The sequence below is a fragment of the Rhinatrema bivittatum genome, chromosome 12 (genome assembly GCF_901001135.1).
Source record: "Rhinatrema bivittatum chromosome 12, aRhiBiv1.1, whole genome shotgun sequence".
Classification (NCBI taxonomy): domain Eukaryota; kingdom Metazoa; phylum Chordata; class Amphibia; order Gymnophiona; family Rhinatrematidae; genus Rhinatrema; species Rhinatrema bivittatum.
Genome location: NC_042626.1, coordinates 7,520,688 through 7,590,596, shown reverse-complemented (window position 1 = coordinate 7,590,596; position 69,909 = coordinate 7,520,688). Strand labels below are relative to the sequence as shown.

Below are 69,909 nucleotides of genomic sequence, written 5' to 3'. Positions count from 1 at the left end.
ACTTCCTTGCTAGGTAAAGATAACCAAAGCTGCTTTTAATAGTTATTTAAGGGAGAACAAGCACCTCACACTCCACAAAGTCATGCATGGCAGGAAAGGTTTACGCGCTATTTGTACAAGATATGCATTTTCCAGAAACAGTAAACTTCTTATCTGCTGCCTCCATGCTGGTTCAGAGTTACAATACATAAGTTTATCTCAACCAGAAAGAGGCCACAGGGCCAATCCATGACTTTCTTACTCTTCTCAATTTGACCTTCCTCCAGAGGAAAAAAACCCCCAAACATCTGGAAGGTCTGGAAGGCAGCAACAGTGTCACGATTCGATTCGTTCTTGACACATCAGGGTAGTAAAATGGAAGCCCGCTATTACCAGAACTGGGATAGCAGGGAGGCCATTTATTTATTTATTTAAAATAATTCAGACGCTGCTAATCCAGTGGTGTACAAAAAGAAAAAAAAATAAAACACAAATAATAAACCAAGGCAAAGCACATGACCTGCATGCCTTGATTGGGAAAGCTGCAGTTTTGACTGGAAAGGACTCCCACTCGGGGGAGTGCTCCTTTGGTTAGTTCCTACTGCACCGGTGGCTTCAGAGACAGCAGTTCAAGTCCCTTATAAGAGAGAGATTTCAATAAAGCCAATAAATGCACATCTGGACTAAACTGTTTGCTGTTAGTTCTAAAGCAGGAGGCATTCCAAGTTCAAGCAATCACCCCCCTCAGGAAGAATGCCATCGCCGTGTCCCTTGGCATTTTATTCTGTGCTTTACAATAGATGACAATAATTGTGAAAAGCAAGAAACCTCACACCTTTATGTGTTAGGGGTGGCCAACTCTGGATCTTGAGAGCCACAAACAGGCCCAGTTTTCAGGCTATCCAGAGTGAAAATGCATGAGAGAGATCTGCGTGCCGTGAAGGCAGTGCCTGCAGCTCTGTCTCCCGCCTGTGCATCGTGGATATCCCTAAAATCTGGGCCTGACTGTGGCTCTTGAGGACCAGAGTAGTCCGCCCCTGCCCTAAGGCGACTGGATAGCTCCTTGTTATGACAGGAAACCAGAATTACAAATCTTTGCATGCAATGAAATAAACCCAGGAGTGTCCCAGCCTGGCGTCCTATTTATTATTCTAATTTTGATATTGGTTTTATACTTGTGATATTGGTTTATGTCTGTTGTTTTGTACACTGCTTTGAACCTCGGCAGAAGCAATTAATAAACTTTAATAATTAAACATAAACACTTGGGTATTTAAAACCAAGACTGGCTTAGCCTATCCCTGTTCACTTGGCCATATCTACCAAGCTTCCTACATAACCTCCCCAGAGCAGCCCTAGGCTGAAACATTAGAGATTCCCCTCCATCCAGAGCTCATAAATCACCCCTTGTTTCTGCAGGAAACCCTACCCACCTCTCTGGCTTTTGAACTTGCATTCCTAGTGCATTGTGGTAGTTGGAGTCCTGTTTCTTCTATTTGAAATTTGCACATAGGTACCAAATTGCACTGGGGAGAAGTGTGTTAAAAGGCCTGAACTAAAGTGTGTCCGTTCCCCCCCCCCCCTCCCCCGAACTAGGTCCCTGTAACTTCCTGGGGCTTCCCCTGCCCTGGAGAAGTAGAAGAAACCACCTACCAGCCCTTCTCACCCCTCCTCCCATCAGGTTTTCTCGCCCACGTTCAGCTGAGGCAGGCCTGGTGTTTGATCCTTCTTTTCTTCATCTTAGCTCCCCTGCAGGAATCAGCACAGAGGGCCCCTGCTCTGCTATCAGATTCCGGCTCATCGGATGCCCTGACGGCTTTTCAAGCAATGCATCAGGAAACAAAGCAAAACCGCGGCAGCACCGCCAGATATCCTTAACTTGTGACTACAGGGAGGGCAAGAGACTTGTGCTTTCTTCCATTATTATTATTATCTGAAAATGATAGCAAACTGTCAAGAAAAACAATGATCAAGTGTTTGGTTTAAAAAAAAAACGTAATAAACTTTTTTGACTAAGAAAGCGTCATCCACTCGTCTGCAGCAGTTCAAAGGGCTGCCAGCTTGCCAGCACAATCCAAAAGTGGTTGACTGAGGACTACATTTCCAGACATGCAATGGGGCAAAACTAAAGGCTGGATCTGTCCCTTTGGGTTTATTTATTTATCATTTAATTTATATTCCACCTTTCGGCACATCACATTCAGGTATTGCAGGGATTTCCATGTCACCACAGGGTGTACAGTCTAAGGGCTGTTTGCTAAGGTTTTCCTCCCATTCTGTGTCTAAGGGAAAAATGCTTAGTAAACAAGGCCCTGAGTTTGTACCTGAGACAATGGAGGGGTAGTGAAGCAGTAGTGGGATTTGAACCCCGGCTTGCAGTCTGCTGCTCTAACTACTAGGCCATTCCTCACTGACCTGGGTGAGATGGCATCGGCTCACCTGAGGGATCCAGCAGGATTGTGAGGATGCATTGCCTGCTGGGACTGGAGTAGATTTGCCACCTCATCCTGGTCAACCCAAAGAACCTGTCCAAGTCTTGCTTATGCCCCAAAGCTTGCATGGATTTCCTAAGAAATGTAAAACGTGTTTTTCTCCAGTGATGCCATGGGACAAAATCAGAACTGAATCAGTTTCTTCAGGATGATCAGGGTGAGGCAGCAATCCTAGATGGGAGCTAGTCATCTTCTGGGCTCCGGGCAATGACTCTGCCAATCAGGCAATGCAATATGCTCTTTTTATGTTTGCCTTGGAATTGAATCAGGAAAAGTGAAATATGAATCCCTTGGGGAGGGCTGCTTATTGATCTGGTCCTGGTCTTATCACATTGTCTGTAAAACCAGGATTATATCAGCCATCTGAGGAACAATGGAGCCCTGTGGTAAAAGTCTGCAACAAGTAAATGCTGGAGAATGTCGATCTGATGTTAGGAACATGGACTCTTGAGTCGGCTGAGACGGATGGTGATGCTCTGTGGGAACCCACAGTGGACGTCGCAGCCGGGAGGTGGCACTGAGAAGAAGGCCCTGGAAGGCTTCACCCTTGGAAGCCTGCAGTCCTCCCGGGAAGAGCCCATGAGGACCGAGCCACTGGGACTTAGGCGAGATCCTCTGCAACTGAGGACCAGAGGAGATAGGCCCGGGAAGCAGCCGGCACCAGGAGGTCAATGAAGACTTCACCCTTAGAAGCCCGCGGTCCCCACGGGAGGAGCCCGTGAGGACCCGAGTCGCTGGAACATAGGCGAGGCCCCTTGGTGAGCAAAGAACCGGATACCTGAGGATGAAGAGCAGCCAGAAGCCGGAGTCCAGCTGGGGGCGGTAGCTGAAGCCAGAAGTCAGTGGACGAGCCAAGGTCGTAAGCCAGGAGTCAGAAGCCAAAGACAAAGCCAAGGATGGAAGCTGAAGCCAGAAGTCAGTGGATGAGCCAAGGTCGGAAGCCAAGAGTCAGAAGCCGAAGTCAAAGCCAAGGACGGAAGCAGAATCAGAAGTCCAGGAACGGAGTCAAAACCAGAAATCAGAAGCCAAAGACAAGATCAGAGATCCAAAGCAGCAACTAGTAACTCTAACCAGAGTGAACCTCATTGCAAGGCAAGGTAAGAGCCTAGCTGCAGGGTTTAAATATCCCTGCAGCGTCTGATGTCATCTGGAGGCAGTCCTCTGGTTTCCCGTGCTGGCCCCTTTAAATTCTGAGCCCCTGCGCGTGCACGCGCACCTAGGGGGTGGGGCCAGACGTGGCAGATCGCCAGCGTCTCCCTCGAGGAGGGAGTGCCGCGGCCGAGGCCAGGACAGGCCTTGTCGTCATTTCAGCGGCCCGGGCCGGCCTAAAAGTAAGTGGAGGTCCCGTAACATCTGACTGGCCCAGTTCAGCCTTACCTAGTGTGGGACTGAGCAGTGATCCCCTGACACAAACCTGGACTGACTCCAGCCTTTCTTAAAACACTTTATCTTTATTTGCCATTTTAACACGTACACATTAGTAAACTGCCTTCTCCTTCAGGACAGCGTAATCCAATTACTCACAGTTTAATACCGCTTTCCTCGGTACTCACACAGCTCCGTTACAGCTCAGTGTTTGGACAGCAATATTCTACAGGAGCTGCCTTCCTCCTGGAGACCTGGGCCTGGTCTGACTATCCCATCTAGATCCCAGTTTTTATTCCTCCCCTGTTGGACTCCACCCACAGAGCTCTCTCCTACAAGGGGAATTAAAGGGGACCAGGCACCTTGCCTGGTCCTGCACTAGTTTAAGGGGGAACATAGGAGCACTGCCTCACACCTAGCTCCAAAAACCCTGTCATGTGCTTGGAACTTTCTCAGTTGAAAAGTTCTGAGTTCACACGTTATGGTTCTACGAACTTTCCTGAAATGTGATTTTCAGCAGGAGGACTTTAGGTCTATGGAAGGAAATGAGCTTCTGCATCTTTGGAGAGAAAATGCTCCACAAAAGATGGTCTGCCAGAATAACATGAAAAGCAGTGTGATTGGAGTAATGGGAATGTTAAGGGCTAGATAAATTAGCCACATGGGCAGACTAGATGGACCATATGGTCGATTTCTACTGTCATGTTTATCGGTTTCTAGTTTCCAAAGTGCTAATCCAGAGAAATAAATCACTCTTGCTTCTTTCCAGCAGTGCAGAGTTCTGGCAGACCATGCATTGGTCCTGAAGAAAAGTGGTTTCTCCATGGGCTGGGTGAAACCTTGTATAAGCCCAATATAACAACCAGTAGGAAGCTTGGTGTTGATCTAGACCATCTCATTTCTAGTCTTATGAATATTAGCAACAGATGTACCCACTAATTACCAAGGACTGACCAAAATGTAATTCTGCTCAACTCAAGTTGCTTATGCTTTATGTCCAGAGAGCAAGTTTCATTAGAATTGCCCAGTAGTTCTTATGATGTTGAGCTGAATTTCTCTTCATGCTTTTTGATGGGAAAATGGTGGACTTTGTTGCCCTCCTGCACCACCTGCCACCCCAAATCACCTGTAGTAAAAATTCAGATGTCCACCCACTCAGACATACTCGAGCACCTGGTAAGGACCCTGGGTCAACAATCCAGAGATGATGATGTCCATGAGTTTTCCAGTCCCTTCTTCGAACGTGGGCATGAGGACACCATCTTTAGATAAATTGCACATATCACACCCTGAAAGGTATCCGAGTGTTCCTTTTCCTGCTATTGCAGTCGGATGTGTGAAATGATTTCTCACCTTTCGTTTGTTCCTGTGGGGAAAGATTCTTAGCATATCTGGCCTGAAAAATCTTTCTAGATTAGACAGTAGAACATAGATCGTGAAAAAGTAGCAAGGAAGTCTCTTAAAGTGGATTCGCAACAGCCCAGGGACCCACGGTTCAGGCCAAGAGCTTGGAGCACTCATCATTGTTTCAGCCTCTCTTCTTCAGCTCTGCCTTCCTGAGGCATCACTGCTGCAAACTGAGTGCTGTGTACTGAGTGCTGCGTACTGAGTGCTGCGTACTGAGTGCTGCATACTGAGTGCATTCTGTGCATCTGGTGTGGAAACGAGAGAGTTAAAAGCAAGAGCCTTAAAGCAGTTTTGGTTAGGTAGAAAGCCTTCCCTCTTGCCCCATTATCTTATCTTCCTTCCTCTGACTGTCAGCTTTCCTGGAAATCTGCAGGAAAGCTGGAAGGCTGGACACACTGAATCTTAAACTTAAACAAACTGAGGTTCCGGGGATTATGATCCTTTCTGTTGATGGGGTTTATAATATGCAAGAAAGTTCATCGGCTTCTCTGAGGTTGCCTCTTTAAACCACTGGTATTCACTTCCGGTTCTCAGGATATACTTAATGACTACTTAGGAGATAGATTTGCATGCAACTGAGGTAAGGTGCATGCAAATCTATCCCATGCATATTAATAAGGGAGATCCAGAAAGCTTGACCTGTTTGTGGCCCTCGAGGGCCGGCAGTGAATACCACAGCCATAGCTAGGAGACAAACACCTCACTGACACAATAGCAGTACAGGACGGGGTAGGTGACTGTGGTCCTGGTTTTCAGGATATCCACAGTGAATATGCACAGGTCTGGATATAGGTATAGGCAGCTGCCAGAGAACCACATTCTACAGGCACCAAATACTCACCCTGAAGAGAAACTTTCTCTCACTTACTTTACTTTAGGGCATTGCACCAGTGCCACAGCAAAAGGGGCACCACAGTGGCATTCTGCCCCAACACCTCTTCCCCTGCTTTCCAGTCTCTAGGGGTGAACCCTCCACCCTCCAAGCTCAAAAGGGGGATGCCTGCCCTCACCCTCCAGTCTTGTCTATGGGTTCCAAAATCTTAAATCCATGCATGAGATAAATTTGCATATACTTGGGCTCCAATGTATGCATCTTTAGGTCATTCTTACTCCTTGTGGAGATCCTGAAAACCTGATTGGCATGAAGTTAGCAGGACAGGTCTGGGAAGCCTGCATAAGTCCTTTGCTTTGCCTAAAACTTTAAAATGCTTTTTCTTCATTCTGCAAATGCAGCAGAGTACACCCCGCCAGGGTTTGCGGTCTGTGTTGTAATAGCACACACCCTGAGCAACTGTGGGATCTCATCTATATTTTTCCTGACTCACCACTCAGGCAGCTCTATCTACTGGCAACGTAGACGCACACAGCCTCAGCTCAGAACGCCAGAGAACATCCTCTTCTGCCCACTCTGCATTCGCTTGCCTGCCAGCCCTAGGACTGTGTCTTTTACTCAGTATTAAAAAAGAGAAGAAGTTAATGTATTTTCATTTCAAAACTGTACATTTTTTGAAAGGACGTTTTGACTCAGAATGTCTTATAACAAATCTTGCATATATGTGTGAGTGTATGTATGTGTGTGAGTGTGTGTGTGTATGTGTTATGTTTGGGGGATGTGTATGTGTGAGTGTGTGTGAGTGTGTGTGTGTGTTATGTTTGGGGGATGTCTATGTGTATGTGTGTGTATGTGTGAGTGGGTGTGTGTGTGTGTGAGTGTGTGTGTAGGTATGTGAGCGTGTCTGTGGGTGGCCTTAAAATTCCATCCAGCTGTTCTCTTGTCTTCTGACAGAAGTCACACACTCTCCAGTCTATTGTTTCCATAGCCTGATGCACCAGAAAAGGAGTCGCCCTGTGGGACAGGAAGTGTGACCTGCGAGATGGAAGATGGAACATCTGTGTATTGTACAGCAGATGGGTTTCAGGATGACAGACAGTCCTGCACTGGTTCCGCAGTGCTGGAATGGCTTCCCAGTGCAAATAGCCAAACTGGAGCAAAAAACAAACCAAACCGAAAAGCTTGTCCAGCGGCCTTGCTTATTGAAATATAGCACAGGAAACAGATGCTGACCAAATGTGGAAACATCTAAGAACAAAATATTTATTAAAAAATGACACCAGCTTGATGTTCAGAGGGATAGCTGTGTTAGTCTGGTGTCTTGTCATTACCAACTAGATGTGAGCTTACTATTTTGTGGGGAAGAGGGGGGTGGCTGAGAGGGTAAGGGAAGCTGTAATTTAAAACCTCAAAATCATCTCTTCCCATTCACACATCCCCCCTTACACTACACCACCAGCCTTGGAAAGGCAGAGGGGTGCAGCATCCAAAAACCTTCACGGCAAATCTTCAGATCGGTCAGTCATGGAAGGTGAAAGCGGAGGATCTTTGCTATGATTTGCTGAAGATCTCGTATCCTTGAGACATCCACCAGGGTCAGAGAAGTCCAATGCTCAATGGCTACCTGGAAAACAAATTTGGTTGCCAGTTTTCACTGGTCACTCATCATATGAGAGCCATGACAGGAGAGAGCACTGAACAATAGCCATCGATGGATTTACTGCCCATGTTCCCACCGGGTCTCCACCACTTGTAAACCTTCAGTGACCCGTGCAGGTTGTCAAAGAAACGTGTGACTCATCAGCTCCAGATCGTCAGCTTTGCCACCTACCTTTTGTGTGACCTTGACTTAGTCACTGTTTCTCTTGGGGCAGGTCATGCTATCTCCTCCTCCCTCAATTTACAAATCCGTAATTTCGTAAGAATAACTTTGCTAGCACTGAAGTTGTGAAATTCTATGAAATTCAGATGTGTGTTCAGTGCATGGCAATAGTCAAAAGAGCAAACAGAACGTTAGGAATTATTAGGAAGGGAATGGTTAATAAAACGGAAAATGTCATAATGCCTCTGTATCGCTCCATGGTGAGACGGCACCTTGAATACTGAGTACATTTCTGGTCGCCGCATCTCAAAAAAGATAGTTGCACTGGAGAAGGTGCAGAGAAGGGCAACCAAAATGATAAAGGGGATGGAACAGCTCCCCTATGAGGAAAGGCTGAAGAGGTTAGGGCTGTTCAGCCAAGAGGTTTATAAAACTATGAGTGGGGTGGAATGGGTAAATAGGAGATGATTAGATATCCTTTCAAATAATACTAACCATGAAACTAACAGCCAGCAGATTTAAAACAAATCATAGAAAGTATCACTCAGTGCACTATCAAGCTGTGGAGTCTGTTGCCAGAGGACATGATCCAAGCGACGAGAATAGCGGAGTTTATAAGAGGTTTGCACAGGCTCCTGGAGGAAATGTGCATCACACATTATAAGTCAGGTAGGCTGAAGAAAGCTATTTCTATCTCCGGGAATGAGTAATAGGAATTAGAGTTACTTTATGGGATCTGCCAGATACTTGTGACCTGGACTGGCCAGGGTCAGAGGCAGGATGCGGGGCTCCGTAGACACAGCATGGCGCGTCTTATGTTCTTAATTATTCCCAGTTAAAAAGCTATGGCCATTGTGGGTGTTCCTATATTTTTGATTGCTAAATAACTAGTAACATTGATACAATTATTACAAGTTAAAAATGGATTCTGCAGTGTCTAATAGCTTTAATAACAGTACCATAACATTCAAAGCACAAAGGCACTGTGAGATCGTAAAAACCATCCCCCTCCCTCTCTTCATAGCTTTCTGGAGAGATTCCCGAGCATGTTTTCCGATGGAGTGGACGCTGACAGCTTGGAAGGTCTGTGCCAGTTTTCCAAATATAGGAATAGGAGAACTGGACGATGAGGCTCATTCCTGCCTAATGATGCAATCCGCTATCCAGTCTGGGCTGCTCTGGGCAGTCACCACTCATCTTCCTGTCCTTGGCATGGTTTGCTTGCCTTGGGAAGAAGATGAATTTCTTTCTTTTTTTTTGTTTGACTAATTTCCTGATGATGGAAGTTAAGATGTATGGTGTGAAAATGAATGAGGCTAGACAGCCACTGTCTGAGCTCCAGAAACGGAGATCTGCACTATTTAATAAGGTCAGGGGCTCAGCTCTGGCTGTATGATGAGGAGAAGGACCGAGCTCCAACTGTACGACAAAAGCAGGGACCAAAATCCAGCTGTGTGCCAAGGGCAAGGGCTGAGCGCCAGCTGTTTGATGCCTCTGAGGTTATTAGTCCTCGTAGATGCCAATGCCTGGGCTGTGTAGAATGGAGGAGCCAGCAGCCATCTCATGGACTTGATCCTCCTTCACATTTTATCTACTCTGAGGGGAGGCTCATTTATTTATCAGTGGGAGGGGGTACATTCACAGCTGATTACGAGCCACCTCAGTTCCTGGCAGAGGCTGACGAACCTCCTTCCAACTCCACTGCCAGATCCCCTCAGATCCCCAGATCCGCTCTGCCCCCCTGCTGAGTCCTGCTTTCCTTGCATAAACCCCCCCCCCCCCCCCCCCAGCCTTTCCCCCACACTGCGCAAAACCCCCTCCCGGCCATTAGGCGAGGGTGGAGAAAGCCTTCCTGAATAATTCAGCATTCCTGGGGCTGGGCTCTCACTTTCCCAGGTGGACTTTGCTGCACTCGCCCTCTCTTTCATCTGTAAATGGCTCTTTTGTTCTGGGTTGTGACTCAGTAGGGCCGCAGGGTTATAGAGGAGGAAAATCCTGCCGGCAAAATGCTAACTCTCATAGCAGGAACCCTTGGGCCTTGACTCATTAAAAAAAAGCATTCTTGTTGCTTATTTCTATTATGGGTAAATGTTACAGAAATGTTTTTCCCTATATAAGTTGAGCAGTTCTAGATACTCCTCCTTGCTAAGGGCGCTGGATGCCTTACTTTAGATCTTGGAAGCCCCTCCTTGAGAATTCTGTGATATTAAAGGTAAAACTGTCTGTCCCCATCCCCCGCCTCACTGTCTGTCCCCCATGCCCCGCCTCACTGTCTGTCTCCATCCCCCACCTCACTGTCTGTCTCCATCCCCCGCCTCACTGTCTGTCCCCATCCCCCGCCTCACTCTGTCCCCATCCCCCACCTCACTGTCTTTCTCCATCCCCCACCTCACTGTCTGTCCCCATCCCCCGCCTCACTCTGTCCCCATCCCCCACCTCACTGTCTGTCCCCATCCCCTGCCTCACTCTGTCCCCATCCCCCACCTCACTGTCTGTCCCCCATGCCCCGCCTCACTGTCTGTCCCCATCCCCCGCCTCACTGTCTGACCCCATCCCACGCCTGTCCCCATCCCCTGCCTCACTGTCTGTCCCCATCCCCACCTCACTGTCTGACCCCATCCCCCGCCTCACTGTCTCCATCCCCCACCTCACTGTCTGTCCCCATCCCCTGCCTCACTCTGTCCCCATCCCCCACCTCACTGTCTGTCCCCCATGCCCCCGCCTCACTGTCTGTCCCCATCCCCCACCTCACTGTCTATCTCCATCCCCCGCCTCACTGTCTGTCCCCATCCCCTGCCTCACTCTGTCCCCATCCCCCACCTCACTGTCTGTCTCCATCCCCCGCCTCACTGTCTGTCCCCATCCTCCGCCTCACTGTCTGACCCCATCCCCCGCCTCACTGTCTGTCCCCCATGCCCCGCCTCACTGTCTGTCCCCATCCCCCGCCTCACTGTCTGACCCCATCCCACGCCTGTCCCCATCCCCTGCCTCACTGTCTGTCCCCATCCCCACCTCACTGTCTGACCCCATCCCCCGCCTCACTGTCTCCATCCCCCGCCTCACTGTCTGTCCCCATCCCCCACATCACTGTCTGTCCCCATCCCCCGCCTCACTGTCTGTCCCCATCCCATGCCTCACTCTGTCCCCATCCCCCGCCTCACTGTCTGTCCCCATCCCCCACCTCACTGTCTCCATCCCCTGCCTCACTGTCTGTCCCCATGCCCCGCCTCACTGTCTGACCCCATCCCCCACCTCACTGTCTCCATCCTCCGCCTCACTGTCTGTCCCCATCCCCCGCCTCACTGTCTCCATCCCCTGCCTCACTGTCTGTCCCCATCCCCCGCCTCACTGTCTCCATCCCCTGCCTCACTGTCTGTCCCCATCCCCCGCCTCACTGTCTGTCCCCATCCCCTGCCTCACTGTCTGTCCCCATCCTCTGCCTCACTTCACCCCCATTGCTTCACTCCATTTTCAGGTTCCACTCCATGGACCCAGATTGAGTATGGAAAGTGCATCCTGAAATGATTTTGGGAACTTTAAAAGCCAACACAGGACATGAACTGAAGAGCACAGTGACGGCAGGGTTATGGAACATTAATGATCTGGTTATTGTAATTACAGGGGATTATGCTGGAGATTTCAGAGGCAGAGCCAAACTGGAGATGAGCCATGAGGGAAAGCTTGGGTGGTAAGAGCCGGAGCAAACATTCACTGATTACAGCTCCCATCTGCTTAAAATAACCCCCCATTTTCCAGCTCTTCCTGAAGGTCGTGGTGCTGTGCATGGGGCATGGGTCAGCATTGCCCTTCTGCTCCATTGAAACCGGGTCTGGGATTCAGGACCACGAGCCTTCATTCACAGCTCTTCTGGGATTTTCCCCTGTTTTATATCCAGGACCAGTGCAAGGGTATTAGGCGCCCTTGGCGAACCTTCTGCCTTGCGCCCATCACCCCGGTCTCGGCCCCTGACTCCTACCTCATTTGCAGAATGGGCACTGCCTGCGGCCCGCTGAATCTCTACTCCTCTTTGCCGGGAGCGGGATAGGCTCCGCTGGCAGCCCAACATGGCTGCTCTTCGGTGCCCCTTAATGCTTGGCACCTGAGGCAACCACCTACTTCGCCTAACAAGACGCGCCGGCCCTGTTTTTATCCCTTCCCAACTTACTTTCATCCGACCATCGTAGCGAAGCCCTTGGTTGGGAAGCATGCACCAGGGCTCCTTCTGGAATCCTGCAAGCATGGGCCCTAAATCTGGCCACTAGGTGTCGCCACTGGGCGGCGGCTGGACCTGCTTCTCAGCCAGGAAGCGGAAGCTCCGACCGGGGCAATCACAGCCAGGACCTCAGCTAGGCTGTGATTGTATGTGTTGGAAAACCTTGTTTTATTTCACTGAAATAACTGAATCATTGCTTGTCTCCATTACCAGAGAGCTGAATTTGAGCCAGGGTCTGAGCCCAGCTGTAAGGTGACATTTCCTTCCTATTGGTAAAGCACATTGCCAGTATAACATGACCCAAAATGTGACCAGATAATCAGAATATTTATGTCCTTATAGCGTGCTTCAATCAGACAGATTGATAATTAGGGTTATTTTATTTTAAGAATACTTAATGCTGATTTGTGCCTACCTGTATACTAACATGGCTGGGCCCCTGTTTGTGGACGCTCTTTGATGGCACTTCCCGATGTGTTGCATGCATGCATGACTGAGGAGTCTCTGGAAACAGCAAAGGACACGTGTGTATTTATGCAGTTACCGACTGTAATTTGTAGGCCAGATTTCTGCTCCGGGCGGCTCACCGCATCACCTGCATAATATAAAACAAACCAGAACGCAGGTGCTCTGAAAGAGGCCCCTCAGACGCCTGTGTCGCCGGGAGACCCCCTCAGGGAAGGGCTCAATAACAACGAATCCCAAGTCCTGTGCAAATCCACTTGTTTCGTCCCTCTCCGGAGAGGCGGTCAGGGTGGGACTTGAACCCGAGGCCTTGGACAGCAGCCGATGGCGGACGGGGAGCAGCTTTCTTCATGACCTGTTGCAAACCGGTTTCACTTCAGCTTTACGCGTTTTTCCAAGCGTGGCTCATCGTACCGCGTGCAGTAAAAGTGGGTTGAACCCGAGAGGCCAAATCGGAGCACGGCTGATGCGGCTTAAGTGAACGACGTGCGGCAGAGGCTTCCCGAAGCGAAAAGCTGCAGCAGGGGAGAAAAGAAGAGGAAGTGGGGGGAAGAGTCAGGGAACGTGGGTGCCTCTGGTGCCAGGAGCCCACCCGAAGTCCCCCAGGGCCATCGCACAACTCTGATACAAGGACTGACCCAGCCCGACTGTGGCTTCCCTTCTTCAAATCCACTGCAAGCTTCCAAGATTTCACTGAAACGTCCTGCAATGTCGAGCCTGCAAAGAGAAGCCAATCGTATGTAAAGTCACCCCCTCTATTGGAATAATTGAATGCAAGGCATTTCTTGTTAGGTTTCTAGACAATGTCTTGCATTGTATCTGGCAGCCAACCAAGACAATCCCTGAAACTGAGCTTGACTTATTTCCCTAAATAGAATAAAAATCTAAAGGAACTGATTCTTAAAAAGGGGAACCGATTCTCAAAAGGGCCAGCACAAAATAGAAGCCAAGAAACGGGGCCTTCCCCTCCATGGAGACTAGAAATAATGTCTCTCCTTTTTAAAAAGAGAAGTAAGTGGCCCCCAGCGACTGAGCGAGCTTGCAGCCGCCGCCGCAGCTGTCACCTCGGTTCATGAACACGACCTGCCCCTAGGAGGAGAGGGAGCTCTGGAGGGGGGGATGCTGCCACCTGCTGCTTGAAGTAGGGATGGCTGCCATTGCCAGAGCAGGCAGGCGAGGAAGCCCAGCGGCCTGAAGTGGGCTCCGGGGAGGGGGAAGCTTTCACTTCCTGACAGATTGAAAGCCTCTTAGCAGGGAGGAGGGGGGAGCATGGGCTTCCTGCGTCATTCGCAGGCAGCCAGGCTCCTTCTCCCCCTCCTAAGCCAGGACCTGGTGGGATTTGCCGCTGTTCAGGGGGCAGGAGCCGCCCCTGCTCACCCCGGCCCCGCTGCACGGGTGCTCACTGCTGCCCTCCTGCTTCTCCCCAGGGGCCGGGGGCCGCTCCTAGCCCAGGGGGGCCACCCGTCCGGCGGAGAGCAGCAGCAGCAGCAGCAGATGCTCTTTGTTTTATTTTGGTTTTCAGTGCCTTTTTTCTTTTTGTGGTTTTTTTTTTTGTTTGTTTGTTTCAAATAAACAGAACGAGAAAAAATGAAGGGAAGGAAAGCAAAAAAAGCACAAACCAAAACACTGTCTGTGGGCACCCCCAGGGGGCAGCAATGCAGCGAAGGTTCAACCTGCCTGAGGTTGGGTCAGGGGAGGGCGCATTCACATCCTCATCTGCCCCAAATGGTAGAGAAACCGGATGGGCCAAGCAATCGGCCTTTACTGCCAATCGGGCCGATACAGTACAGTGCCCTCCGGCAGAGGGCACCTTTAGCCCCCGTTTGGCCACGCGTTTCAACGCGGTAGCTTTACCCCTTATTCAGTAAGGGGTAATAGCACGTCGAAAACGCGCGTCCAACCCCCCCAAAACTAATAGCGCCCGCAACATGCAAATGCATATTGATGGGCGTGTTAGTTATTCCCGCGCGATATAGAAAGTAAAATGTGCAGCCAAGCTGCACATTTTACTTTCAGAAATTAGCCCCTTCCCTAGGTAGGCGCTAATTTCTGCCGGCACCGGGAAAGGGCACAGAAAAGCAGTAAAAACTGCTTTTCTGTGCACCCTCCGACTTAATATCATGGCGATATTAAGTTGGAGGTCCCAAAAGTAAAAAATAATTTTAAATTAAAAAAAAAAATTTTAAATCGCCCCGCGGCTTGAAAACCGGACGCTCAATTTTGCTGGCGTCCGGTTTCCGAACCCGTGGCTGTCAGCCGGTTTGAGAACTGACGCCGGCAAAATTGAGCGTCGGCTGTCAAACTCGCTGACAGCCGCCGCTCCTGTCCAAAAAGAGGCGCTAGGGACGCGCTAGTGTCCCTAGCGCCTCTTATTACCGCGGGCCCTCATTTGAATATTAAATCGCGCGCACAGGAGAGTGGCCTGTGCGCTCGCCCGCTCTCCCGCGACTTTCACTGTATCGGCCTGAATATTTGCTAAACGTTCAGTTTTCAAAGAGGAAAAGAAAGGGAGTTCAACTGGTAAAGTGGGAATCAAAGGCCAACGGCACTCAGGTGGCCACCTTGGTGGCCCCTTTTCCCAGATGTCGGCAGGCTCCTTCCAAACGAGCTGAGAACGGCTCAGATAGCTCTTCCAGGGGCTGTGGTGCAGCCACTCCGCTGCAGGCTGTTATCAGCTGTGTTATCGATGGCGTGTTAGATCTGTTTCTTGAGAAAGATGAATGCGATTCGTGCAATCTCCGAGCAGAGGAAGCCACACGACTCCATTCTGTTGCTAATGCAGAGCATCCACATAGAAGGCGATCTGGCATCCATTCATAAGCAGTACTGAAACTGCCTCTCAGCTCTTCTGGGCCAAGGTGCTTTCCATTTCAGTGGGGGCAGTTCCAGATTTTGCCCTAAAGAAGGAAGGATGGCCGGATGCATAATTTCACTTTGAAACTTCAGAACAGGACAGTAAAAGGCTTCAACACTTCTTGAATTTGGAAATTGGTGACTTTATTGGCTTCCAGAGGATGCATCAAGACTTCCAGACTTCCAGTCAAACAGAAGAGTAAAACCCATCCCCGAGCAGCATCTTGACATTTCTAACAGAGGCCAGGTCTCTGATGACTACAAGAAACTAAGCAGCAGCATGGCCAGTGAAAGCAGTGCCATAAACGCTCTTAAAGCAGTTTATATCACCACTGAATCGATCATAGCAGTCTGCGCAATAATAGGCAATGCCCTGGTAATCTGGACCGTCAAACTGAACCCAAGGCTTCAAAACACCACCTACTACTTCATGGTCTCCTTGGCGCTAGCTGATATAGCCGTGGGAGTCCTAGTCACGCCTCTGTCCATTGTGCTGTGCTTGGAAATAAAGATCGAGTTCTACACCTGCCTCTTCATGTGTTGCCTGCAGGTCATCTTCACCAATGCCTCTATCCTCTCTCTGCTGGCTATAGCAATCGATCGCTATTTAAGGATAAAAATATCCACTAGGTGAGTTAACAAGAAGTGTTTTATTTTATTTTTGCTGTGTGCGTGCTGTGTTTGGCTGTTGGTTTCTGTAAGCCTTAATATTTCAGTCTGTCTCTAGTTTACCTGCTGACAGATGCTGGAAAACCAAACCGCTTAAAAAAACAACCCCAAAAAACAGGAAGCCACGACCAGCTTTGTCACTGAGCTATGGCCATTTCTCTTGCAGTTTCCACGTTTGATCCGATTCCTTTCCATTTTGCCCTGGTGGTTTATTTCACAGCAGCCCCGATTTACTGAAATTCACAGCAGGAGCTTTCAAAAATCATTAACTAATAAAGCAAACATCATAACGCGAAGGGAATCCAGATGATTTTATTTGCTTTTCAGTCCTAGAGAACCACAAATTGGCCCAGTTTTCAGGCTCTCCACAATGAAAATGCACAAGATAGTTTCACATACAATGGAGGCAGTGGTGCCATGTTTGCCTCTAAGGTTTTGGGGGGGGTTTCAAACAAAAGTCAATGAAAAAAAAAGAATTTCAGGTGCTTTTTAAATTTTGTTTTTAAACAAAGCAAAAGGAAATGCAAGTATTTTATAGCATTTTCATTTCATGTAAACACAAATGCATTCCCCTGGAGGCCACTTGTTGGATCATCCACCTCTGCAAAAGCTGAATATATGCACCGCAGTGCAATGCATATCTTAGGAGCGGAGGTGGGGCTTGCAATGAGTTACGCCCAAATTGGTTTTCACTTCTGATTCAATTGAAATACTTCTTTGTTAGAACGCTATCTGTATGTAGAACTGTGATTAAGGAAATACATTTACTTTCCAACAGGTACAAGACAATCATTACACCAAGAAGAATTTGCTTGTCACTTGTGGCTTGTTGGATTGTATCGTTTCTCGTTGGTATGGTGCCAATGTTTGGCTGGAACATGAAATCAAATCTACAAGATAAGGGACACTTTGATAAACTGAACTGTACATTCGATTCAGTTATTAGCATGGACTATATGGTGTATTTCACCTTCTTTGGTTGGGTTCTCCTGCCTCTCTTAATAATGATCACTTTGTACATTGAAATCTTCTACAAGATCCGGAAACTGTGGAGGCAAAATGCTATAAAGCTAAGAAAGAACAAAGGGGAGGGGTTGTTTTATGGCAAAGAGTACAAGACTGCAAAATCATTGGCGTTGGTTCTCTTTCTCTTTGCTGTTTGCTGGCTCCCCTTGTCCCTCATGAATTGTCTGGGATATTTCTACCCATCTGTAGCTGAAGCTAAACAGTTCCACTTCATTCTGTACGTTTCCATTCTCCTGTCTCATTCCAACTCAGTCATGAACCCTGTGGTCTACGCTTTCAAGATAAGGAAGTTTAAGGAGACGTACATCCACATTTTAAGGAAATATATTTTACACAGGACAAACAGCACCGTTAATTCTAGCATTGAGGATACTCTGGATCAGCTGTCACACGTCTGAAGTGCTTAGCCTGGGAAGAATATAATAACTAAGAAATGGGGCACTTACCCAGAATTCGCAAACCTCCTTGAGCTTAGGAGGAATCCAGATAATGCAAAGCTTGAGCCTCCATAATCGACAGTTACCTACAGAGAGCACACTTATTCAAGTTCTTGTCTAATGCAAAAGTAGCTTCAGAGTTATCCATCAAACTATCCTGGTATTTTTACTTTAGAAGAAAATAACTGGGCAAATGAGGAGATATTTGCACTGAAAGACATATGTGATAGATCTGCCCATAAGACACATCAATGTGCAATTTTTTCCAAAAGATTGCAACCTAGACAAATTATGATATTAGTTTGGATTTTGTTCATTAATAGCATTTAATATTTCCTAAATAGACAATCAAGAAACAAAGGATCCCTGGTGGTGAAGAAGAGAGGGGGGAACCAGAGAACAGCTGGGGTCCGTGGTATTGCACAAGGAATGAAGTTGGACAGATTGAATGGACCTAATGCTACTTCTCTTCTATAATAAGAACAGGGTTGGGAGGCTGTAATATTAAAGACAAATCAAATCACCCTTCATTCTCCCAGGAACAGAAGCAAGGGAAAAGGAGAGAAGGATAAAACAAAGGGTGGAGAAAGGCATGAGATAACTTGAGTTGGTGCAGCCCCCTAGGAAACAACTGTGTAGGTGCCATCGGGTTGCTGGAAACCAGGTACTGTCCAGCCGGATCACATAGATCTAGAAGGCCAATTGTTTAGATTTGTAACTCTCTAGAATATTATGGAGCTTGGTGGTAAGGCATGGTGGAGGCTGGGGGTCTGAGTGCTGGTTTGGGGATAGGACATTAGAGAATCTATAAGGAAGTGATCAAAAGCTGATCAGTAAAGCAGTGATGCCCTGCAAGTGGTCAAACCTCTACAGCTTCCAACCTTGGATAGGGATAACTGGGCAGACCAGATGAGCCAACTGGGGTTTTTTTTTTCCTGCAGTCAATTATTATGTTACTCCTTCCTTGCTGTCCTTCAGATCTATACTTATAACCCATCTCTTCCATCTTACTTGTCCCTAAACCATCATTTTGTCTTTTTGTACCATCTCTGACTCTGCCTTTTTACCATTTTGTTGTTAAAATAAATAGAGGCAAAGAGCATTTTGGCTATGGCCATGAGAATAAGGCTCCTGTATGCTGTACACTGTCTCCATGCAGTTTCCAGATGTTCATGGTCCTGTTTAGATGGGAAAATATGTTCTTTCAGTTAAATGATTACCATATTCCCTTCTGCTGACTCTCTAAAATACTAATACAATCCAATGCACTTTCTTGGGGATTTAGGACATTTCTTCCTCCCCATGAATGTCTCTCCAAATGTCTGGTAGAATCCAGCTACTTTAGGAGGATTTTCATTAAATTCCCTCTTCAAAAGGGGAAATGAAATGGGAACATCTATTTAATTCAAGGTGCCAGACTACCAGCTCTTCAAATAAATACATGGACAATTATTTTCCATCTGGATAGTAATTGTGATATCAAAATTGTGATCCACTTTGCAATCCAGATAATGAACCAGTTTCTACCAAGAATCTCCTTAGGTTGCGATACTTTGTATTGAACCAACAATAAAGGCAATATAGTGCACAAACTTTCCATCCTATGCAGTTCTCTCTTTTAACAATAAAAGGTATCACAACCTAGTATATTCTCCAGGACCTACTGCAAACTTCCACACCATGCCAATGCAAATCCAACACGAACAGACATGCAGCAAATAAACAGAAACGAAAATACAGAACTTGATTGGCAGGACAATGACAAAAAAAAGAAAGCTCTATTATCATGAAATAAGTCATAGCAGACTCAGAGTGAATTTTAAAAAAATGACCCACATTTTGGGAGGAATTGAAAATCTGTTGGTCATTTGTACCTGTAGGCTCTGAACCAATTTTCAAAGTGTAAGTACGCGAGTACGGCTCCCTTTTCAATTCAGAGCTCTCCGCAGGGGGTGGGTAGCATCTCCTCCACCGTCCAAATCTGAGCCCACTGCAGGGGTTCCTCTCTGCACCACATTTTCGGGATTGGAGGGAGAGGCGCTCATCTGCCCACTGCTTTGGCTGTATGTTGATAGATGTTATTGCATTTTTTTTAAATCCATTTTGATTGTTATTTTTGCCAGATTATAAGTTGATCTGAGTCCTGTTTGGAGGAGGGTGGCACGTAAATCAGAAATGCAATGCAGAGTGCCTTCTCAGTGCAGAAATGAAGCAGCGATAGGCTTCAGACTTCAAATGATCAATCTGCTTCTCCCTGTGGCCTCTAACTTTGTTCTTTTTCCAAAGTCTCCTTTCTTTTGTTGAGCAAAGATGTTTTATTTGTAGGATTCTAGGGCCTAATTTTTGAAACCATTTATATGCAGAAAACCTGGTTTTACATGTGAAAATGGCTGTTATAAAAGAGCCAGGAACTCTGTGTGCACAAGAGTTCCCAGGCAGCCTGGTTGCATGAAGTGGGTGTGACATTTCAGGTGGAGACGTTCGGACCTTGCACTACTTTCTGATTTTAAAACATATGCAGGTAAGATTCCAGAAAAGATATGCGCAAAGTTTCAAAGAAACGTGCTTAAGTTCACTTTCAAAATTCAGGATAAGGTCTGTGCATAAAAGGTTAGGTTCAGGCTTTACCCCACAGCACAAAGTTATAAAATGACTTCCCTGTTCCTTTTGGAATAAAAGGTGTGCATATTATATTTGGGTTAACTTCCCACACAGAAGCAAAACCTTAAATGCATTACAGGATGTAAGAGTTGTTCTCTCCATAAGGGGAATGAGATCCCATCAGAGGCTTTAAAAAGAAAAAAATAAATATAGGATGACTGGTGGCAAGTGACAACAATGCAAACAGAACCTTGTAGAGAACGTGGAACTGAATTTATTATGGGCCGAAAGAATCTCCCTCAATTAAAATTGAAATGCACTGATTGCAGAGTGTTCCCAGATTAATACACTGGCATGAAAAATAAACGAGCTGCCAGGGACAGCATAGCATGTTCCGCGTTATCGCTATCCATGTCTTACAAAGATTCCAGTCCAGCAGCACAACCTCCACCTTCTGCAAGACTATGCGATGACTTGATTCATCAGCCACTGTCGTGCCCCATCCGTCATTTAAAAATGGCATGAAAAGACCAACCAATTTTGGTTATATCATTCGTGTCATTTCCCATCCAAAACAATACAAAAAAAGGAAATTTCATTTTGTGCCTGTGAGAGAGGTCCCTGAAAACCCTCCTTAACCAGCACTGGACCAGTCAAATGGCCTGGTCCATCTTAAAAAGTATGAGGCAACCAGCTAGCTGTAAGGGGGAAGAGACCCTGAGAGCAGGGTTAAGAGTCCAGCCCTAGGGGAAGGAAGACAGGCCCCAAGGACTCCTGGAGAAGGTAGTGCCTGAAACATTTCTGTCCTCAAAATGGAAGGCAGCCCCTTTAACATGCACGGCCTCTGGTAAATATTTGTGAATGCAGAAATGCTGATTTTAATTGCTGCACTGTCAATAAAGCACTGGGAGAAAAGCCTTGACCACTTGTTTCTGTACCACAGCACCCATAAAAGTATTTTAGAGTGCGTTGTAATGCTTTGTTCACTATTGGAAACGTACATGCATTGTAAAAATATAAGAGAATGAATAAAACAATATGTACAGGAAAAAGAAACATTAACATTCTGAAATAAAACAATATAAGGACACAAACTGATGGGGGGTTTTTTCCATTCATAATAAGTGGATTCCAGTGTCTGGGGTCTGTTCTCATAAGTCCCTACGAAAACAGAGATGCAGTTTGTTTAGGGTGCAGCCCATGCACGGACGGTGCCAGCACTGGTTCGGATGGAGCAGTGCAATGCACCAGGGCTTCAGAGACCCTGATATCCAGGCATTGTGAACCTGTAAGGTCTGGAAAGCTGAGTGCGACTTCCTGAGCCAGTGAGGGCTTCAAATTTGCAAGAACTATTTTAAGAGGCAATTGCATTATCACAAATAACCAACAAGCTCCAGCGTTATCTTGTGCTTTGCTAAAGTCCTGCAGCTGATGTTATCCGTCCATCTTGCAAGCACCAGAATGTTTTTTTTTTATTTTATTTTCAGCCAAATATAAACATTAACAGCACAAGTCTGATAAACAGCACATAACAGCTTGAGGCAATCAAATATCAGCTTCCTTTTATACAGCAAAGAGCTTAAACATACAAAACAGTATCCCAGTGCCAAGAAACATGAGGATATCGCTCTACATCTTGCACAACAAATGATAAGCTAATGTCCCCACAACATCTAAGACTTCAGGAAAATATTTTAAGCCAGCTTACTCTGTATACAGTCAAACATTGTCCTTTCACCTTTGAGAGTATTTCAGTTGTTGTTTGCCCTTTGAATATAGAGACATCAAGGATGAATGAACAAGTTGTAGGTGACACTTTTGTAGTGGACTAACCCAGCACAAACCGTGTCTGTCTTTGGAGGGCTCTGCTTCCGTCATCAGGTGTGACTCTGAATTCTCTTCTCTGATCTGATGAAGAGAGCCACTCCTGCCACTCTCCTTTCTAGAAGCTTGGCCTCATGTGCCACTGACCTGATGAAGGGGAAGCCTGGCAGCGATGTACTGAGTTAGTCCAATAAGTGTCTCACTCTCCTTTCTAGAAGCTTGGCCTCATGTGCCACTGACCTGATGAAGGGGAAGCCTGGCAGCGATGTACTGAGATAGTCCAATAAGTGTCTCACTCTCCTTTCTAGAAGCTTGGCCTCATGTGCCACTGACCTGATGAAGGGGAAGCCTGGCAGCGATGTACTGAGATAGTCCAATAAGTGTCTCACCTATGCCTGACTAAGCCAGTGGGAAGCCCCAGAATTTCACAGCCCACTATCAACAGGGCAAACAGCTTGCCAGCTAAGCAAAGATGGTAATCTGAAGCCACCGGCTACCGTCAGGAGTGCTGAGATTTTAACCCCTTCTGTCACTGGCTGTTGCAGCACATGCACACAGACAGAGACTCAGAAGACACTTAGCTGCCTCCTGGGGACTAAAATTTAACATGTGCCTGTCAGGCTGAAGGCAGAACTCCTGACAGTCACCTTCTTCTGCTTTTAAAATAAAAGCAGAATGTCAGGAGGGTCTGGGAGGACCTACCCCACTCTCTCGGTATACAAACAAAAGTGACTTGGTTGTGGGGTGTGGCAGAGTATGATAGCAGGGGACTTTCTGGGTCCTAAACCCACGTATGCACTTCACGCATGGGGCTCTGTTTAAAGACTTTCCCTGTGCTGAGGCGAAGGAAAAAGAAAATAAGCCCAACAGATTTGTCTATTTGCTGCCCACATTGCAGACAAAGCATTACCAGAAAAGGGGAAATCACAGAAGAAACCCGCTGAGACTGCCGAGCACCAATCACTTAGTTCCGTGCAAATGTGAGAAGGGAAGTGCTGAGCGGATGCCCTCATTCACGCTTCCAGCTCGCTTCTGGACATGAAGCCTTACTTGGCTGTTTGGATCCCTTTCGTAGCAGGTAGGAGGCAAAGAGCTCAGGTGGCTGAGCCCCATCAGGCGATCTGCAGCTATAAAGCCGTTTCTTGTTTAGAAAGCTCCTGAGGATTCCTATAATTATAGGGCACTTTCTAAGGGCTCCCCAGGATTCCTATAACTGCATAAAGCCTTTTATCCCAAGGTTTCTTAGAGCTGGACTTCTGTTTTCAATATCTTGCCTATCTAATCCTGAAGGATACCTGAAGCATAGGACGTTTGTAATTTGTTTACAAGGTCATGAGGCTTCCATTCATTTACAGAGCTGATTAACCTGTTTATAGGATTTCGAGATTGTCTTTAACTTTGTAGACTTTTACAATGAGTTCAGAAGGCTATCAAGCTTCCCATTAGAAAGCTTGATTGAACTAAGGTCATTGCTTATTAAGATCCTAAGCCCGATTTATCAAGTTTTTCCTAAACCAGGCCCATATTGTTTTTTTTAAGCTCTGCTTCACCATGATCCTTGCTTCCCTGTCTTGGCCTTGCTTTCCTACCCGCAGAGTGCCTTTACACTGGCGAAAAGTCCCAGGATGTGAAAGAACATTCAGATGTGTCTATTACCTGCACCTATGATCCAGGATACCGCGACTACATCAAGTACTGGTGCAAAGGGTATTACCGGAGCTCCTGCACCATTGTGTGTAGCACGGCCGAAAGAGGATGTTCTGACCACTTAACCATTGAAGATAACTGGGATGCAGAGAAACTGATTGTCACCATGAAGGCTGTAACAAAAGATAATGCTGGGTGGTACTGGTGTGGCATTGAGAGAAACCATCTCCTAGACATCATGGATTATATTCATCTTACTGTGTCTGATGGTAAGAAGGACATTGGTTAAGGTAGGATACATCAGCTTTGGGCAGTAATGACCATGCCAGGTCAATGACCTGGCACCTTTTTAAACTGCACCAAATGTCTTCCCCTTCCACACCGTACCAGAGTTGCCTTGTGCCAGAACTGGCTTTAGATATCCTACTCTGAGATCCATGCATGGCCAGCATGTGAGATGAATGAAACCGTCCATATGAGTACAATAGGCCCTTAGAGAGAGATTGAAAACAAAAGGGTGCAAAGCCCTCATTTTCCATTCAAACATACTGACGTGAGGGAGCCAATGGAAAGAAGGTGACTAGCCTCTCTTGCTAAGGCTGACTCCCTGTGTGGCTCTTGGCTCTGATTGTAACCGTGCAGGTGATAAGCAAAGACTTCCAGGATTTTGCTAATTAAAAAGAATTCTAGATGGATTTTTAGACTCTCTCTCTCTCTCTTTCATTTGCTCTTTAGCAATATTGTTACAAGATGTATGGCTTCTTAATTAAGTTAATATTCAACAATTACTGTATATATTTGAGCAGTGTCTCATAATCGATAACTACCCTTAGCACCTGCTCAATACTTTAACAAACCATGCAAAGGTTTTCAGTATAATCAAAGGTCTAAAGGTGTTTTTTTTAATTATCGGTATTAAGTGTTCATCATGCTCCAAAGTGACAATATCCAAATATAATTCAATGTCAAAAACAGTTCTTCAGTACTGTACTTACCTTTTGTCTTTAATTTCTCTAAAAAGAAAAAACCCTCTAGATGCAGAGTCTTCTGGGAGCAGTGAACAAGAGACTGTGAACCTAGATATTCTTTTATTTTAGAGCAATTAAAGATAACTGCAGTAATGAAGAACTGTTTTGCTGCATATTTGAGCAGTAACATAGTCAGACAGGCTAAAGAAAGAAAGTCTGATGTGTTCAGATAAAGTGAAACACTGTCATAGTAGACCTTCTTCTTAAAGTGTCTCCCTGGATCAATACTTCTTGTCTAATAATAATGACAGTGACAGATACTGAACTGGTAAGGAAGACAGTATGCTTTTGCCCTCAAGTGGCTAATTTAACATATGCTATCCATTTTACAGCTCCTTCGGAAACCTCTCAAATAAAAAAACAGTAAGTTTCATTTTGTATCTATTGTTCAACTAACCTGAGTGATCAATATTAATGAATTACGGTGCTGCTGCAGTTTAATTGTAGAAAGAGCATTAACCTTGGGCTATGCATTATAGTGTGTGAGCTTGCTGGTCAACACTGACTCTTACACTGCACAGCCTCCAGTACAGCGTGCACACTGCTTGTAACCCTAATAGTCACAGAACCCCAGCCTTTGAAAATACATTTGTGACTGTGACCTGTTCGTTTGACGTTTGTGGATTCTAGGGATTTAAATGGGATCACCCATGGGTCTCCCAGGATTGGCCAGAGAAAGTCACCTACTTTTAGTGCACAGAGCTTAGTTTATACCAAAGCTTCTCAAGCTAGCTCTTGGGACACACCCAGTCAGTCAGGTTTTCAGGATGTCTATAATGAATATGCATGAGGCAAATGTGCATATAATGGAGGCAGTGCATGCAAATCTATCTCATGCATATTCATTAGAGATATGCATTTGTTTCCTCTGATTCAGCAGTACATGCGTATCTCACTGACTTTCTAGTACATGTGGGATAACAGATAATGTGCATGTAGTTTTAATAATGAGATGCATGCATACTATCTGTTTTCCTGAGGGTATTATAAATTTGGCGAGGTACGCATGAACTGCCGAAATTGGAGGAAATTAATGCACATCCCTAATATTCATTGTGGATATCCCAAAAACATGACTGATTGTCCCGAGGACTGGGCTGCAAACCCCTGGTTCATGACACCTTGTGACATTGCTACAATGTTACCTGGGGAGCAGCATGAAAAGGGAGTTTCTGTCCCAGCAACGTTATTTACAGCCTCTTATCGCATATTAGTTAACAGGGATTTGTATCCTGGAAGAATTGATTTCACAAAAACTGGATTTCTTTTCCTTGTGAGTCGTTGTTCTCCCCCTTCCTTTCACTGTCCTGATCCATGGGGGCCGGCATGGGCAGTAAGCACTGAGCTCCTCTCCAACTGGATCCCTCTTGTGGCTCAGTGCCATTCACTAGGGCACAGGTCCCCAAACGTGGACCTCAAGGGCTTGAACCCAGTCAGGGTTTCAGGATTTCTATCATGAATATGCATAGGACAGATCTGCATGCAGTTCCTCCCCTATATGCAAATAGATCTCATGCATATTCATGGTGGAAATCTTTGAGGACCTCTGCACCAGGGAATACTCAAAAAGCAGGATCCTGGAAAAAGTGGGAGTTTTACTGCCATATTTAAATTAGAATGGTTTATTGTGATCCGCCCAGCACAGTTGTTCTGCTATCGGCAGAATAAATACATTTCATCTGGAAATAATTCCATTACAAATCTTTTCCTTTTAAGTTGGGGGAATCTTATTAAAATGTACACTTCCATAAATATAAGAACACTTCCAAGTCTGGATGAATTTCCAAACTAAATTTTAGCTGAAACCCTGAGGACTAGGAACACCCCCGTTCTGAGCCAAAAACCGTGAGTTGTAAAATGCAGATCTGGCCGCTGCCATGGATATTGCTCTGCACATTATGCAAGAACCCACAGACCTTTCAGAAGGAAAGTACACGTGCACCAAAATTCACCGCACACAGCTGCACCCGTTATTGTGCACAGTCTGTGGGGGGATAGTAAAATACCTGCTTGTGGAAGGCCTCTCCTGCCCCCAGGAGCCCCTCTGCTCGCTGCAGGTAGGACAGTAAGGAACTGCTTCGCTGCGAAAACGTCCCTTCCAACAGCTGAATTTGTTCTGGTTGCACATCAGCATTGCTTGAGAAAACATTAACGCAGGAGAGGGGGCAATTGCGGATCGACATCCTTGTGCATCTTTAAAGGACAATAATGTTGGTGAAAGGGGAGGGAATCATTTTTTAAATAAAAGCAATCCAGGCAGCCAGCAGGTCATTCAGTGGCTGCCCTGCACCTTTGTCATCTGTCTTGCTAGTCTACCTGCAGACATCCTGATTCCTGTGGTCCTCATACTGGTGGCACTGCTCGCTGTCCTGCTCATCCTGATCGTAGTGAGAAGAATAAAGCAGAGAAAAGCTGCCGGTAAGAAGAGGGAATTTTCTATTATAAGTTGACATTGACTGCAAGACAAGGCACGTGGATTTCTCTGTTAAACACAATAAACAGGATTACATTTAATTATTTATGTAGAAAGAACCAGCGATACGTGTTTTAAGAATCCTTAAGGGGATAATTTTCCAGTGCTGTAAAATCTGTGGAAACATTTTACACTGATTTTCAAAGGGGTAGTACGCATGCAATTTGGGTTTGAAAATTATCCCACCAAAACGACGCACACATGCAGAGAATTTACCTGCTCTGGAAGCTCCTGATTTAGGCGCCTAACTCCAGGTCTCTGGGAAACCACCCGGGATCTCCAGGTCCTAGAGGCTGCCCCACCTTATCAGCCTCTTGGCTTCATCTATGCTGAGCAGTAGGCGGGCAACTAGGATGGAGGCCAAGGGAGGAGGCAGTGCGCAGCTTGCTGCTCTCTGCCTCTGATTGGTTCCTTTTGATGCCCACAACCAATCATCAGCGAGAGATGAGGAAGCACTTTCTTGTCTGCTGCATGGATCAGTATAAAGGAGAGGGAGAGGAGAAGAGAGAGCAAGAGTTGGGGAGAAGGTGATAGCAAGGAGGAGAGAGGGCTGAATTAGGGGAAAGAACAAAAGAAGATTGGTGTTTACATTTGTCCTGTCTATTTAAAGTCTTCTCCAAGAAAAGTAATTTTTGTAAATACTTTTACCTTTAGTTCATTTGGCACACATTATTTTTCAGACTTACAGGACTTAAAAAAGGTTTGGTATTTTTTAAATTTTTTATTTATGCATTTTTAAATTACATTGAAAGAACAAATTACAGATATTTTGTAATATAACAAAGAAAATATACATTACTAGATCAAGTGCAATATATTATCTGTATTAAGGAAAATGTAATTAAGAAGAAATCCTCGAGAAGTAAAAAAGGATCAAAGCGGTTAAAGGTAACTTATTTGAATCAAATAAACAATTGAAAATAAGATTAGCACCTAATACATTTTCTATATTATTTTGCTTCTGTTTCCAAGGCTAGGGACTCTGGGGCTATTGAATCCAAAAACAATTTCAATTGTGTATCTTCAAAGAAAATGAATTTCTGATTTTGATGTTATCTCGCATTTACATGGGAATTTTAAAAGCATTTTACCCCCCCCCCCCCCCCCAGTTTTTCAATTTCTGCTTTGAAGTCTAGAAATGTCCTCCTTCTTAATTGTGTAGATCTGGATACATCCAAATTGGAGCCCCATGGAACCTCTCCGATCTTTTCCTCATATAGAAGCGGAATACAACATCTCTGTCAGATGCAAAAACAAATGTTATATGCAAAGTTGCCCTAGATGAAATCACTGTTTCTGCAGTAGTTTCTAAAACTGCAGTCAGGTTTGTTTGGGATTCCTCTGATTTTTTATCCAAATCTCCTTTAGTCCCCTGTGATGGAATATAATAAATTTTTGAAATTGGGGGGACAGATTCTTGAAGCATCTGTAAAATGTGGGTAAGATATTCTTTAAACATTTCCAATGGTGGGATTAAATCCTGTCTAGGAAAGTTCAGTACTCTTAAATTCAGATATTTCAAAGTGTTCTCAATGACTTCAAGCCTTTTATCATAGAGTATTTCAGTTTTTGTAAATCTCTGATAACAACCTTCCATCTTTTTCACTCTTGCTTCAAGTTGATACTTTTCCCCTTCCGTCTTTGTCATAGCAGCCTCAATATTACTGAATAGCTGATTAGATACTTCTGTTGATTCTATTGATTTTACTAAAGCTAACTCAAGTGCTTTGATATCCGGCCAGACAGAGTCCATCGTAACCTCTGCAGGTTGAACTAAATGCAGAGAATTCTCTTTTTGATTGCTGGATAATTGCAGCCCATCCCTAGCCATGTCTCCTTCTCTCTTCTCTACTTTAGAAGGAGTAATTTCTAAAAAATCAGAAGGAATTAGTAAAAGTGGAGGAGGAGAACTCGGGGCACCGGGACTAAGAGATAGTTGGGCCGGAAGAATGGACTCCCGTTCTGTGCCCATATCTTCACTGGCTGATTGTTAGATGCTGGTGAAAAGAAGGCATGGATCTGAGGTTGTGAAGGCTCAGAAATGGGAGATGATGTTACAGCCTCCCGGATCTTTGCCTTCCGTTTTGTATGAGGCATGTTTATATAAAACAGAAAAACAAAACTCGGATCCTATTCACCTCCTCTCCCCAATCTTAATTAAAATCTGGCTTTGTTGGAGATCTGGGACATCTACTACTTTCCTTCAAGTGCTGGAATTATTCTCCTGAAAGTTGGAACAGTGAGTTATTAAGTTTTATTTCGCTCTTCTCAACTTAAAAAAGGTTTTTGGGGTTTTTTGCCTAAGATGGCTCTTTACCCTTAGTTCAACATTTAAAGTTTATTGGTTTGATGGGCAACCTGAGGTTTTCCCTTAGATAAAGAACTTATATTGTGTTTTTCTAGTGACTTTTTTAGATTTTAATTAAGAACATAAGATATACCATACTGGGTCAGACCAAGGGTCCATCAAGCCCAGCATTCTATCTCCAACAGTGGCCAATCCAAGTCAAAAGTCTGGCATATACCCAGATATTAAATACATCCTATGCTACTAATGCTAGTGTCAAGCAGTGACTATTCCTTATTGATTAATAGTAGTTTATGGACTTCTCCTCCAGGAACTTATCCAAACCTTTTTTAAACCCAGCTACACTAGCTGCCTAAACCACATCCTCTGCAAAAAAATTCCAGAGCGTAACTGTGCGCTGATTGAAAAAGAATTTCCTCCCATTTGTTTTAAATATGCTACTTGCTAACTTTATGGATGTATGATGCCCAGATCTTTTCTCTGGGTGGTAACTTCTAAAATGGAACCCAACTGTGTAGCTACAGCATAGGTTATTTTTCCCTATATGCTTCATCTTGCACTTGTCCACATTATATTTCATCTGCTATATGGACGCCCGATCTTCTAGTCTTAAAGTCCTCCTGCAATTTATCACAATCCATTTATGATTTAATTACTCTAAATAATTTCGTATCATCTGCAAATTTGATCACCTCATTCGTCATACCTCTTTCCAGATCATTTATAAATATATTGAAAAGCACCGGTCCAAGTACAGATCCCTGAGGCACTCCACTGTTTACCTTTTTCCACTGTGAAAAAAGACCAATTAATCCTACTCTCTGTTTTGAGTCTTTTAACCAGTTGTTCATATTTCTAGTGTAACCTGCCAGGAATTAGCTTTTTGGACTGGCAAGATGTAAATATTGAAAAGTAAATACTTAAAATAAAGCCAGAGATACCAAAGATTGGAAACTTTAATTGGTGGTAGATAATATTAATAATTTACCAGTGTAAAATATCCTGGGACTCAGTTCAAGGTCTCTGACCTGGACATGTTGGAAACAGTGGGATTTTGTGGACCAACTTGACCTTTTCTGGGGCATAATCTTCTCGTATGTAGGACATACCTGCCAGCCATGAGGCATTTGTACTGTGTCCAATACAAATTGCCCCTTCCATGAACTGCTTGCTCTTTGCATTGGCACTACAGATTCACCTGTCAGAAATCCAGTCACCTTATGCTAACCCCACTACACCTGTAAAACAGTGTTCAGACAGTCACTCAGTTATTACTGACAATGAAGAGAAAGCCTTTGAATGCTTCAGGCTGGGGGGAGGGCAGCAAGACAGGGAGCGCCGGTCTTGGACACCCCTTACCACTAGACTGACCCAGAAAGTTGGTTTTCAAGGATGTTCATGCTACACAAATTCTCAGAATCTCTTCCTTATGCTCATGTGACAAGAGTCTTATGGGCTTGCCACATAACTTCTACTGACTGCACAGTTTTTCAGTTACACAAAATAGCACTGACAGTGTATATAACCCAACACAGATCAGCTCTAAGTAGTGTTTAGCAATGCATAGGAAGTTTTCTCAATGTACCCAACACTGTCTGCCCACAAATAAGTAGAGAACAAAACAGCTAACTTCTGTAATGTGCCTTTAATTCAAAAGAATCCTGCTGTGCTTTACAACTGGTGCTTAAGGAATTCATTCAGGCACATTAGGACATAAGAAATGCCATACTGGGTCAAACCAAGGGTCCGTCAAGCCCAGTATCCTGTTTCCAACAGTGGCCAATCCAAATCACAAGTACCTGGCAAGTACCCAAACATTAGATGGATCACAAGCTACTACTGCTTATTAAATAACAGCAGTTTATGAATTTTTCCTCTAGGAACTTATCCAAACCTTTTTTAAACCCAGTTACACTAACTGCTGTAACCACATCCTCTGGCAATGAATTCCAGAGCTTAACTATGCGCTGAGTGAAAAAGAATTTTCTTTGATTTGTTTTAATTGAGCTACTTGCTAACTTCATGGAGTGTTCCTTTTATTATACGAGAAAGTAAATAACCGATTTACATTAATTTGTTCAAGTCCTTTCATGATTTTGTAGCCCTCTATTATATCCCCCCCCACCCCAGCTGTCTCTTCTCCAAACTGAACAGCCTTAACCTCTTTAGTCTTTCCTCATAGGAGAGCTGTTCCATCCCCTTTATCATTTTGGTAGCCCTTCTCTGTACCTTTTCCATCGCAATTATATCTTTTTTGAGATGCGGCAACCACAATTGTACACAGTATTCAAGGTGCGGTCTCACAATGGAGCGATACAGAGGCATTATGACATCCATCATTTTATTTGCCAGTCCCTTTCTAATAATTCCTAACATTGTTTGCTTTTTTGATCACCACAGCATCCTGAGCCGATGATTTCAATGTGTTATCCACTATGATGCCTAGATCTCTTTCCTGGGTGGTAGCTCCTAAGATAGAACCTAACATTGTGTAACTACAGCAAGGGTTATTTTTCCCTATATGCAACACCTAGCACTTGTCCACATTAAATTTCATCTGCCATTTGGATGCCCAATTTTCCAGTCTCACAAGATACTTATAATTCATCATAATCCTTTTGAGATTTAACTATTCTGCATAATTTTGTGTCATCTGCAGATTTGATCACCTCACTTGTTGTACCCCCTTTCCAGATCATTTGTAAATATATTAAAAAGCACCGGTCCAGATCCCTGTACTTTTTCCACTGTGAGTGTTCTCAATTTCATTTAATCCTACTCTCTGTTTCCTGTCTTTTAACAGCTTGCAATCCACAAAAGGGCATCACCTACTATCCCATGACTTCTTAGTTTTCTTAGAAGCCTCTCATATGGGACTTTGCTGAACGTCCTCTGAAAATCCAAATACATTACATCTACCATTTCACTTTTGTCCACGTTTATTCACCTCTTCAAAAAAAATGTAGGAGCTTTGTGAGGCAAGACTTCCATTGGGTGAATCCATGCTGGCTGTGTCCCATCAAACCATATCTTTCTAAATGTTTTGTGATTTTATTCTTTATAACAGTTTCCATGATTTTTCCCAGCACTGAAGTCAGGCTTACCGGTCTATACTTTCCCGGATCACCCCTGGAGCTCTTTTTAAATATCGGGGTTGCATTAGCCATCTTCCAATCTTCAGGTACAAAGAATGATTTTAATGATAGTTACAACTTAATTGAAATAGGTCTGAAATTTCATTTTTTAGTTCCTTCAGAACCCTGGGGTGTATGCCATCCGGTCCAGGTGATTTACTACTCTTCAGTTTATCAATCAGGCATACCATATTTTCCAGGTTCGCCATGATTTGGTTCAGTTCATCTGAATCATCACCCATGAAAACCTTCTCTGAATGAGTATCTCTCCAATTTACTCTTCAGTGAATATCGAAGCAAAGAAATTGTTTAATTTTTCCACAATGGCCTTATCTTCCCTAAGTGCCCCTTTAGCCCCTCGATCATCTAACGGTCCAACCGACTCCCTCACTTTGGTGTCCCTCGTTTTGGACACCAAGCAATAATCTCAGAAGTGGGAAGAAGGAGCAACATCCTAAAGTTAGTGGCAGAGTCCAGTTCCATCCTAGCAGCTTCCAGCCCTGCAAGCTCAACTGCAAGATCAGGCCTTGCCTCAGTAAAATCCCATTTAATGGTAGAGTTTGAATGTCACAGTGGTAGCATGGCAGAAGGCAGGCCTGGCGAGTGTAACTACTAAACAGTGCCTTCCTTGTGAAAGTATTTATCTTTCATGTGCAAGGAACCCTTGGTTTCCTTTACCAATGGAACGTACTAACTTGCTGTGGAGATTCAGAGACATCTGCGTAAGGAGAGGTTGGATGCTGTTCCCCCATGTGGGAGGCCAAGATAGTATAGCCTTAGCCTTTTTGACCTCCAGACACGTTCTTAGGATGTGGGATTTTTAGTTAGGTTTCTTGGAGGCAGGAGCCCTCTGCCTTCTATTAATTTTGTTAACTTAATGAAGAGACGACTTGGTGGTTTTTGTTCTTCAAGTCAACAGGCCAGACTGAGTTGTTTGCATCTGCATTTACTCTTTTTGATCCAATTTTTGAGATTTTCCGTGAGATCCTTGGTACCCCTTCACAGAGAACTGAAGCGACCCTATGCAAGGTTAGATTAAGGGGTAGGGAAGACTCTGGCAGTGTTCTATTACTCCTTCAGGGTATAGACCCGTTGGTGACCCAATGCAGAGGAGTTTCGACCTTAAGTTGTTTATTCTTAAATATCTATCTCCCCATTTTGGAAGCAAGAACATTTTTTCCACCTGGAACTGAGTGCCTTTGGTACCCGGCGATCAGTTTCAAATGACGGGGAGAAGAGATTTCTTTCACCTGGGAAAAGCCCAAGGAATGGAGGATTCCATCAGAGGAGAGAGCCCATTGGTACTGCTATAAGGAAAATCTGAAATATGCAAGACGACTTCAGGAAAGGCTCAAGAATTGGGATTTACATTCTGATAAATAACTGGGATTTTATTCTAACCATTCGGAGAAAAGATAAGGAATAACTTTGTGAGTGGAAGGAGGACTGCACTATCTTTAGTCTGAGTGATTGGCAAGAGGAGGAGGACAAGTGTTCTTATGAATTGGCTTTCACAGGGAATCAGAGACTTTATTAGAAGAGTGAGGTCACAAATGTATTAATCTTTCTTCTGCTTTATTGTTCAATGACTTTAGCTGAGTGCTGTAAATATTCCTCAGTCATAAATCAACAATCAGTAAACAGGTTGGAAACCACATTGCCTCTCAGTGTGATTTTTGCTCCTGGAGACTGTTGAGATTATCAGTGCTGTTTACAATGGCTGAAAAAGGGCTGTGAACTTTGACATTGCAAAAGGGCCGTGAAGCTCTGCTTCCCCCCACAGCGACCCTGAGCCTCAGAAGTGAAAGGCTATCCAAGCAGAACTGGTTGCAGATAGGGTCCAACTCTCTTTCTATGGGCCCCTGGGGTCTGTCTGGGGGAGCCGTCCCGCCCGGGGGTTATGCATGAAAGGAGCTTTCAGTTGTTATTGAAGGATAACCTCTGCTGTGGTTGTAATTTTTCTTCCATCGTCATCTCTCCAGACAGAAAAGAAAACCAAGCAAAGATGAGCGAGACACCGGAAACGGTCGCGACACTGGTGAGTTCTGCAAGGGACTTGTTACTGCAACATCCCAGTATAAAACCAACTTCTGCTTTCCCCCTCCATAAAAAAAAAAAAGCTGCATACAAGCCTACAGCTGACAGACTGCAAGAGGAAAGGTTTGTAAAATGTCTTAATTCCCCCTTCAAAGATTTACGAGCAGATTTCTGGCCAAAAGGAGAGGCAGTCTTCATCTTAAAGCTGCTGCTAGTTTCCAGGCTGAGATCACGGGATACGAACATAACTTGACAGGTAAACAGCGCAAAGAATGGCAGGATAAGGGAACACATTCAGGGGAATTTTAAATCCCCACTGTGCGAAAATACCAGGAGATAACGCACACACGCACGCCGAGCGCATTTTCAGAGCGGCCCGGCCACACGCGTTATCTCCTGATACGCGCAGCAGTGCCAGGCTTTTAAAAAGGGGCGGGAGCCGGCTGGGACAGCGCCGTTCGACACTGTGCCGGCACTCAGATCTTACTGCTGCTCCTGGGAGCAAGTAAGTTTTAAAATAAAAAGCATTCAGGCCAATAGGTGGGGTTTAGGGCTCAGGGAGAGGGAAAAAGGGAGGAAGGAAAGGTAGGGGATTAGGGAACAAGGCATGGCTCAATTCCCCCCCGTGCCGATAAATAAATTGGACACACGAGTGCACGCAGGTATCGGATTTTATAATATGCGCGTTATAAAAGAGGTGTGGCTATGCACATGTGCCAGGAACCACGCCCACGCAGGCCTTTTAACATTCACCCCATTGAGCAGACAAAATGTCGTCAGGATTTTAGCAGGAGGGGCCATCCTTCAGGAGGCTGGGGGTATTTAAGGCAGCTCAGGTCGCTGATGGTCTGTTTCTTACTGGTCTCAGGCCACTTCCCAATGGACGGGAGTCTGAGCCTACAAGGAGTGGGCACCTGCTTGGAAGGCTCAGCAGAAGTCCTAGATTGAATGAGCATGGCTTATCCGCATGCAAAAAAGTTAATATGTCAGACAGAATAAGTCTATTTACAGATACATTAGGATGTGACAGACTCATCCTTCCAGGAGCACAACCAATAAATATTGCAGCATCATCCATGGATCCAGTGCTGTCCAACTTTCAGTGGCCACCAAGTCCACTGCCAGATGAGCAGCTACCGTGTTACAGCTGGACAGACTGAGGCTCTGGGAAATGGTTAGGCTCACTAAGCACCACTGTACATTTCATCTGCAGAAAAACTCATTTCAGCAATATTAACATGTAAAATAATAAAAAGAACAGCTTGAAACAAACGCATGGGGTGTAACAGGGTTGACTTGTAAAGCTGGACTCTATTCTTTTATGTTACTGTTTTCCAGCCTTCAAATTCCAAGGAAGCCAATGTGATATACAGCAGCATAGTGCATCATCCGAGCAAGCAGACCACATCACGCCAGCTCGCAGAACCAGAGCCCCATCCTCCCGTCTCTGTGGAATATTCAACAATTTCATACAAATAACACAATTCTAGCCAGCTCTTCCCCAGCATCTACAACAAATTATTCCCCACTCCCACCCACCCCTCCACTTCTGAACTCCTGCTCCATGTGTTGGCTATTGCCTGAAGATCATTCTGAATTAAGTTCTGCGGACTTGGCAGCCTTCCGCGTTTGATGCATCTGCTTATTGTTGTCTATAAATAATTTTACAAAATAATAAAACAAAGCCTAAAATATTAAAAAGAAATATGCCCATTGGGATAGAATCAGGATTTTATTAGAACAGTGGAATACACGTCTGCTGCACCGGGGTGAGGGAAATCCAGCTGCGGCGTGGAGTTGGAACAGGTACCGGCTGGCGCATCCTGCCTAAAACTCAAAGTGGCGTAGGAAATGTCTTCCTCCCTGCTGCCCGAGCCCTACAAGAAAACAAAAAGAGCTGCAAGAGCAGTTTGTAGAGTCTTCCAGACAATTTCACGTTAAAGAAGGGAATGCAAAAAGCAGATGCGGATTAGGCACCTTTGGTTTCAGCTTTTACTTTATTTTTCTTGCTAAGTTTACAGAGGAAAAGATGATTTGCCATTTTCCCAGGTAAATGCAAGTTTGGTCCTTGTTCTAATAAATATTGATACAGTTTCAGGAAAAATAAAATACAAACCACAAACGAAGGCATTGTTTTGTGTCATTTTCAAAACAAAACAGGAAAACCCAACAGATTAGTTTTAGCAAACACTGAACCATTCAAGGGCACCTTAAGCGGTTTTAGCACACACAAAGGTCTGAGCGCTCGCTAAAATACATTTTAAAAACCCACCCCCAAAATGAAACCAAACCAATAACGCTATCCAAGTTTTTTCCCTGCACAGCGCTGTTATGCCTTTGATTTGGGAATTTTACTCTTAAGCTGCCTTACCAAGAGAGAGTCGCATGCACTGGGCTCAGTTTGCAAAGCGACATCGCACACACTGAATCAGACAATCAGACAGCGCTGAATGTGATGCCCTGGGACGCTGGAGGGTGGCAGGGACCTGATGCACTCTGCATTGTCCCCAGAGAAACTTAACCTGTTAGTGCACTCAAAGTGGCCTTTCAGGGTGGGGAGAGCACAACCCTCTGCCCGATTAATGCTGCCAACAGGCTCCGGATTTTCAGGACAGGCTGATCCAGTCCTGCCCTTCTTAGGGTCTGCAACAAGGAAATCGGACCGGCAGGTCCCTGCCTGCAATGGGGTAACACCGACCCTGAAACCCTGGAGCCAGTTCTCTATCCTATGCCCGATTCTTTCAGGAGCTCTGAGACCAGAGAAGGACATTATCCAATGGTGCCATTTCCTGAAAGACTCATCCTACATCCCAGAGCGAATAAAAGAGGGAACCTGAAGTAATACATTGAGCAGATAGAGCCTGCAAAACCCAGAGCATCCTCACCCAGACAGTCAGGATGGCTGCTTTAACAAACTGAAAAAGATCTGCAGCGTGCACAGAGACATAATCAGGACTCATCCTGCTGTACCTTGGAGTCAGTGGCTTGGGGAGGCTGAAATCCAAGCTGGGGTCTGCTGCTCTCAAGACCTACAGTTTGAAACATAGATAAATTCAGCTCATAAATCCATGCATTTTACAAGCGAGGCAAGTAATGGATATAAAATATGTGCATTCTTTCATGTGTAGATCTATCCATAGAGGGAGTGGGGAAAGGCTACTATTCCAGATCTGCTGCCATAAATCGTTTGCAATTTCTCTCTCTCTATACACCACTAAGTTTTCCTTTAGGTGACTCACTGATTTTTCAGATCCACTTTTGGAGAGCCCATATTGCATTATTAATGCTGCCATTTTTTTTTTTTACTGTTAATGCACTTGGTGTGCAATATATGTGCCAATGCACAGCTCAAGTAGCCCATATGGGCACCTGAAGAAACTCAGAGCTTTCTCTGGCTGGCACGCCTTCCACGGGACCAACATAAGTTACCCAATGCATGCAGAAGCCCTCTAGGCTATACAGGACCCTGCTCTGGGGACATCAGACTAAAACCTTGGGATAATCTTTGAGACAGCTGGCACAACCTGTAAAGGATCCGGATTTCTCCAAGACCAACATGGCGCTAGAACCGTCCTTCAGAGGCAAGGTTCATGCACCCGCCAGCCTGCTGTGTGCTTTCTATTGAAAACACTGTTTAAGTAGGAGAGTTTGCATTTGCTTTTCACAACGCCCTACACCATTCAGTGCTCTGCGATCGCCACTTATACTTTCCTTGCTTGCCTTTGTGTCTCAGTCTTTGTATGAAGAAGATGGCTGCAGTTATCAACAGCGTCAGGAGAACCCCAGAGAAGAAGGCCAGGATGATATGGTGGTACTCAGGGCTGTTTGGTTTGAGAACAAAAAAAACCCCAAAATGTGGTTTGAGAAACCTGCCGCTGCACCACTGTATCTAAAAGTCCAGTTAAACGGAAAGTTTTGCTCCTCCCATTGGAACTGTTGGAAAATGTTGTATTCCTTAGAGCCTCCTCTCATACCTTAGATTACTTACATGAATAACCAATCTCCCTATGTTATCCTAGAAAGAACGCTAAAAGGATTGAGTGTAGGAGGAGGCCTGGCCCAGCTGTGTGCGCTGCTGGCCACTCACCTGCATGCCTGAAGGGACTGAGTTGTGGGAGCTGCTTCTCGCTGAACAATGAAAGCGGTTGTTGTTACCAGCAGAGTGGGAGCAGGAGCAGCTGTGGTCGTGGTGGCTGTAGAATAATGCAAACTGAATTAAGCAGCTAATCAGCGTCGTGTTTGGGAGCCTGATAATCCTTCACAGACCAGAGAAACAGAAGCAGGTTTCCGACAATATTTGAATCCCGACTCAAAGGATCAATTCTCTGTTCCACTTGCTGTGAGCATCAAGTGCCACACAGCTCTGGAATGAGGAGCATTTTTTCCACAGATGGATGCTTGGAACATCCTTCCAAAGGTGGTGAACACAAGAACAGTAACAGACTGCGATAAAGCCTGTCATAAACACAGAGGATGGTAAGAATGACTGAGCAACCTTCAGTGAGCAACAGCAGCAGCGCAAGGCAGCAGTGATATTGCTGCATCGTGCTTCCTGCAGAGCAGGGGGTAATCTGCACGCAGCCCTAAAGGACTCACAGCAAGAGGGAGATTGGGTTCCATGTGCAAACTTGGTCTACTTTGGATGATAGATGCATAATCGCTGCAGGTCAGACTGCAGCAGAGAAAGCCGAGGGAGGACATAATCCAGGTCTTTAAAATTATGAGACATGTAGAAGGCATAAACATGAAGTGGTTATTTACTCTTTCAAATAATACAAGAACTAGGAGAAACTTCATTTAAAACAAACAGGAGAAAATTATTTTTCACACAACCCAATTAAGCTCTGGAATTCATTGCTGGAGAATGTGGGTAAGGCATAAGAACATAAGAAGATGCCATACTGGGTCAGACCAAGGGTCCATCAAGCCCAGCATCCTGTTTCCAACAGAGGCCAATCCAGGTCATAGGAACCTGGCAATTACCCAAAAACTAAGTCTATTCCATGTAACCATTGCTAATGGCAGTGGCTATTCTCTAAGTGAACTTAATAGCAGGTAATGGACTTCTCCTCCAAGAACTTATCCAATCCTTTTTTAAACACAGCTATACTAACTGCACTAACCACATCCTCTGGCAACAAATTCTAGAGTTTAATTGTGCGTTGAGTAAAAAAGAACTTTCTCAGATTAGTTTTAAATGTGCCCCATGCTAACTTCATGGAGTGCCCCCCTAGTCTTTCTACTATCCGAAAGAGTAAATAACCGATTCACATCTACCCGTTCTAGACCTCTCATGATTTTAAACATCTCTATCATATCCCCCCTCAGCCGTCTCTTCTCCAAGCTGGAAAGTCCTAACCTCTTTAGTCTTTCCTCATAGGGGAGCTGTTCCATTCCCTTTATCATTTTGGTCGCCCTTCTCTGTACCTTCTCCATCGCAATTATATCTTTTTTGAGATGCGGCGACCAGAATTGTACACAGTATTCAAGGTGCGTAGCCACATTTAAAAAAGGTTTGCCCAAGCTCCTGGAGAAGTCCATAGACTGTTACTAACCAAGAACACTTAGAATAGCCACTACTTATTACCAGTATTAGTCACATGAGATTTATTTACTGTTTGGGTGTTTGTTCCCTGGATTGGCCACTGTTGGAAACAGGATGCTAGGCTTGATGGACCCTTGGTCTGACCCAGTATGGCAGTTTCTTATGTTCTTATGGATGGGCCATTTTGGATTTTATCTGCTGTCATTTGCTGTGTTACTCTGCCAAGTGCCAGAATTAGGTGGGAGCAGCTGTGCCTTGGGGCTCTGGAATTGGGCTCAACCACCCAGAGGGCAGTTGAGCACATTGCTGCTGCTAAGTTATACAGACAAAAGGGTACTGAGTTTTAACTCATGCCCTCTTAAAGATTCAGATTTACTTATAGCTTTCATTACAATAGGATTGCACTGTCTTGAAATTTTAGCATTAAAAAAAACAACAAGCACATATATGCATGCAGCCAAACCAGGGGCAGATGTCCCAATCCTACATTCTTGGCACATGATCTGCATGCAACATTAGGGCTGGCCAGCCCCATTTTCAGTGACTGGGATCACACCTGTCCATTTGGACTATGGCTTCCCACTACTGAAAGCATAAGAAGCAGTTAGGGGAGTTCAATTCAAAATTTCAGCAGCAGTAAGGTTTGTGTGGCAGCAGCAGCCGTCCAGGCCGGAGCAGGTGCAGACTTTTGAAACGAAATGAAAAACCCAATAAAATTCACTGAAGGTTTTGTTTCATTTTAAAATGACCCGAAATGACGCCGGCTGCTTCACTGCATTGTTCATGTCATTTCTAAACATTTCAGTGCTTCTGTTGCATGGATACTCCTGCAGACAGCATCGCTTCATTTTTAGGAAGGATTCTGCCACACACAGAGTAGACAGTTCCTTGTACTAACCTGAATGAGAGTTCGAGCTTCCCATTGTTGCCTGTTTCACCAAAAAAAAAACCAAAAAAAAAAGTATGAATCACCGAATTTGGTAGGGATGTGCACTAAAGGGATTTTTTTTCCATTGTTTTTCCTTTGGTTTATTTTAAACAAAATAACCAGACAACATAGAAAACAAAACGCATAGGTGGCATCTGCCCTGCCTCTGCAAAAATGATTCTAGTGCCCCAAAATAAGAACCCCCTCTGTACAACAGCACCAGTCTCAGGGAGCCAGGGGGGCAAGAGCAGCTGTCGATTGCTCCTGCCCTATTTAAAATGTCTGCCGAGCCACAGATGGGGGGGGGGGGGTGAAAGGAGCTTCAATTTTTTTTTTAATTTTTGCAATGCCAGCAATGGTCTTATTTTTTTGGCAGCGGGGGGGGGGGGGGGGTGCACTGGTGGAATATTGAAAGTGAAAATTAAACTAAATAGCTTCATTTTCATTTCACTTTCCAAATAACATGAAACTCAGCTCGTTGTTCCCAGATCTGGAGTTGGCTTTACTGGGAGACTCTTCCCGGTGTTCACCACCTTCTCAGTGTAAAAGTATTTTCTCTCATTCCCTTGGTTTCCTTCGATAGAAAAGGATTCATTAGAGCAGTGGTTCCCAACCCTGTCCTGGGGACCCCCAGCCAGTCAGGTTGCACCCCAGTGTAAGAGGGGCTGCCTTTCACTTTTTTTTCTCTGACTCCTTCTGCTGGAAGGGAGACACAACCCAGCGGTCTGGGCTGATCCTGGTACGTACAGGGAATGTGCATGTTTTGGAGGCAGTGCCTGCAAATTCTCTCTCATGCATATTCATTGTGGAGATCCTGAAAACCTGCCTCGCTGGGGGGGTCCCCAGGACAGGGTGGGATCACTGCCTTAGTGCTTGCAGCCCGTCTCCCTTCTCTTTTTTTCCTAGAGTACATCTATGTATAAAATCATCTTTTTACATCCTTAAATACAACAGTGATTAAACAGAAGATATTGCAGATGCAGATTAGCTAGTATTTCAGTTATTGGTTTCTTAAATTTTCACATTTCTTTATGTAATCAATGGGAAGTGGGAAAAGGTAAATGCTGCCTTACCTGAAAAGGTTCTGTTTCTCTCTGATCACACAAGTGCAACTGCTGTGTCTCATTTTCATTCACGGAAACTGATCACAAGTTTGACTTTGTGGTTGTAAGGATGTGCCAAGTACTTGGAATATAAACCATGCATTGTGACAGTGCCTGCTTGTGCAACAAAGCAATAATGAGAAAGGGATCTGAACTTTTCTGCGGCAAACAAGAACTGCCCTGCAGACGCTTGATGACAACTGTCGCTCACTGAAAACAGAGCCCTGTACTCCTTATAAAAAATGCCCACTGCCCATGGGACGAGAAGCTCTTAGCTTCCGACAGCTGCCATTGTTCGCTAAGGTCACCATTATCTGCTGAACAGCAGTATCATCAAACTCAACTCCACATCCCCAGGTATCGCACGTGAAGCAGCAGGGAATGACCTGCACCGAGGAAGGTCATGGATCGCAGAAGCTGTGGTAGCTTCCGTGTATTGTGATGTAATTTGTGAATAATACAGAGAATTTTTCAGGAACAAGGATGCAGAATTGAAACTACGACAACTCCCCCTTCCCCCCCAAATCCATGGCCCTAGTTTCACTTTGGCCAAGTTTCTCTCTCGTTTGCTGTTCCTTCTCGGCTCTTGCACTGCTAATGCTACTGTGCATTACCATAAGTCTGGGAAGGTAACAGCCAAGACAAGAGTCTTCACAATCACATATCCTGCGTCACAACATCCTTCTGTATAAATGTAAATGCAAGCTTTTTTTCATGGGGGTGGGGGAAGGACTCACGGATTCTGTGACTTAGACACAAAGATGACGACATAGGGGTGGGTTAGTTGTAGGTACAGGTAATGTATTCATACATCTATTTTTAATCCCAGTTTCCTAGCTTTATGAGATCCTTAGATCACTGGACCTGTCCTCCGCCCCATGTTTCAGATGCTCTTGCTACACCTTACAGTTAGAATTTCTCTCCTTTCCCAGAGGAAAGCAGGCCCCTTCAGGTCAGAGCCCCAGTCATGGCTTCAAGCATTCTGAATATAGGTTCTAATCAAGCAAGGATCGTAACCACCATAAAACATCCACACAACTCTGTCTTTAAAAGGCAAGTATGGGGCAGTACTGGACAGTGAAGATTACATTACAAAAGAGCACAAACTCATTCTAATAGATTAAAAAAAATACAGATTGCACACATGTTTAGAAAGAAAACTAGGCTACTATAGAAATAGTTTATTAAGATTTCATACAGCACACAGTTTTTCTGAACTGGCATCTTAAAATGTGTACAATACAGGGGCCACTTAAACTCTGGCTTCTGCAGCTTGCGCCAGCTTCTTCAGGTTGGCGATGCACTTGGCGATACTCTCCTTTTCCTGTGATGAAAAAGATTTTCCTGATCAGGATTACCCACATAAATCACATTTACACAAAACAATATACGTGACAGAACAAATCCAAAGCAGATAGCCCGGTTAGGGCCAAAAACTTGTTGGAGATGAGAACAAAAGTAGAGGAATACCATAAATTAATGCCTCTTTGCATTTTATACATGTAAATAAGCAAAAATAAAAGTCATTGAAGTTTTCAAACATTTAAAAAAATGAAAAGTTGAAAGTAGTTGAAAATCTGGTTTATGGCAGCATAAATGACAGAGTGAGAATGCAGCAGGAAACCTCGACAGCACAGCTAGGCGGGGGAAATGGTTCATATCTGCCAAAACGTACATTACATGGTGGACACGGGCCTTAGTCATGACAAAGCAAATACCAGGACTTTATATTCACCTAACAAACTGTACAACAGATTTAAGAGGGCTTTTCTTTAATACAAAAAAAGAAACATTTTCCTGCTTTCACTTTCTCAAGAATATCAGTAACTGGGAGCAGCTCAGTGAAGACCTGGGCTTCATTTCCAAACCTTCACCTCTGCTCCCTGGGTCAGCTGGGGAGACTCGAGACACGCATCAGGTTTGGAAGGAGCTATAAAGTGGCCCCTGGCTGAGGACAGCTGCTACAATGGTTGGGGACGGTAGCTGAAGGGGTTGTAGCTCAGTAGAAGTCCGATCCAAATGAGCTAGAAGCCCAGAGCAGCACCGGTGGACAAAATAAAAACCTGAATGCCAGAAACAGAACAGAGCTCTAGGAACTGTCATCTCTCTGCGAGGGACGTAATGGAGCATTCTGAACGAGGGAAAGCTGACACGTTTTAGTGAGCAGATAGCTTGTTTCAGTACCTGTTGTGCTGTGATACTCTGAATAACATTCTTTTCCACCCAGTTGATCATGTAATCTTGTTCCTTGCGCCGTTTCAAATGCTGCATGTCAACTTGATAATCCAGACGCTTCTTCACCTCCTGGTAGACATTAAGCAGCCTTTCCCGATAATTGGTCTCCAGCACCATTGCTATATTGTTCTAAAAAGAGATGGGCAGAAAAACATGGCTTGAGAATTGGTACTAGTCGTTTAGTAGCATCTATGAAACAAAACATTGCTAACAGTGTGGCTCGTAACAGAGGAACTCCCATCAACAAAAACCAACATATCACAAGCAGTACCCAAGTTAGAAAACCTAGGCTCAACCCAGAACAGGTCAAGAGGCACGCGAAACAAACACTGCATTCTCTGCCTGCACAATCAATGCTTAATTACAATGACCAGAAACTATTAAATGCCATTTACAAGACTGTTCTTATTCTATAATGTAACCAGTTAGCTTATTCTGACTTCCTTAGCATGAGAGGTCATTTTTCACTATGAAATATTACATTTTGGTAAATGTAAATTCCTGACAGCTACCTTTTCCATTACGAGCATGGAACATGTACTAGTTAAAATGTAAGTGCAGGCTCCAATCCTGTGTATTGTAAGAATAACCCAAAAGTGCTGTAGTACGAACATGAGCCTTCAGAGCACAGACAGCCCTTTTTTTTTTTTTTTTTTTAATACTAAAGCAAGACAAGATCTTTTCATTACTTTTTTAATCTGATAGAAAGCAAAGAACCCATTTCTCTAAACTCAATATGCTACTGGAACAGCACACCATTAAACAGAAAATATTCAAAGCTTTAGGAATACTTAAATGTGTATTTTAAACCATTATGTAAGAAATGCCGTGCTGGGTGAGACCAAGGTCCATAGAGCCCAGCATTCTGTCTCCAGGTCACAAATACCTGTCAGATCCCCAATAGTTGATCCCAGGGATAAGCGATGGCTTTCCCAGGCCTACCTGGCTAAGAACTGTTTATGGACTTTTCATTCAAGAACTTGTCCAAACCTCTTTTGAACCCTACTCTCTTAGTTGCCTTCACCACATCCTCCGGCAACAGATTCTACAGCTCGATTGTGCCCCAAGTGACAAAATACTGCTGCTTGCTAGTTTCATGGAGCATCCCCTAACCCTAGTATTGTTTGAAAGGGTAAATAACTTACTTATTTACCCATTCCACCCATGAGTTTACAAAATTTCAATCATATCCCCTCTTATCTTTTTTCCCAAGATAACAAGTCCTAATCTGTTTGACCTTTCTCCATTATGGAGCTTTTCCATCCCCTTTTATGATTTGTCGCCCTTGTCTATGTCAGCTATGTCTTTCTTGAGAACTTAGTCTAGCCAACAAATTGGTTAGGCTGAAACGACCAAGCCTTCTCCTGTCAAGCACATGGGGTAAGTTGACTTAACGTACCCTCTTGGTATCAAACAGGAAATGGCGGCCTTCCACTCGCCACTGCTCCTTCTTTTCTGCCTCAATGACTTCCTCGAGGTTCTTCATGGAACGATCTTTCACCTCCTGAACTCTTGCAACCTTCTCCTGAAATTAAAAGCTATGATAAGCAATCATGAAAAGTAAGAGAAAGGCATTTCTTAATGTTTGCTCTAGATCAAGTGAAAAGATAAAAAAAAAAGAGATAAAGTGCAGCAGAAAACTAACACTGCCATGCAGCGCAGGATGGGAAGACAGGGTGCACTATTCTGGCCTGAAATGATGACCAGAGCAAGGGGAGCCATGGGTATTTTCCAGCTTTAAGACACGAGCCTCTTAGTACACTTGGGAGATTACCACTGAAAAATGGGAAAAGCAGAGAAGTTCCCTCTTTCTTACCTCATTAAGCTTATCAGCAAAAGCTGCTACTTGGGGTCCAAACTTCTTAATTCCATAAATTATGAGAATAACAATGCAAGCACCTGCGATGGTTTCATGATTAATAACATAGATTTCCTTGGATAAGAGATAGAGCAGAAGTCCTGTACCTAGCACATAAGGACCTGAGGTAAAAAAAAAATAAAGATATGACAGCACTCCATGCAATCACATACAAAGGTCATCTACTATATACTCTAAATCCATGTCAAATATACACAGATTCCTGGCCCAACCAAACTGTACTGTGCCAAAACTAGATTTGGAACAAAGGCAAGAGAAATATATACGTAGCTTAAGTATAATTCCAGTCATCAAAACCAGGAACAAGTAACGTAATAGTTAGTGTACTGTACACTTACGCCACATGAAAGCCATAGACACTGGAATCAAACACCATCTGACCTGGAAAACTTTGCTTAGTATCCGGATGGGTAGTACAAAAATATCAAAAAGCTGTCATGCTTACCTGTGACCCCTGTTTTGGGGTACAAGAATTGGAAAAACTCTTCAGGAACCAGCCCATAACGCACTTTACCTCCTGTTTCAGGCAGAGGAGGTACTGGAGCCAAACACGGTTGAGCTGTGTGAAAGGACCTGGATGCATGCAATAGGCTAGCAAGGAGAAAAGAAGCAGTTTGATAAATCCAGGCTTTAATAGTGCCAGCACACATCCGGGAATGTAGAGAGAAGAGCTAAGATTTGTTTCTTTAAAACAAGGGGGAACTTAAAAATCAGATGAGATCTTGGTGGTGGAACTATGCAAGTTGCATCTATAAAAAGATACAATCCTGTGTCATTTATGAAAAGAAATCCCTCACTTCCAAATAAGGTGGATGCCAAAACTTATATATATGTCAAGTCAATTAAAAGAATCAAGCCTACATCTTAAAATGAATCTGTCCAAAACATGAAAAAAAAATCCCACCATACTAGGTCAGACCAAAGGGCCATCAAGCCCAGCATCCTCTCTCTTAGGGGCTAATTCAGGTCAGGTCATAAGTACGGGATCCCGAAGAGTAGGGTCCAATTCTTTCTGCTCCTAACCAGGGATAAGCAGTGGCTTCTCCAAGTCTACCTAGGTAATAGTGGTTTATGGAGTTTTCCTCTACAAATTTGTCTAAACCTTTTTTAAACCCAGCTACTCAGCTTATCTATGCATGTCCAGTACTTACCCAACACTGAGAGGGGCTGACTTTTTGAGGGCCACAACTGTAAAAGGATAAAGGTACAATTAGAGCTTACCTTGCTAATTTTCTTTCCTCAAGTCCTGCCAGACCAGTCTTCACCATGAGTTACGTCCCCCTACAGCAGATGGAGGCAGAGTTCCAGATCTCTTCCCCGAGGCACTCCCCGTATAGGCTGATTCAGTAGGAAAGGCATCTGTAGGTAATTGCCCAAGCTGGTGCTGTCTACCCACAATGCCTTTGCTACTACTTGAAAAAAAAAAAATTAAGGTCAAGGGAAGAGCTGTGCACCCTTGCCTGCAGATGCCCTTGGGGAGGTGACTCTCCTGCTCACCTCTTCTCTCCCCCCCTCAAAATTACATTGACAACAGAAAAAAAATTTTGAGACTCCTACATACCAAAGGTAGCCTACCAAAGCAAACTGAAAATTAAAGCGTGGCCCACCCATGGCCAAGAAAACAAACAAATCAACAGAAACAGGGGCAGCTCGGGCCCTTGGCTGCCCTACAAATGTCGATGGGGCCACTGATCTATATTCTGCCCAGGAGGCCTGCACCCTTGTTGAGTGTGCCTTCAGGCCTTGCAGTACTTCCTTACTGAATCCCAGCAGAGTGATTGGTTGGCTAAGGTGGAATTCAGATACCACCTTGAGGAGGAAGGACAGGATTGGCATAATTATCACTTTCCTGGCGTGTAGCCAGATGGACTCAGGACAAATGGGATAGTATCCACGTGCTAGCAGTTGGAGACGGATCTGACGTCAGCACAGGGGCGTGTATATATCCCCACAGGAAGCGCAGCTGTTCAGTAATTTCCGTCTCCAAAGCAGTTTGGAGTGCCTGCACGCTGGTTCAGCGTGCTTTCCAAGACTACTTTCATTTTTTGTTTTCTTCTCTTCTAGATTCTACTTTACCTTTCTTCAACACCTTTTTGAGCCCCGCGCTCCTCAGGGGCCGTTCTGGCCATGCCCCCCAGTTGAGCTTCCCGGGGTGACTGCCGTGGTCCCCCGGAGGTGTAAGTCCTCGGTTCAGCCGAGGCCCTCGCTCCCGGCGTGGACGAGGTAGCGGGTGCAGTGCCTCAACCGCGGCGGTGAAAGGTATCGGCCCTTTCCCCTCGCAGCCGGAGACCGCCTGTGATCCTGCCCGGCAGCGCTGAAGATTTGGTACGGCGTACGTCTCTTCACCCAGGTCTCCGCTATCTAGAGGACCGGCGGCGTGGCAAGCCGTGGAGGACGCCATTTGTGGCCTTACTCAGGTATTCCGCGCCTGTAATGGGCGCGGCTTTTATTTATTTTTTTTTTATTTTTTTTCCTCCTTGTTCTTGCTTCTTGGCTGCCACTGTGAGTATGTGCCGCATATTGCTGCTGTATGTCTATTGACTGCCCTTGGGTGTATCTTGCTACCTGCTTCGTATTGTGCGGCTGTTTTTTCAGCACCTATTGCTGTCGCATACTCTTGCTATTGGGCGCCTGTTCCTACTCAGCGCCTATTGCTGCCGCTTACTATTGCTATTGTGCGCTTGTTTTGCTCAGCGCCTATTGCTGCCGCTTCCTATTGCTATTGTGCGCTTGTTTTGCTCAGCGCCTATTGCTGCCGCTTCCTATTGCTATTGTGCGCTTGTTTTGCTCGGCGCCTATTGCTGCCGCTTCCTATTGCTATTGTGCGCTTGTTTTGCTCAGCGCCTATTGCTGCCGCTTCCTATTGCTATTGTGCGCTTGCTCTATTCAGCGCCTATTGCTGCCGCATCCTATTGCTATTGTGCGCCTGTTCTAGCCTGCGCCTATTGCTGCCGCATAGGAAGCGCACACTTGCTATATTCTGCTCATGGATCAGCTCGCAGCCGCGGCCGCAGCTGCGCCGCCACTTGCCCTAGACGTTTCAGCTCTGGGCCTCTGCTCCGCGTGCCACCTTCGTGCCACGCGCGGTACTGACCCCGACTCACTGTGTACCCAATGTGCGGCGGCCGGGGGACCCTCCGGCCAGGACCAATCTCAGCCGCAGTTTTTTGATAGTTCACCTGCGGCTACCCCGGATTTGGGAGGCGGTCTCGACCGCTCGGGAATCCCGGGGGATCTGGTACCCCGGCGTTTTGAGGCGGCTTCCATTTCCTGGGTGGATCTTTTTCAGGGAATTCATGCCTTTGTCCAGATGCAGACGGCTTCGCGTCCTGCCCCTGCGGTCCTTGCTGCGCCTGTTCTTCCGGCGGTTGCTGCGGTTCCTGCGGGGGCGGCGTCTCCGGCGCATACTGCGGCTGCCGCCATGATGGCAGCCTCTAGGGATCCGGTTCCGGGTCCCTCGCAGCCTTCTCGGGAGCGGGACCTCCCGCTATTGGACAGTCCCGATCACTCGGACCTGGAGGTTTCACCGGACGAGTCCGAACTCCCGGACGAAGGGGACCTCCCCCCGGGGATTGCGCCATACCGGACTATGCGGCGCTTTTTCCCTAAGGAGGACCTCTCGGACCTCGTGTCTCAGTGTCTGGCGGAGTTGGAGATCACTGGACCCAGTGCTTCGATTCCTTCTGCGCAGAACCCCCTGCTGGTAGGTCTTCGTCCTACAGCCCGCCATTTTCCTTTCTTGCAGGCAGCTCAGCAACTCATTGATTTGGAATGGGCAGCACCGGCGGCCTCCTTTCAAGGGGGCCGGGCCCTGAAAGGCATGTACCCATTGGCACCGGCTCTCCAGGACCTCCTGGCATGCCCTCAGGTGGACGCCTTAATTAGCGCTGTGGTCAAGCGCACTACCATTCCTGTGGAAGGGGGTTTGGCCCTCAGGGAGCCCCAGGACAGGCGGATGGACGCCATTCTGAAGCAAAATTTTGAGGTGGCAGCTCTTTCTTTGAGGATTGCGGCCTGTTGCACGGTGGTCACTCGTGCCTGCTTGTCTCAGGTCCGCAACAACGCTCCGGCGGCTGACATGGAGCCCGCTCTTTCCTTCCTCACCGATGCCGCATCGGATTTGGTTCGAACCACGGCTAAGGGGATCTCGTCTTCCGTGGCCGCCAGGAGACACCTATGGATCCAGCCATGGTCCGCTGATGCCCCTTCCAAGTCTCGCCTCACCAAATTGCCTTTTCAGGGCTCGTTTCTGTTTGGCAGTGACCTTGATAAGCTTGTCGCTTCCTGGGGTGCCTCTCCTGTGCCTCGCCTACCAGAAGACCGGTCCAGGAGGGGACAGCGCTCCGGTCCCCGGCCCTCCAGGGGCAGGGGTTCACAGCGATTTGTTCCATATAGAGGGCGCTACCAGACGCCGCGTCCTCCGGCCAGGAATCAGTCCTTTCGGTCCAGGCTGCGCAGACGGGGGAACGGGCCGGGCGGGGGTCCCGGTCGCATCCCACAATGAGAATTTGCCGATTCATCTGGGGGACGAAGCCATAGGGGGCAGGTTGACCCTCTTCTACCCCAGATGGGTCGAGATCAGTCGGACCAGTGGGTCCTCGCAGTTATCCGAGAGGGGTATTATCTGGACTTTCATCATCTTCCTCCGGACAAGTTTGTGGAGTCTTCATGTTCCCCGCTCAAGAAGGCAGCATTGGCGGCCACCCTGACGAGGCTCCTGACCTTGAACGCCATCCTCCCAGTGCCTGCCTGGGAAGTGAATTCTGGACACTATTCCATTTATTTCATAGTACCCAAGAAAGGGGGCACTTTTCGGCCTGTGCTGGACCTCAAATCCCTCAATCGGTACTTACGGGTGCCGAGGTTTCGCATGGAAACTCTGCGCTCCGTCAAAGCCGCAGTCCAGCCCGGAGAGTTCCTCACGGCTTTGGACCTGTCCGAAGCCTATCTTCATATTCCGATACATCCGGATCATCAGCGCTTCCTCCGCTTCAAGGTTCTGGACCGCCACTTCCAGTTTCGAGCTCTCCCCTTCGGGTTGGCCACCTCCCCGAGGACATTCACCAAGGTGATCGTGGTTGTGGCGGCGGCACTCAGGCGGGACGGGATCTTGGTCCATCCCTACCTAGACGACTGGTTGATCAGGGCGAAGTCCCGAGCGGAGAGCCTGCGGACAACCGACAGGGTGATCGCCCTTCTGGAAAGCTTGGGCTGGGTCATCAACCTCAGCAAGAGCTGCCTACAGCCTTCCCAGTCCATAGAATATCTGGGGGTAAAGTTCGACACTCGGGCGGACACGGTCAGTCTTACGTCCAAGAGACAGTTGAAGCTTCGGCAGCGTATCCAGTATCTGTTGGGAACCAGTCGGCCGTTAGCTTGGGATTATCTGCAAGTTCTGGGTCTCATGGCCTCCACTCTGGACGTGGTGCCTTGGGCACGAGCCCATATGAGACCACTACAGCATTCCCTGCTCTCTCGCTGGAGCCCCCATCGCCGAGCCTATTCCACGCGCCTCCCTCTGCCGGTCCATGTTCGGACCCAGCTGCGGTGGTGGTTGCGGTCCGACCACCTGAGCAGGGGGTCGCGGATGTCCTCGCCCACGTGGATCTTGCTCACCACGGATGCCAGCCTCAGCGGCTGGGGAGCACATTGCGAAGAACTCACTGCGCAAGGGCGTTGGGACAGGGAGGAGTCCACATGGAACATCAATCGCCTGGAAGCCCGGGCAGTCAGACTGGCCTGCCTTCGTTTCGCTCCGCGGCTGCGGCACAGAGCTGTCAGGGTGATGTCCGACAACGCCACCACGGTGGCCTACATCAACCGTCAGGGCGGAACCAGAAGCCGACAGGTATCTCTGGAAATCGCCCCACTCATGGTTTGGGCAGAGGCGAATCTGCGGGACATCTCCGCCGTCCACATTGCCGGGAAGGACAATACCACAGCAGACTTCCTCAGCAGGGGACGCCTGAATCCAGGCGAGTGGCAGCTGTCCCCCACAGCTTTCCAGATGATTGTCGATCACTGGGGGCTCCCGGCCATGGATTTACTGGCAGACAAGTCCAATGCTCAGGTACCCAGATACTTCAGCCGCAGGCGCGACCCGTGCTTGCACGGCATCGATGCTCTGGTCCAGCCGTGGCCTCCGGGGACTCTTCTATATGCCTTTCCCCCGTGGCCTCTACTGGGTGCCCTCATCCACAGGATTCGGTCACACCAGGGCCTAGTTCTTCTGGTGGCCCCGGACTGGCCGAGAAGACCCTGGTACGCGGACCTCAGACGCCTGCTGGCAGGGGAGCCTCTCCCCCTGCCTCCTCTCCGGGACCTTCTACGTCAAGGTCCCATTCTGCACGAGGATCCGGCTCAGTTCTCTCTTACGGTCTGGCCATTGAGAGGGCTCGACTGAAGAAAAAGGGTTACTCGGGGCCTGTGATTACTACACTCCTCCGGGCTCGCAAGTTTTCCACTTCCCTCACCTACGTACGGATCTGGAGAATCTTTGAAGCATGGTGCGACTCTCATGGCACCAGTCCACATGCCGCCACTATTCCTATTGTGTTGGATTTCTTGCAGGATGGGCTTCAGAAGGGTCTCTCCCTCAGCTCCATCAAGGTTCAGGTAGCGGCACTATCGTGCTATGGACCCAGGAGAGGTGGCAAGACTATCGCCAAGCACCCTGATGTTTCTCGTTTCCTGCAAGGCGTCAAGCATATTCGTCCGCCACTAAAGTGGCCTATACCCTTCTGGAACCTTAATCTGGTTCTGGATTTCCTTGCGGGATCCACCTTCCGACCCCTTCGGGGCTTGTCTCTACGGTCTCTAACCCTGAAGTTGGTATTCCTGCTGGCCGTATGCTCCGCACGCCGCGTCTCTGAACTACAGGCGCTGTCCTGCCGTGACCCCTTTCTACGTATCACTTCGGAGTCTATCCATCTTTGGACGGTTCCCTCCTTTCTCCCTAAAGTGGTTTCACAGTTTCATCTTAACCAAACCATATCCTTGCCTACCACGGTAGGTTTGAAGAAATCTGAAGAAGGCCGTTTATTACGCCATCTCGACATCGGCAGATTGCTGCCCAGGTATCTGACAATGACTCAAGACCTGCGGAAGACAGACCGTCTGTTCGTCCTACACAGCGGGAAGAAGCAAGGTGAAGCGGCCTCTCGGCCCACCATTGCCCGCTGGATTAAAGACGTTGTCAGAGCAGCCTACGTGGAGGCTGGGAAGGCTCCGCCTCTTCGGGTTAAGGCTCATTCTACCAGAGCCCAAGCGGCGTCTTGGGCTGAATCCCGGATGCGGTCACCGGCGGACATCTGTAAAGCGGCGACATGGTCCTCCCTCCATACCTTTTCTCGGTTCTACCGTCTGGATGTCCAGGCCAGGGAGGACTCGGCCTTTGCGAGGGCGGTACTGCATGGTCCTCAGGCAGCCTCCCGCCCAGGCGGGGTGTAAAGCTTTGGTACATCCCATTTGTCCTGAGTCCATCTGGCTACACGCCAGGAAATGTTCAGATTACTTACCTGGTAATCTTGTTTTCCTTAGTGTAGACAGATGGACTCAGCATCCCGCCCAGCTGCCTGTGTACATGGGTTTTCACTGATTCCGGGTACGCCTTTGACTTTTGTGTTCCTACGAGCGTACACTCTGCCTATATCCACGCCTTCCGGTTGGGAAGGCTGGCGGTCTCCGGCCACTGTCAATCGGTCAGGGGAGGCCTGTTTTCACCTTTTTCTTTACTTTTCATTGAACGTCAGTACACACATCCATAACAGCTTTTGCAAGGAAGATTACTGAACAGCTGCGCTTCCTGTGGGGATATATACACGCCCCTGTGCTGACGTCAGATCCGTCTCCAACTGCTAGCACGTGGATACTATCCCATTTGTCCTGAGTCCATCTGTCTACACTAAGGAAAACAAGATTACCAGGTAAGTAATCTGAACATTTTTCCCTTGAAAAGGAGAGATATGGCTTCCGAGATGACAGGGTTTGGATTTCTGATATTCTTGTCGAGCATATTACTACTAAGAAGGCTGTGTTCCAGGTCATGTCCCTTATCGAGATCCTATTAAGCAGTTCATAAGAGGCTTTGGTTAGCACCCTCAGCACCAAATTCAGGTCCCACAAAGGGACTATGTTTACACGGTGGGCTAGATTTTAAAAGCCCTGCGTGCGTACATCCTGCCGGATGTATGTGCGCAGGGCACTTGCGCACCGGCGGCCTATTTTGCATAGGCCGCCGGTGCGCGCATAAGTCCCGGGCTTCGTAAAAGGGGCGGGAGGGGGCATGTCCGGGGTCAGGGGGCGGGCCAGGAGGGCAGTCCTGAGTCCCCCCGGCACTGCAGCCTGTGCCGGAGGATGCCGAGGCGGCGCGCCCAAGTTACACCTGCTTCAAGCAGGCGTAACTTGGACAACAAAGGTGGGGGGGGGGGGGGGGGGGGAATTTAGGTAGGGCTGGGGAGACGTGGAAGCAAAGTTCCCTCTGAAGCAGGCTGCGCGGCTCGGTGCGTGCAGGCTGCCGATTTTGCGCAGCCTTGTGCGCGCCGACCCTAGATTTCATAAGATACGCACGTATCTTATAAAATACGGCGTACTTATTTAAGATCTACCTCGGTGGGTGTATGTTTTGCTCCCCAACCTACTCACCGTCACAGCTTTTGCTTCTCTTTTCATTTCTCAGGAAATACAAGGCCAATGGCCTGATCGCCTTTGGGGGGAGGGAAAAGCAACCCGTGGAGGCGTTGCCCTGGGGAAAGCAACCACAGGGAAGCTGTGACCACTGCCTATTCCTCCTGCCGAATCAGCTCTACCTACCAACTGCTGGAGACAGAACTACTAATGCCTTCTCTGCTGAACCAGCCTATATGGGGAGCGCCTCAGGGAAGAGGTCTGGAACTATGCCTCCATCTGCTGGTAGAGGGAAGTAACCCACGGTGAAGACTGGTCTGGCAGGACGAAAAGGAAAGTACAATGATATTGCAGGGTCAGCAAAAAGAGTCAACATAATCAGTTTATATCAGACCGGTAATAAATATCAATGCCAAGGGCAGAAGGGTTTCAATATGAAGCTAAGCAATTTAAACAATTGGGTGGGCTTATCCGCAGACGTCGCCTTGCTTTCATGCATTTTATAGCTTCTGTACTCTGCTACCTTTCTCACTTTTAAAGTAACAAACTGCAAAACTAAATATTAACGCTAAAGCCGGAGGGAGGCGGTGCATTTCCCGGCGGTCTAAGGTTCAGGCCCCCTGTGGCCGCCACCCCCCTCTCGCTTACCCGAGGCTAGCGCTACTCTGGATAACATGGCGACGGCGGCCGTGCGCTGACCGAAGGCTCCCGGGACTACCCGATGCCACCACTCCCGTATGCCCTCAGTGTCCCTGACAGCCAAAAGCCCCGGCAGGCAAGATGGCGGCAGAGCCTCCTCTCGCGAGACCTCCCAACCTGCACTGCGCGCCGTCTTCGCCTCGAGCCTCGCTCTGACGTTCCAAACTCGCCCAGACTCCCGCCCCTTGTTCCAAACCTCGTTCTGGTGCGCGACATTCTATCCGCATCCCTGTGGTGGGTGCAAACCCCTCCCCCGCCCTGCCTTTGTTATTTTCGGTTCCTGATTGGCTGCGGCCGCTTGGTCCCGCCCTATTCCTTCCGGAGTAAGATGGCCTCCATGAGCGCCTGGGAGCCGCGCGTGTGGGTCTGATCAGTGCCGGTAGGAAGGACCTGCCGATAGGATTTGGCGGGAAGGCGGTTCCGGGAGCCCCCGGGGCCCGGTGTGAGGGAGTCTGGGGAAGAGCGGGGCAGCGGCAGTCCCCGGGGCCCGGAGTGACGGCGCCGACATGATTAAAGATAATGAGTGGAAGATCCCCCCCAACGCCCCGGCCTGTATGGAGAAGCACCTGGAGGCGGCGCATTACCGGTCAGGTGAGGCCCGGCACGGCCACAGCTACACCCTCCTTCCGGGAGCATTTCTCCCCAATCCAGGGTCAACTGTTCCTCCCTATCCCAGCTCACAGTTGGGGCTCATCTTGTTCTTCTTTTCTTTCCGAGATTATCTAAAAAGAATCTAAGAAGCAACACCCTCCTCTTCTTCATCTCAACCCTCCCCTAAATCCGGCATTATTTCTCTTCGATACCATACCAAGATCGCATGTTTCACTGACCCCTACCCCCAAATTCGGGATCATTCCCACTTCTCACTTCCCCCCCCCCCCCCCCCCCGATTCAGGATAATCCGCCTCCATCTCTTTCTTTTCAATCTAGGATCCCGTCTCTCCCCCTGACTCGTCTACTTTTTAAGTCGTTCTTCATGCAAATATGTTAGAAATGCTTCCAATAGAAAGGCAAAAGGAAACTCTTTATCCTTTGTTTTCAGATGGGGCTTTGCTCCTGGCAGCTTCGAGCCTTAGTGGTCGATGTTGGGTCGGTTCTATTTGGGTCTTTAAGGATCCAAGTATGGCCCCAAATGAAGGTTTTTGCTCTGCGGGGGTTCAGACAGAAGCAGGTGTGGCAGATGTGTCATGGGTGTCTGACAAAGGAATCCTCGTGGCCTCGGATTCTGGTAGGTAAAACAACTTTTAGATTACAGCCTTCCTCTTGTATATACAATGGGATACAAAATATTAGCCTAGCAATGATTTAGAACCTTTCCTTGTGTAGCCACCCCAGCAACAGTGAGCTGGGAGATCCTGACTGTCGGGCCGATACAGTACAGTGCGCCCTGACGGAGCACACTGTTAACCTGCCACTAGATGCGTGTTTTCCCTTACCCCTTATTCAGTAAGGGGTGGAAAACGCGCGTCCACCCCGCCGAACCTAATAGCGCCCTCAACATGCAAATGCATGTTGATGGCCCTATTAGGTATTTGCACGCGATTCAGAAAGTAAAATGTGCAGCCAAGCCACACATTTTACTTTCAGAAATTAGCGCCTATCCAAAGGTAGGTGCTAATTTCTTCGGGCACTGGGAAAGTGCACAGAAAAGCAGTAAAAACTGCTTTTCTGTGCACCCCTCCGACTTAATATCATGGCGATGTTAAGTCGGAGGTCCAGAAAAGTAAAAAAAAGAAAAAAAAATTGAAGTCGGCTGGTGGCTGTCTGGTCGAAAACCGGATGCTCAATTTTGGCTGTGTCGGGTTTCCGAGCCCGTGGCTTTCAGCGGGCTCAAGAACCGCTGGCAAAATTGAGCGTCAGCTGTCAAACCCACTGACAGCTGCCGCTCCGGGCCAAAAGGAGGCACTAGGGACGTGCTAGTGTCCTTAGCGCCTCCTTTTGCCCGTTTCTACTGCCGGACCTAATTTAAATACTGAATCGCGAGTGGGCGTTCGCCCGCTGTCCGGGCTTTACTGAATCGGCCCGTTTGTTAGATCTTGGAAGCTAAACATGGAAGACTGGGTACTCTGGGCTGCAGAAGGCAAACAGCAAACCTCTGCAGCAAGGTCTAAGGCATCATTGATTCAATGATTGCACACAATCAATCCTACAACTAACGTACCTGTTAAGCAACTCTAATTTCATTGGAATCCACTTTGAGGCCATTCTTGGGAAAGGTCAGAACTTCAAGTGTTTGTAAGTAAATAATTGCCTAACGCTTGAAGCCCAGAAACGGGTAGGAGGAAGACAGGAAAAACAAACTTGTGCGTCCTATATTGTAACAGAGTAGCACAAATTTTGTGACTAAATAAACCCTAAGTCGAAGTATCTGTATATGGAAAGTGTGAAGGGCTGGTTTCCTTCTATCCCCTTGGCAATTGGTAGCTGCATCACTGGGAGGCCCTGTGCACAGTGTCATATGGGCCTGCAATTGGCTGATAAATGTGCATGCAACCTTTTTGTTTCTTTGTTGTTGCAGGTGCTGTGGAGCTATGGGAGATGGCAGAGAATGAGTCGTTAATAGTAAACAAATTTTGTAAATATGAACACGATGATATTGTTACTACTGTGAGCGTGCTTGCTTTGGACACACAGGCAGTCAGTGGCAGTAAGGACTTCTGGTGCGTTCAGAGCGCTAACTTGCAGCATATTCTGTAGTCCTGCCTCTAGATGTGAATGCTTGCGCCTTGCTGATTCTCATTTTCTCTTCTTTTAACCTCAGTGTGAAAGTGTGGGATCTTGCACAAGGAACTGTGCTGAATTCCTACAAAGGTGAGTTTGGGCACCGATTCTTATCTGGAATTAGTGTTTGGAATTCCTACCGAAGACAGGCAAGATAAGTTTTGGGTTGAAATGTATGGGGAAAAAAAAGGGTGGCAGAGCAGCATGATATTGTAATGGATGTAAATCTCTGCGGGGCAGCTATTTCTTTTTATTTCTTTATTTTTTTTGCCATGCTAGATATGCAAGCATTTACTACAGAGGGAGGGTCAGCTGCTTTCTGGCACTGACAAGTTTAAATATTTGTTTGTTCCAGACCATTAGGTTTAATTGGTCCCATTCCAGCCTGAGTGAGCTGTGAGGTTTCTTAATAATTAATACTAAGTCCTTTGTTATATAGAGTGAACATCAGACCACCTGTGCCAAGTGCCATGACCTCATTAGCAGATGTGAAAGATGTTTTCCATTTTGAATGTTATACTTAAGACTGACTTTTGAATTGGGTTCATTTAGATTTAATGCCGTTAGTGGGTTCCTTCGAACCCTTGGTTTTCCCATCAGATGATTTACAATCAGGAATCCCACCCCACCCAAGGCATGATGTCTATAAATGTTGCACTTTTTTCTGTTTAGTGTTTTGGAACGATTTGCATTCGGGGGAAGAAGTGAAACAAAAAGTTTTTTAATGTTTGCATGTTTAGGTCATTAGAAATGTAGACTCTCGCTCTCATTGTTATACTGCCTTAAGCTTCGCTTGTCGTTCTTTCCTAGCCCATTCCAATCAAGTGACCTGTGTTGCTTCGTGTCCTGGTAAAGAGACAATCTTCCTGTCCTGCAGCGAGGTAAGCAAGCACCACTTACACCTTTAAGTCATTCTTGCAGTCAAGTTGTAGAATGTGTTTCATTATAGTTGTCAATGTTCGTTACCAATTATCTCTCTGGAAAAACGGTATATAAATACTTTAAAATAAATAAATAATTTAGCATCATTACATTAGCCTTTGTTTGAAATTCATTAGTTGTAAGGCTTCTTTAGAGTGATTGAACACTTAGTAGGTTGAATTCTTGCCGTGACTTTTGCTGCACAATTTCTAAGTTGGTTTTTTTTTTTATTTGACCATTCTTTCTTTCTTTGAAATATACTGGGCAGAGGAGCATTTTGATTACCCATATGACTCAGTGAATGCTTCTAATAGTTGTCCAATCATAGTTTTTATGCATTGAAGGAAAGTGTAAAGTTGACTTTCAGAATCACAATTGCACTTCTGAATTTGGATAAAATTCATCTTTGGCTTCTTTGGTCTCTGGAAACCATGAATTTGAGCTTTTCATGAGTTCCAAAAATATAGAACTTGGTAACTAGGTCCCTGGACTTCTCTTGCAGTTACTGGCCTGACCGCCAGATGGCAACAGATGAACAGTATTACTAGTTTCTGTTGAGCGCATGTAATTCTGACACATTCATACGTAGACCGTCCAAAACCCTCCTCGCCTTCCAGTTACATCTCCCAGATCTGTTTTCTCTTACTTTGGGGCTGAGCGTGCTGTTTAACCCGTAGCTGGATGCAGGTAGTGTAGGCGCGTCCTCAGCCCCTTATGCTATAAGGGGATTAGTGTCGCCACAACGTGCGGCCAACGTGCCGGGAAACTATTAGAGCTCATCAGTGAGAATGCATGTGAATGAGCTATTAGTTATTCACTCCACATGCAGTAAAAAAAAAGTGTCCAATATGCACATTTTTGCATTCAGAAATTAATACCTACCCAGAGCAGGCGTTAATTTCTGAACACCCCAAAAAGTTGTACAGAAAAGCAGAAAATACTGCTTTTCTGTGCATCCTCCAACTTTAATTTCGTGGCAATATTAAGTCTGAGAAACAAAAGATTAAAAAAAACCCTTTTTTTTTAAGTGCTGGTGGTCAAGTTTGGGAAATGGATGCTCAGTTAACCAGCGTCCGTTTTCCGAACCAGTGGCTATGCGCTGATTAGGAAACTGGATGCTGATAAATTCAGCATCCATTTTCTTAACTGGCAGACAGCCGACCACTCCCAGGCACCAGCTGTCAAGGAGGCGTGAGGGGCGCGCAGTCGACCCAAGTGCCTCCTTGACAGAGCGACCCCTAATTAAAAGATTGCATGGCACCCCCAGGAGAGGAGCCTGTGGGTGCTGAACATTCAGTGCCTGCTTTCAGCACATAGGGTTAGCCCAGACAAGTCTTGCACAATTCTGGGTACCTATAAGGTAAATAAATCCCAGCCTGAGTCCTTGCATGTTAACACTCTGCTCTGATATTTCCGTTTGGGTCTGGGACTTTACAGTATAATTTTAATGGCTTCCTTAATTTGTGCTTTGAAGATGTTAGAAGTAACACACCTCCTGTTTCTGTTACGTTCATATTAAAGGATCACAGAATCTTACTTTGGGACACCAGAAACCCCAAACCAGCTTCTCGGATTGGTGAGAGCACTTTTTTCTGATTTCAGATGCTTTTGTTACTACTCCTTAACATAGGAGACAGCAGAAGAGAAGGACCAGTTGGCTCATTCGGTCTCCTCCGTTATTTTGGTCCGTGATGCTAAGGATGTAACTAGATTGTAAGCTCTCTGGAATAGGGGTCTCTTATGACCATTTGTACTGTGCTGTGATTATTGGTTAGTGGCGCTTGCTGTCCAGGTCAGTTTTATGGTCTTCTTCATGAATTCTCCGCTGTCCTGGATGGTTAAGCAATACAAGTTCCCCTTCTTAATCCAGCACAAAGCATACCATGCTCCTCCTCCTCTCTCCCAACAAGCTTTATAATAATCTAAGCTGGTACCAAAACTAGTGAGGTTTCTGCCTGGGTCCCATGACCTTGCTGGATGGTACCTGATAGGCATTTCCCGTAGAGCGGCAGACAGCAGCTTCACAATCTTTCTTTAATGTTTCCATGCTTTTTTTCTTTGTCAGAACTGATGTTAGGCTGACGGCTGCATCCTTGTTCCCACGGGTGCTCTCCTCCAGGCCTTCTGAACCCTGCCCCCTCACCTTTAGAGCTGTAGGGGTGCAGCCAGCTCGTGTGTGAACTTTCACTGTACTGGGGTGGGGTGTATAAGGGCTTAGTCTATGGTGCTGTGCAATTGTAATTTATATCCACCATGGGAGTTTGCGTGTCAGAATTAATTGCTTAGTTTATAGAACCTCAGGATGGAGCACAATTACAGAATTCAGTTTAGCTCCCATCTCCTCTCACAGAGACCACAAACAAATGTAACTGAAATTTATAGCAAATTTCACAACTGTGCCTTTAAAGGGAATGTGTGGGAAATGTGATTAGTTCTGTGCAACCAAGGAAAAACCCTAGTTTGACCCAGGGCTTCTTTGAAAACATTTGACTTTCTGTATGAGGTCAGAACCTCAAACATAAAGATGGAATCTGATCTTTCAGCAAACATCCTCTTGGTACAAACGAGTTAAGGCATCAGAACTTATGATGCTCTCGTTTGAGATCTGATACGGACAATGCCGAGGCTGGATTATATTTTTAATTTACAGAGAAAGTCCATGAACTCCCCCTGTAGTAGCGTTCAGGAGTAACGCGATATCTCAGCAGCATGAAAAGAGCGAGCTGGCACTGGCGCAAGCCCCTGTGGTAATCGGGGAGAATCCAAAGCTGATTACAAAGAAAATGGAAGAAATGCTGACCTTTTATTAATAATTATCTTTCCCACCCACAGAGATTAGTGCCTCCAGCAACTTCCCTACCTCAGTGGCCTGGCACCCAGAGCAAAGTGATAAATTTGCATTTGGTAAGGAATCTGGAGCCATTGTGGGACATGCATGTTGATTTTAAATGCTTTCAGAATTAAATAATGGCTTGAGTGCATGGCTCCTGATGATCCTTCTCGTTCCTTGGCAGGTGATGACATTGGAATAGTTTCCACCGTGGACCTAAAGAATCTGAAATCCTCCGTGACCTCCTGCACGCACTCCAGAAGCGTCACAAGGTTGGCCTTTTCCAAGCACAGGTACGAGGCGCACAGTCCTGCAGCAGCAGTAAAATGAATTTGTTTAATTGGAGAAGTACGGATTATTTTTAAGTTGGAGGCAAAATAGTATTGTCTGGGGCAGTGGTGAGCATATTTTAAATACTTAACCCTGCAGTTTGTACGAATGTTGAAAAAATTACTGATTCACCAAGCCACCCGATTTCTATCTTTAAACCTAAACTGCAGCATTTTTACTGCATTGTGCTTTTCCCTTAACTTGTCCTGATCCCCCTCTCTTGCTTTTTCACTCGAGCTTTTGTTACATTGGTGTTTTCCCATCTGTTCCTTGTAGCCACTGGAACTGCAGAAACAGGCGGTGCAGGACCAGATTGCTGTCATACAAATGCTTTAGTTCAGGCTCTAAGTGAATGCGTTGCTTACTGTGGGTGGTGAATGGTAGCCATTTGGAGACCAAGAAGCCCACTCCTCCCCAGGATATACTTTTGAAAAATAAGCGGGAGCTGCTGCGTCTTACTGGAGAGATTACTGCACTGACAGCTCGCCGTAGGTTAGACCATTAATGCTAATAAGCCAGCAGCTGCAGCCGTGCGCAAATTCTCTCTAAAAAGGGTTAAGAATCAAGGCCATTGTGCCCCTCCCTAGCCTGTGAGCTTAGTGTTTATGGATTTTTTTTCTTTTCAGTTCACCCCTTCTGGCCTCCATTAGTGAAGACTGTTCCGTGGCTGTTCTGGACGATTGCCTTTCAGAAGTGTAAGGAATCGCTGCTTTTTTTTTTTTTTTAATTTTATTTCTATAGGTTAACAATATATATATATATATATATATTTATTTATTTTTTTTTATTGGACTAACTTAATCTGCTTCGTGATGAGCTAAAACTTTCAGGGCAGAATTCCAAGGCGTAGGATGAGTATTGTACCAATATAACCTGCCCAAGGGCCGTCTTTGAAAGTAAGAATATGAGTAATTGACAGTGGGCTCTGAATGTGAACAACGCTTTACACGAGCAGAGTCTACACCCAGTTTGGGGAGAAATTGCACTCCCTGTATGTACCTGGATCAGTCCAGACTGTGGGTTATACCTCCCTTCCAGCAGATGGAGACAGAGATGTGAACAACACTTCACATGAGCAGAGCCTACACACAGTTTGGGGAGAAATTGCATTTCTTTCCTTAGATGATTAATGTAGAGTAAGGATTCTACTCCCTCCCCCCGATAGTTCTCTGCCTCCTTCTCGAAAGCCTACAAGAACTGCCCCCTTTCTGTTGTGGGATTGTACCTTCATGTCTGGTTCCTGCCAGCAGAGCCATGTTTTAAGTTGCTGGAGTGGTCATAGCTCTTATATCAGGAGCAGGAAGTAAATCTGTTCTTTCGCTTTATTTTTCAGTTTCAGAGACAGCTCCCACCAGGACTTTGTGCGGGGATTATCTTGGTCACCTCTGGATAATGTGAAGCTGCTCACGGTTGGCTGGGACCACCAAGTCCTTCACCACACAGTCCTGCTAGAGAACAGTGTGACAGCTGATGCTAGCAGTGGCCAGGATTGAAGCTTTCCCCTACCTCTGTGACAGGAGTTGCAGCCAAGAGCCCCCAGCACCAGCCGGGGGTGGAGGATTGGTCAAAAGCAAGCCGCTCGCTCCTTTACGAACACGAGTGGTTCCGTGCATTGTCTGCTTTTAGCCGACGTTCCCTCCCTAAATCCCGGCTTGCCAAAAAAAGAAAAAGCTGCAGTTGATGGAACAAAGACGGCGTTGTCTGAAAACCTGTTGGGTTTTGTGTTTACTTTTTCTTACAGGCATTGTTGTTGTAGTGTAGTTGAATGTGGGTCTGTCTTATGTAATGAAGAGAGACGTGGGGATAACCTCTCCGCCCCCTGCGGTGCAGCGGTGCAGCAGTGCTGCTGCCTGCTTTTCTGGATGAAAAACGTCAGCCCTTGTTTGATCATTGTTTCCCCATCAGCGGCAGCCGTGCTTCCTCCGCTATTCCATTCTGGTTTGGACTGAGTGATGGTGAAGTAGTTTCTGGTTCGCTGACTCTGGACCCAGCTCCTGAACTCAGTTCGCGTCTGTTTAAGCTCGTGCGGGTCCAGTCCTCTCACTTTGAAATGAGTCGAGCAGTGCCAGAACCTCCCCCCGCAGGATCAGTCAGGATGCGGTGGCCTTGGGCTGTGCTCGGTGTGAATGCAAACAGCCTGGTCTCACTGCCTTAGACCTGCTGCTCTCTGAGCGGCCGCAGTACAGGGTCCAGGGCTACCAGAAGTACATTCTAGCAATAATATTATTGTTTAACAATTTAGTGTGCTTGCAAGAAAGAACTGTGCCCGATGGGATCCTGCTGGCTCTATAAAGAGGGCACAGGGAGGTGGTGGAACGTAGTCCCTGCTACCGTTGTGTCCCAATCTTTTGTATTCTAGAATAGTTCTGGGGTGGGGGGAATTAAAAAAAAAAAAAAAAAACTTGGTCCCCACCCCCCTTGTTGTATTAAGTTCCTGAAATCCTACCTTCGCCGATGGCAGTAGCCTCGCTGGATTTGCCTTTTCTAGGCCGAGGTGAATGAGCGATGAGTGATCCCTTAGTTTGCGTGCTCGTTGCAGGAATTCTGTTTTAAGTTCATGTTCCACCTACTAAGGATTAATTAATCTTAAAAGGGAAGGAGGATTGTGAAATAAAAGCAGCCGCCGAGGGGGCGAGGGAGCAGATCTGGGCAGCGCCTGTAGACCTCACAATCTGAAGCAAAGGGGGAAGGCCCTAGTTTAACATTTTTTGTGTTAATGCTTTCCATCCTGATAAGATTATAATTTTTTTGGAATGTGGTTAAAAAAACAAACCCCAACTTCTTAGTAATGGAAAAGCTCTTTCAAGGTGCCTTATAACTTTTTTTTTCTTTTTAATGGGTAATTAACCATTTACTTTCTGGCCACCTTTTATAAAAAAGAAAGCAGGCAGAGCTGTACCCTCTGCAAGTAATTGTTTTTATCTTACAGGGTCCAGCCCTTTTCAATGGCTTTTCCACTCTAAAATGGTGTGGAAATGAAGGTTGGAAGCAGGTAGTGGAGAATACTTCCTCTGTTTTGTTTTTTTTTTTAATTGGTGGGCCCCGTGCCTCGTCTGTGTCGGTCTATAAACCATGGCCTCCAGTGCTGCCGGGTTAGGAAAGAAATGCCCTCAACAGGCGCTTACTTTACCTAACAAGGTTTATAACTGATTTTCTTCTCTGTAAAATCCCCTCCCCAAAGCTCGGTGATGAGGCTCATTTCTTTTGTAGGACACACTTTGTTCTTTGCTGAGACTTACAAGGAGGGGCTTAGGCTGTTTGATAAGCAAGTGACGTGACCTGTAGGAGCTTGGAGATCTTGCTGTCGATGAAATATCTTCTGTTCCCATTTTATAGAGGCAGAAAAGGTGGGAGGAGGTCAGGCTCAGGTGCAGTAAAGGAAAGCAGTGGTGTGGAAGGTCCTGCTCCTTTGGAGAGCACTGCAGCGGTGCTGAACCTCTGAATAAAGGGTAAAGAGCCGCACCTCACTTATTCCAAAGCGGAGAGATGGGGCTTGGGCAAACAGTAAGGAGACTTGACTCGCACCAGGCAGAAAAGCTGGAAAGGAGTGGGACGTGTTCTCTATCACCCCCCAGTGGTGACCTCGCTGCAGCAATCTCTCCAGCTCTCAGGTGGGGGTGGGCGGGCACTAGAGCTTTCTCACTTGAACAAACCACACTTGCACAAGAGAAGTGAGCAATGTGCCATAGAATTTGATTGCAAATATGGGTCGTAAGGTGCAGCTAGTCTCCCTGGTTTCAGGCCTGCCATAATCTCCCCACTGCTTGTTTCAAACTAAGGAGCCTCTGTGCTTGTCCCAGCTCGTTGCAAATGATTGGTGCAGGAGAAAACGGTCTAGGCCTCTTCACCAACCCTACCCCCTCAAACAAAAATCTCACAACAATAATGCCTACAATTAAAAATCTCCACCTGTAATCAAGGATTCTTAGAGATTTTGTTAAGTTTCTGATGCTCACATTGAAATTTTTTGCCAATGAAATAAGAGGCAGGAGGTTGGCAGCCATCTTAGTTTCCAAGAGCCTCGGCCTCCCATGATGCATTGCAGCTGATTCCCTTCTGCCCACCTAGAGAAGACTTGTATGAATGTCAGATACAAGATAAGGCAAGGACAAGTAGTTTTGCTCCAATGATTGCTGCAAAAGGGCAGAGTTTGGAAATGGATGACAGCACCTGCCCACAGAGAAAGAAGACAAGACAGTGCTATGCAAGATTCCACATTGATGCAGCCAGGGACAGCACTGGCTGCTGCAGTCTGCCTTCCCACATTGTGTGTATACAGTGATTTGAAGCACATAGCTAATTAGCAGCACTAATAATAATAAATGCAGGAGACATTTAGGCTTCCCAAGTTCATTCCTGTGCAGTACCCTCCCCCCACACACATGCTATCTGGCTTCATAGGTAAGGGTGCCCTGGGCTTATCTTGAATTCTGCTACTGTTTCCACCAAATGTATCAGTGCCCTGAGATAACAGCCACTTCATAACACTTCCTTATTACCATAGCCACAGCTCTATTTGGTAGTAAATCCATGCTTCCAAAAACCAAACAAAATTAGAGTGCCAAGATACCTGTGCTGTGCCAAGATGGCAGATGCGAGAATCACATTTTGGCCTTACTCTGGTTTGCGTTGAGGGGTAAAGCTATTCGGTAACCCTTTGTGATAAGTGTATAATGAGCATGCAGTGTGACAAAGGGCCCAGAATTGCACCGTTGTACTAACATTGGTTTGTGTGTGGTCCCAGGAGCCCAGAATGGGAGCTTGCTAAATAAACAGTCAGGGCAGGGAAACCACACCAAGTTAAGTGTTAGAAACACAACCATGGCCTGGGCAAAACGAGGACCTCTGAAAGCAGAGTGGGCTCCTATTAGGAGAATGCACTCTGGAATAACAGGGGGAGGGCTTCTGGCTCTGTGCCAATAAAATAGCTGAGCTTGCATTTCCTAGGGAAATGTGGTGAGGCCGGTTTAATCTGCATAGGTATCACCGTCTCTCATTAAGATTCTGAGATGCAATAACTTCTTTCAGCCAATCCCATGTTCATGTCTTTACTTGTGCTGTTATTTGTACACGGTGAGCTGGCTGCTGAATCACATTTTCCTCCCTGCCTTAGCTAGCTATTAGTCACTCGTAATGGCCACCTTAACCAGTTCATTCAACTGGGAGGAGTTGATACTGGGGAAACTATGCAGTTGGGGCAGTGCGCCTGTGAAGAGCTCCACCACCCTCATTTTTTCCTCTGGCAGTTTCATCTTCATGCTGTAAGTGCTCTCAATTTTTCATGATGGCAATTCCTGTGCCACTGGCATGGCAATATGATCACCAGCAGCCAGTCCGTTGGTATGAAGCCATTTAATCAGTGGCGCCACGTTAAGGGTTAGCACTAAATTATTTAATGCAACCCTTTTCCCCAGACATTATCACGGACTGGAGGAGTAACGCAGTGGCCACAGCAACAGGCAGAGAAGCCGTCACTCTGTCTGACCCTGGCCAAGTCATTTCCTCCAGCGCCTCACATGCAAGCAGCGTGAGCCCTCTGGGGACAGGACAATCCCCACAGTACCTGAAAGTACTGAAAAGGCACGATCTCTTCTTAAATAAATTCAGCTCATAAGAAAAGAACCAAGGCCCATGCTGGGTCCCGGTTGATGGTGATGGGAAGGGCCCTTTACTGTTGCTTGCTCCCAGAAGTAAGAGGTGGAGATCCTGCTCCCCGCGTCTACCTGGTTAAGAATTATTATTGGACCTGTCCAAACCTTTGCCAACAAATTCCCTACTAAGTAATCTGTACCAGCTAGACAGGGAGCCCCATGCCATTTCCTGACTCGGGATTCTGGGAGAAGCCCCCCAGAGCAGTGCTTGCTGGGGGCCTGCTCTGCCCTGCAGCTCGAAATAGAAAATTAAATTAAAACCTCATGGACCATGAAAGGCCTGAATTATTGATAAAGAAAGGCGGGTTCTTTGCTAGTTGAGACTGTGGGGGTGGATTCTTAGGTGCCAGGAATAGCACAGTCCTTAGCCATGGGGCAGGGCAGGGGAGTTCAGTTCAGGGACAAAGAAATTATTTAAAAAATGTCAGGTTAAATACCTCGCAGAGAAAAAGGTTAGGGAGAAGAGCAGTTTTATAGGAAAAGTATTGTAGAAAATGCAGTTAACACCAGGGCAGATAATTGCATTTATATTTAAAAAAGCTGTTGAAAGGAATTTTCAAAGCTGTTTAGAAGATAAGATAAGAAGATGCCATACTGAGTCAGACCAGGGGTCCATCAAGCCCAGTATCCTGTTTCCAGCAGTGGCCAATCCAAGTCACAAGTACCCAGACATTAGATATAAATTCCCTATTGTGGGTAGAGAAGGCCCTCTTCTCTGGTTAGAAGTAGGTGTGAGCTGCAGTGGCTCGCACACTTAGCTGGTTTAAAGAGAGGTCTTCCTGCGAGCGGCGGGAATAAAGCCGAACAGCTGGCACATTTAAAACTAATCGGAGAAAATTCTTTTTCACTCAACGCACAATTAAACTCTGGAATTTGTTGCCAGAGGATGTGGTTAGTGCAGTTAGTATAGCTGTGTTTAAAAAAGGATTGGATAGGTTCTTGGAGGAGAAGTCCATTAACTGCTATTAATCAAGTTTACTTAGGGAATAGCCACTGCTATTAACTGCATCAGTAACATGGAATAGACTTAGTGTTTGGGTACTTGCCAGGTTCTTATGTCCTGGATTGGCCACTGTTGGAGACAGGATGCTGGGCTTGATGGACCCTTTGTCTGACCCAGTATGGCATTTTCTTATGTTCACCTATACGGGATTTTTCCTCCTCCCCCCCCCCCCATCATGAGCAGAAGGTGAAAGGTAGGGAGATGCTGCTACTAAGTACCCCCAGTAGGAGTCGCCGCATACACCGCAGCTACACACGGCTGGTTGAAGGCCTCCCCATCGGATACATCTGGAACCAGACTTTGAAAACCACATTATTATGAAAAACTGGCAATTTCTGGAAAATAAAACCCTGTGTATGCAAAACATATATATATATACACACATTTTATTATAATATGTAATACACATATTTTACAATTTTTTATACATAGTGCATCGTTCCATTTTAAAAAGCATTTTGCTAATTTCTGTTATTATATTTCACACTTTATAAAAACCTAAGTATAGGACCCCCCCCCCCCCCCCCCCCCCCATTCATAAGCTCAAAACTGCGCTCCTTTCAATGTCATTAACACTGACCAGCTCAATAAAAAACCATAAAGCTTTCTCTTTTCTTTTGCTTTGCCTGAACATGTACGAGCAGCTTTGAGATGTAGCGCTTGTGTTATCACTGCGCGTGCGCACCTTTCCACAGGCACAGGTAGTCCTGGGCTCGTTACTGAAAGTCGCTGCCCGGCTCATGGAGAGTTACTCTATAGTCCCCTGCCTTTGAGATGAGGCAGCAGAAACGTTACCCAGGGTTTCTGCTCTATGCAACAGCAGTCAC

The 69,909-nt window shown here is 46.3% G+C and overlaps 4 protein-coding genes across 5 annotated transcripts; 2 read left to right on the top strand and 2 right to left on the bottom strand.

Annotated features, from left to right (window-relative positions):
• The first annotated feature begins 15,643 nt into the window (after positions 1 to 15,643).
• LOC115074256 (adenosine receptor A3-like) lies at positions 15,644 to 36,739 on the top strand. Its single transcript, XM_029573556.1, has 8 exons — positions 15,644 to 16,058; positions 16,876 to 17,515; positions 22,079 to 22,166; positions 23,581 to 23,901; positions 24,993 to 25,023; positions 26,972 to 27,078; positions 34,558 to 34,613; positions 35,951 to 36,739. Exons 1-8 carry the CDS (start codon positions 15,709 to 15,711, stop codon positions 36,089 to 36,091), a joined length of 1,734 nt encoding a protein of 577 aa, XP_029429416.1. The 5' UTR covers positions 15,644 to 15,708; the 3' UTR covers positions 36,092 to 36,739.
• Positions 36,328 to 43,187, bottom strand: C12H1orf162 (chromosome 12 C1orf162 homolog). Of its 2 annotated transcripts, none has more exons than XM_029574228.1 (6): positions 42,159 to 43,187; positions 41,056 to 41,086; positions 38,700 to 38,805; positions 38,324 to 38,433; positions 37,583 to 37,641; positions 36,328 to 36,489 (listed from the first exon to the last, which is right to left on the bottom strand). In XM_029574228.1, the coding sequence occupies exons 2-6, from the start codon at positions 41,078 to 41,080 to the stop codon at positions 36,337 to 36,339; spliced, it is 453 nt and encodes a 150-aa protein (XP_029430088.1). In that variant the 5' UTR covers positions 41,081 to 41,086; positions 42,159 to 43,187; the 3' UTR covers positions 36,328 to 36,336. The 2 variants fall into 2 exon arrangements, with proteins under 2 accessions (XP_029430088.1, XP_029430089.1); XM_029574229.1 differs by having other exon boundaries at positions 38,333 to 38,433.
• A 148-nt stretch (positions 43,188 to 43,335) lies between these two features.
• ATP5PB (ATP synthase peripheral stalk-membrane subunit b) lies at positions 43,336 to 55,734 on the bottom strand. Its single transcript, XM_029574227.1, has 7 exons — positions 55,576 to 55,734; positions 47,454 to 47,490; positions 46,748 to 46,893; positions 46,240 to 46,403; positions 45,823 to 45,948; positions 44,373 to 44,552; positions 43,336 to 43,512 (listed from the first exon to the last, which is right to left on the bottom strand). Exons 1-7 carry the CDS (start codon positions 55,601 to 55,603, stop codon positions 43,441 to 43,443), a joined length of 753 nt encoding a protein of 250 aa, XP_029430087.1. The 5' UTR covers positions 55,604 to 55,734; the 3' UTR covers positions 43,336 to 43,440.
• Positions 55,735 to 55,914: 180 nt separating this feature from the next.
• On the top strand, positions 55,915 to 65,867 carry WDR77 (WD repeat domain 77). The gene is made up of 10 exons (XM_029574225.1): positions 55,915 to 56,217; positions 56,669 to 56,854; positions 58,145 to 58,286; positions 58,388 to 58,437; positions 59,158 to 59,228; positions 60,790 to 60,844; positions 62,101 to 62,172; positions 62,283 to 62,391; positions 63,055 to 63,123; positions 63,762 to 65,867. The coding sequence occupies exons 1-10, from the start codon at positions 56,133 to 56,135 to the stop codon at positions 63,919 to 63,921; spliced, it is 999 nt and encodes a 332-aa protein (XP_029430085.1). The 5' UTR covers positions 55,915 to 56,132; the 3' UTR covers positions 63,922 to 65,867.
• Positions 65,868 to 69,909: the final 4,042 nt, after the last annotated feature.

Coding starts and splice junctions, on each gene's coding strand:
- LOC115074256 (XM_029573556.1), top strand. CDS start 15,709: ATGGCCAGTGAAAGCAGTGCCATAAACGCTCTTAAAGCAGTTTATATC. Junction 17,516..22,078: donor CTCTGGATCAGCTGTCACAC/GTCTGAAGTGCT, acceptor GATCTGATGAAG/AGAGCCACTCCTGCCACTCT. Junction 22,167..23,580: donor GCCTGGCAGCGATGTACTGA/GTTAGTCCAATA, acceptor TCCTACCCGCAG/AGTGCCTTTACACTGGCGAA.
- C12H1orf162 (XM_029574228.1), bottom strand. CDS start 41,080: ATGGGAAGCTCGAACTCTCATTCAG. Junction 38,806..41,055: donor AAGCTCGAACTCTCATTCAG/GTTAGTACAAGG, acceptor ATTATTCTACAG/CCACCACGACCACAGCTGCT. Junction 38,434..38,699: donor CAGTCCCTTCAGGCATGCAG/GTGAGTGGCCAG, acceptor CAAACCAAACAG/CCCTGAGTACCACCATATCA.
- ATP5PB (XM_029574227.1), bottom strand. CDS start 55,603: ATGTTATCCAGAGTAGCGCTAGCCTCGG. Junction 46,404..46,747: donor CCCCAAAACAGGGGTCACAG/GTAAGCATGACA, acceptor TTTTTACCTCAG/GTCCTTATGTGCTAGGTACA. Junction 43,513..44,372: donor AGAGTATCACAGCACAACAG/GTACTGAAACAA, acceptor TTTTCATCACAG/GAAAAGGAGAGTATCGCCAA.
- WDR77 (XM_029574225.1), top strand. CDS start 56,133: ATGATTAAAGATAATGAGTGGAAGATCCCCCCCAACGCCCCGGCCTGT. Junction 56,218..56,668: donor GGCGGCGCATTACCGGTCAG/GTGAGGCCCGGC, acceptor CTTTGTTTTCAG/ATGGGGCTTTGCTCCTGGCA. Junction 58,287..58,387: donor AGTGGCAGTAAGGACTTCTG/GTGCGTTCAGAG, acceptor TTTTAACCTCAG/TGTGAAAGTGTGGGATCTTG.